Here is a 72,089-nt window from a genome sequence, read left to right on the forward strand (position 1 = left end):
ACATACATTTGCATGGGTCTTTATGGTAGAATGATTTACATTCATTTGAGTATATATCTGTGATAGAATTGCTGGGTCAAATGGTAGCTCTATTTTAAGTTCTTTGAGAAATCTCCACACTGCTTTCCACAGTGGCTGAACTAATTTGCATTCCCACCAGCAGCATATACATGTTCTCTTTCCTCCACAACCTCTCCAGCATCTGTTATTTTTTTCCAACTTTTACATAACAGCCAATCTGACTGGAGTGAGATGATATGTCATTGTAGTTTGGATTGCATTTCCCTAACACTTAGTGATATTGAGCATTTTCTCACATGCTTCTTGGCCACACATGTGTCTTCTTTTGAGAAGTAAATACAGCCTTGTTGAATGAGTAAATGTGTGAATGAATGCCAGCCAGCCAAAATCCACATTTTACTAGCTCTAACTGTAAATCCCTTCCCAACATATTTTATTTTATTTTCTTTATCAAATGTGGAAAATTAACGCAACACATCTTCATGTGTCAACTATCTCTGAGTTCTTGGAGATGTTACTTATATCCTGGCAAAGGCATTTCTGATATCAGATTCTCTTGTTTCCTTCTTCTTTCCATTACTTGGAACATATTTCCCACTCAGAAACTCACTTGGTTTTTGCCAATAACTTAAAATGAAGAATGTCTATTAAGCCATTGAGGAATTTCAAATTTCTTAAGATCACTTTTTTATGATTTATTTTCCTTCCCCATTTCCACATTTATATTTCTCTAGATGTCATCTTGCGATTTTTTTCATACATATGCAACTTGAGGTTTTCCATGCTAAGACTTTTGTTTGACAATGCCCTTTGCAAAAGAACATTCTGCTGATATGTTCAGGTGGAAGTGAGACTTGTGGGGTAAAATATGACCTGACAATGAGGCAAAATATATTAAACTACTACTAGCCAACATAGGCCAGCAGGAACATTAGCGGTGTTTCACAATTTGGGAGGGAATGGTTCTGGTTTCTGATATCTCTCATTTTAAAAAAGAGAAAATAAGGGGTGTAGTGGCTCATGCGTGTAATCCCAAAACTTTGGAAGGCCTCAGCAGGAGGATTGCTTCAGCCCAGGAGTTTGAGATCAGCCTGGGCAACATAACAAGACTTCTTTTCTACAACAGCGACAACAACAAACAAAAATCAGCTGGGCATGGTGGCGTGTGCCTGCAGTCCCAGCAACTTGAGGGGCTGAGGTGGGAGGATCGCTTGAGCCCAGGAGGTCTACAGTGCAGTGCGCTGTGATCGCCCCACTGCACTCCAGCCTTGGCTACAGAGTGAGACTCCGTCTCAATAAAGAAATAAATATACACACACACGCGTGCGCGTACACACACACACACACACACACACACAGTAGCCCTTGTGATCATAACTTTATTTTTTGTCCTTTATTTTTTATTAAAAACCTCTGTAGGTGTGTACATTGGAAATTTATGAACTCTGTAAAAATCAGACAATTGGCCCTGGATACACTACTCTCATCAAATGCTTGATTATTGTCTAACTTCTTGGGTAATTTCTACTCATGTCCCACTCTTTCCTTTCCTTGGCAGCATCTAGGGTCATGCTCACAACCTCTTCACGTCTCATTGTTTATTTTCTTTCTTTCTTTCTATTCTTTTTTTTTTCCATGGAGTCTTGCTCTGTCTCCCAGACTGGAGTGCAATGACGTGATCTTGGCTCACTGCAACCTCCGCCTCCCGGGTTCAAGCGATTCTCCTGCCTCAGCATCCCAAGTAGCTGGGATTACAGGCATCTGCCACCAGGCCTGGCTAATTTTTTTTTTTTTTTTTTAGTAGAGACAGGGTTTCACCATGTTGGTCAGGCTGGTTTTGAACTCCTGACCTCTGGTGATCCAGCCGCCTCGGCCTCCCAAAGTGTTGGGATTACAGGCGTGAGCCACCACGCCTAGCCAATTTTCTTATTATTTAAATAATTCTCAGAAGACTTTCTCCAAGAATAATTTCTTCCTACTTATTCTTTCAGTAGTTCATGTATCTGACCATTCTTATGGTATGTTTTTTGGGTTTTTTTGTGTTTTTGTTTTGTTTTGTTTTGAAACAGAGTCTCACTCCGTTGCCCAGGCTGGAGTGCAATGGTGTGATCTTGGCTCACTGCAACCTCTGCTTCCTGGGTTCAAGCAATTCTCCTTCTACAGCCTCCCGATTAGCTGGGATTACAGGTGTGCACCACAATGCCCAGCTAATTTTTTAAAATATTTTTAGTGGAGACAGAGTTTTGCCATGTTGGCCAGACTGGTCTCAAACTCCTGACCTCAAGTGATCCACCTGCCTCGGCCTCCCTAAGTGCTGGAATTGCAGGCATGAGCCACCACGTCTGGCCTCTTAGGGTATGTTTTTGTCTCATCATTATCTTTGATTCCTTCCATCTTCTAGAAATCCAACATGTCTATGGACAATACCATATTTCACACTTATCCCCTCTCTTCTTTCATCTCTATTTGTTTATCTGAAAACTAAGCTCATCTGTCTGCTCTTCACTACTCCCTCTCGCTCTCTCCTTCCTCCATTACTCTTCCTGACTTTTTCCTTTTCTTTCTTTTTCTTTCTTTTTTTTTTTTTTTTTTTGAGACAGTTTCACTCTTGTTGTCCAGGCTGCAGTGCAGTGGCACAATCTTGGTTCACTGCAACCTCTGCCACCCGGGTTCCAGCGATTCTCCTGCTCAGTCTCCCAAGTAGCTGGGATTACAGGCACCTGCCACTGCACCTGGCTAATTTTTTGTTTTAGTTTTTGTAGAGACGGGGTTTTACCATGTTGGCCAGGCTGGTCTTGAACTTCTGACCTTGTGATCCACCCTCCTCAGCCTCCCAAAGTGCTGGGATTACAGGCATGAGCCACTGTGCCTAGCCCCTGTATTTTTTCCTTATACCAACCCTTTCACTATCATTTCTCCTTAATGATTTCACTAGCTTGTTGCAAACCTCTCATCCACATCTGACATTTAGGAAAACTCGTCTAGATCATCATCCTTAATAATTCAAAGGTGATGCTCATGATACTGATTATTCCATATATATGGCATAGATGTCAAAATCTATACAAAATAAGTAGCACTTAAAATACACTATGACGGCCAGGCACGGTGGCTCATGCCTGTAATCCTAGCACTTTGGGAGGCCGAGGGGGGCGGATCAACTGAGGCCAGGAGTTTGATACCAGCCTGACCAATATGGTGAAACCCCATCTTTACTAAAATACAAAAAATTAGCCGAGCGTGGTGGCAGGTGCCTGTAATCCCAGCTACTCAGGAGGCTAAGGCAGGAGAATTGCTTGAACCTAGGAGGCAGAGGTTGCAGTGAGCCAAGTTTGGGCCACTGCACTCCAGCCTGGGTGATCAAGTGAGGCTCCTTCTCAAAAATAAATAAATAAATAAAAATAAAAAATAAATAAAATAAAATACACCATGAGAATGTTCTACTACATGTGAGGCCATCTGTTGCAAGGAACACCAGGAGGTTTGCAGCTTCTTACAAGCAAGCGTGATGACTTATAAAGGTGCAACTCAGGAGATAGAAGATAAACACAATTAGGAAATAAGTCATTCTTTAAGATTCTTCCCTTCAGGGTAATTTAGTAATTCTGTCAAATTATCCAAAGCCAACATTTTCTAGATATGGGTCTCTTTTTACTCCCTAGCTTTTGCTACACACTTTGTTTTTTTTTTTTTTTTGGAGACAGAATCTTGCTCTGTCGCCCAGGCTGGAGTGCAGTGGTGTGATCTCAGTTCACTGTAACCTCCACCTCCCAGATGCAAGTGATTCTTGTGCCTCAGTCTCCGGAATAGCTGGGATTACAGGTGTGTACCACCACATCTGCTAATTTTTGTATTTTTTTTTTTTTTTTTTAGTAGAGACGGGGTTTCACCATGTTAGCCAGGCTGGTCTCTAACTCCTGACCTCAGGTAATCCACCCACCTCGGCTTTCCAAAGTGCTGGAATTACAGGCGAGAGTCACTGCACCCGGCCGTGATCCTTTCTTTTCTTTCCTTCTTTCTTCTTTTTTTTTTTTTTTGAGATGGAGTCTCGCTCTGTCACCCAGGCTGGAGTACAGTGGTGCCATCTCAGCTCACTGCAAGCTCCGCCTTCCGGGTTCAAGCCATTCTCCCACCCCGGCCTCCCAAGTAGCTGGGACTACAGGTGCCTGCCACCACGCCCAGCTAATTTTTTTTTTTTTGTATTTTTGTATTTTTAGTAGAGACGGGGTTTCACCGTGTTAACCAGGATGGTCTTGATCTCCTGACCTTGTGATCTGCCCGCCTCAGCCTCCCAAAGTACTGGGATTACAGGCGTGAGCCACTGCACCCGGCTAGCTGGCTCTTTTCTTTTTTCTTTTCTTTTCTTTTCTTCTTTCCTTCTTTCTTTCTTTCTTCCTCCTTCCTTCCTTCTTTCCCTCCCTCCCTCCCTCCTTCTTTCTTTCCCTCCCTCCCTCCCTTCCTTCCTTCCATCTATCCTTCCTTCCTTCAAGGAGTCTCACTCTGTAGCCCAACCTGAAGTGCTATGGTGTGCAATGGCGTGATTTCGGCTCACTGCAACCTCTGCCTCCTAGGCTCAAGCAGTTCTCTTGCCTCAGTCTCCCAAGTATCTGGGATTACAGGCGCCTGCCACCACTCCCGACTAATTTTTTGTATTTTAGTTTCACCATGTTGAATAGTTCACGAAGTCCTGACCTCAGGTGATCTGCCCACCTTGGCCACCCAAAGTGCTGGGATTATAGGAATGAGCCACCGCGCATGGCCTCCACACTTTTTAATCATACTCTTCACTAGATACCAGGGGAGCCGTAGTTCTCTCTGCTTGCCTACTTTCTACTCCGGCAAAAGTGAAAAGCATACCCCTTGTCTACATCCTCCTACTTGCTAAGCAAAGATCTACTTAGATCCCCAGTTTGAGGGATCTTAAGTACTTTCTTTTAACTCTTCTCTGCCTTACAGCAGATTCCATCTTTCATGCATTATCTGAGCCACTTCGAGACACTTAGTCACCCAAAGCAGTTTCTTATTTCAACGTTCAATCAGTCTTTTTTTTTTTTTTTTTTGAGACAATATTTCACTCTTGTTGCCCAGGCTAGAGTGCAATAGCACGATCTCGACTCACTGCAACCTCTGCCTTCCGGGTTCAAGTGATTCTCCTGCCTCAGCCTTCGGAGAAGCTGGGATTACCGGTGCCCGCCACCAGACTCAGCTAATTTTTGTATTTTTTAGTAGAGACAGGGTTTCACCTTGTTGGCCAGGTTGGTCTCTAACTCCTGAGCTCAAGTGATTCACCTGCCTTGGCCTCCCAAAGTGCTGGGATTACAGGTGTGAGCCACCGTGCCCAGCCTACATTCAGTCATTCTTAACCCATATTTTGAATCATTAATCCAGTCTTTTAATATACTAGGTGCAACACACAGCAGGCATACCAAAACATCAGATGCAACAAGAAAAGTTTTTGTTCCATCACTTGATTATTTTTTATTTGAACTTTTTTTTGCAATATCACACATGTACAGAAAAGTATGCAAATCATATAGGTCAATGAATTATTCACTCAGTGAATTATTAATATGGACCACACCTGTATAACCACCACCCAAGTAAAGAAATAGACCAACTCTTGGGAAAACCCCCTTTGGGGCTCATCCCAATCATTGTCTTATTCAGACTTTCCAAAGCTAGTCACTAACCTGACATCTAAATTAGTTTAGCCAGTTTTCAGATTTTGTATAAATGGTATTACAGTATTATTCTTTTGTGTCTGACTTTATTTACTCAACATTATGTTTGTGAGATTTATCCATGTTGTTGTGAGTGGTAAGTTTGTTCATAGTCATCGTCGTATAGTTTTTCACTTTATTTTTTGACTAGCAATTATAGTCTTATTTGTGGAACTAACTTACTCAATCTTACATTAGATTCAAGTCATCACTCATTAAAATCACTGCTCATTTATTGATGTTAAAAGAACATTGGCAGATTGTCTTCAGCCATGCATGAAACTAGATAAATTAATTTTACTTGCTTATCTTCCCTTTATATTTTCAGTTCTATGCATTTGGGTGTGATACCTTCAATCCTTTTTGTAAGAAGGAAGGGAATGAATAAGCTAGTAAATACAGACATTCAAAGACCGCAGATGTAACACTGAAGAACTGCCAAGTTTTAAATATTTTTGCAATACTAGTTACTACATTCAGATGATCACCAAACTTATAGATGAACTGTATTTCAAATGTTAATTGATAAAATCAATAGTTTGGAATTCAGAACGTGCTTTCCATAGAAACACATTTTAAGCAGTATTCAATAAACAAATTAGAATATTTAAAAGTCTATTTAACCCACAAGGCAGCTGAAATACTATATGTGTGCAATAAAAAAAAAAAGTCAAATAAGTTAAAATGCTGTTTCAAAACTGAAAATGAAACAAGTAAAATTAATAAAACGGGATAAAAAATTGTAAATTTTTATGTTTGAGGAAAAGCAGACTTGGTTAGAGGAGACTGGAGTTGGTGCCCAGTGAGAGAACACATGGCATGCACCCAGGCGAGGTCAACCAACTAGGTCCCAAATCAACGATCCAAACCAATCCCACTCCACCCCACATATCCATTCCAAGGTGCCTAAGTATCCACCTATGGCCGTAGTCTGGACAAACGCCAGCCCTGAGGGAGAGAGGTAGATCAAAGTGACACAGAATTTCTACAACTCCCACCGTCTCTTTCCTCACCCCCAACCACAAGAGTCTAAAAATATGGTGGAGATAAACCCAATGATGAAACAGTAGTCAGAGAAAAATCAGACAAACTTAGAGCCAAACTATAAGTAAGAGTCACATTCCAAAAGCAAAGACCTAGAGGAAAGCCATGAAATCCAGATAGAGCAAACTTTAAAAATGAAATCACAGAAGAAAGAAGAAGGACTTTTAAAATCTTAACATGGGCTCTAAAAAAATAAAAATTTAAAAAAATCTTAACATGGGAAACGCCTTTGTAACTATTAAAAAAAAACTATAAAAGAGAAGATTGATAGATCTAACTACAAAAACCCAATAAAGCAACATAAACAAAATCAAAAGACCAACCAGACCAGGTATGGTGGCTCACACCTGTAATCCTAGCATTTTGGGAGGCCAAGGCAGGCCAGTTTCTTGAGGCTAGGAGTTTGAAACCAGCCTGGCCAATGTGGTAAAACCCCATCTCTACTAAAATACAAAAATTAGCCAGGAGTGGTGGCTCATGCCTGTAATCCCGGCTACTCGGGAGGCTGAGGCAGGAGAATCACTTGAACCCAGGAGTTGGAGGTTGCAGTGAGCGGAGATTACACCATTGCACTCCAGCCTGGGCATCAGAGTGAGACTCCACCTTAAAAAAAAAAAAAGACAAACCAGAAACTGGAAAAAAACAGACACAACTCATATGACATATATACACACACACACACACACACACATATATATATATAAAGAGCTCCTGTCAATCAAATAGAAAAATTACCATACAACAGAGAAATGAACACACGGCATACAGCATTCAACCTTCACAGAAAAGAAAATACGGATAATTTTAAACATTCTGAACCACCAATTTTCAAAATATGTTCTGTATTCTAGGAACTAAAGCAAGATACTGCATTACTTATTCTGTCTCTGGTGGTCTTAAAGACCCCTAAGGATCCTATAAGTTTCTTCAGATCACCACTCCTAACTAACTAGTGCCATGGAGCAACTTGGTTGAGTCTATCCTGGCTCTGTGGACACTATACTGTCCGCTATGGTAGCCACTGGCCACATGCCGCTATTTAGATTAAAATTAATAAATCAAAATGAAATAAAATTTAAAAATCAGTTCCTTAGTTGTACTAGCCACATTTCGAGTACTCACTGGTTATATTTAGCTAGTGGCTACTATAATGGATAGTACAGATATGGACCACTTCCTCCATCACAGAAAATTCTACTTGACAGCATTGATCTAGAAATAGACTTTTAAAGTAAATATCTGACACTTTAGCTCACTTAATCCTTCTTTATTTTGTTTTGTATTGTTTTTGAGATGGAGTTTCATTCTTGTTGCCCAGGCTGGAGTGCAATGGTGCAATCATTTGCTCACTGCAACCTCCACCTCCCGAGTTCAAGTAGATTCTCCTGCCTCAGCCTCCCAAATGACTGGGATTACAGGCACATGCCACCACGCCTGGCTAATTTTTGTGTTTTTAGTGGAGATGGGGTTTCACCGTGTTAGCCAGGCTGGTCTTGAACTCCTGGCCTCAAGAGATCCACCCGCCTCGGCCTCCCAAAGTGTTGGGATTACAGGCATGAGCCACCACACTGGCCACTTAATCCTTCTTTAGCCTTGAAATTTTAAATATAGATAAATTTTTTTTCTCATTCATATTTTCTTTTTTAAATTTTTTTATTTGGAAACAGTCTCACTCTATCACCCAGGCTGGAGTGCAGTGGCGTGATCTCGGCTCACTGCAAACTCCGCCTCCCAGGTTCAAGATATTCTCGTGCCTCAGCCTTCCCAGCTGGGATGACAGGCATGCACCACCAAGCCTGGCTAATTTTTATATGTTTCAGTGGCGTGATCTCGGCTCACTGCAACCTCCACCTCCCAGGTTCAAGAGATTCTCGTGCCTCAGCCTTCCCAGCTGGGATGACAGGCATGTACCACCAAGCCCGGCTAATTTTTATATGTTTAATAGAGATGAGGTTTCACCATGTAGGCCAGGCTGGTCTCGAACTCCTGGCCTCAAGTAATCCACCTGCCTCTGCCTCCCAAAGTGCTGGGATTACAGGCATGAGCCACTGTGCCCAGGCTTCCTCCATATTTTTGAAATTTCTTACAATAAACATGTGATCTAAAGTTTCTATAATGATCATTTTTTAAAGGGAAGAAAGTTATAAAAAATATCATTATATCAAATTAATAAAAGAAAAATGCAAGGGAAAAGTTTTAGCTTTCTGAGCAATCCAGAGGTTTTATAGCAAGAAAGGCATTTCTCGATTTGGAAATCAGGCTGCCCACACATAGCAATTATTTATAACTGACACCTCATCTTTCCAAGACTCATTTTTCTCCTTTTTTATACATTATCACTAGCTTGGGTTTTCTCTTTCTTTACTAGAATTAAAAGAAATCCCTCCTCCCCATTAAAAATAATAACAGACTGGGCACGGTGGCTCATGTTTGTAATCCCAGCACTTTGGGAGGCCAAGGCGGGCAGATCACCTGAGGTGAGGAGTTCGATACCAGCCTGGCCAACATGATGAAACCCCGTCTCTACTAAAAATACAAAAATTAGCTGGGCATGGTGGTGGGCACCTGTAATCCCAGCTACTTGGGAGGCTGAGGCAGGAGAATCGCTTGAACCTGGGAGGCAGAGGTTGCAGTGAGCTGAGATCACGCCATTGCACTACAGCCTGGGTGACAGAGCAAGATTCTGTCTCAAAAATAAATAAATTAATTAATTAATTAGCAACAACAATAATAACTGTTTCCTGCAACTCATCTGGTGTTTATTCTTCTTTTCCGAGTTTCAAACACAAAGGAGAGGAAGGTTCAGAAGAGAACAACCCTTGCTTCCCAGTTATCAGCTCTTACCTCCTCCTCCTCTTTATCCAGCTAAAACAGATGTTGCAGGGTTGAGGGGCTACTTTAAGTTCCCTCATGGCTACAGCCTCCTGCCCTCTCCAATCCCTGGGCCTTCCAGAAATGGAGGTCAGTAACTCCTCTGGGAGTATGCCTTGGAAGTAGAGGGATTTGGTCTTCCTTTTCCAGGCCATCTGCGGATCAGTCGCCTCCAACCTTTACCAGTCTGTTAGCAGGGATGGGACGATGTGCCAGTCTACACAGGCCATCAGCTCAGGCATTCTTCCCAGACGATCTGCAGCATGACACCAGGCCAGAAGCTGGAAATTATTGCCCCAGGCCCAAACATACTGAGACAACTCCATGCCTCAGCACTCACCCACCGTGCAGCTGAGCACAGGCCTGAAACTTTAGTGAAAACACAATGTTGGTGGGGAGAAAAGCCTTATTTTCCCATCAATCAACCACAAGCATGAGGGAAGAAAAGTGTGAGGTTCCTTTCTCAACAGGTCCATGAGCTGGGCAGGATCAGTCAGTAGAGAAGACAGCACCACCTGCCTTTCAGTTAATGTTTGATTATTAACCATCCAATGCATGAGTGGATGAGTTCATATTTTTGTATCAGGAAGGACTGTCAGGAGATGTATTTTTCATTTTCCTTGAGCTCTCTGGACAGCTTCTTGAGGATCCCCTATGATGATGGATTATGCCGGACTGTCCAGGAGCATGTGGACAGAGCCACTCAGAAGCAGAAGATGGCACCTGGGTTGCTCAGACTCTGCCATGTTCACTGACAAACAGCCATCTGGGTCCCCCGGCTCTTCCACACTAGGTACAGCCTTCTCTTTCTGGGCCCAGCCTCCTGCCCTCAAGCACAGCAGCCTCACCCCTGGTGGACTGAGGCTTAGCTGTGGCCTGGGGCCTCACACACTGGCCTGACCAGGACCTCCTGGTCGCCCACAGGAGGGTCCTCTCTGCCACAGTCCCCAAATGATAGACTCTTTGGTTGTTTTTGTCTTTTGTTATACAAACAACACTGTAATTTATAACCTTGTAAAAACTATATGTCTTTATTGTGCAGGTAAGAAAACTCCCAGAAGTGTGATACTGAGTCAAAGAGAATATATAATTTTAAAGCTGATGGATACTGCAAAATTGTTCACCAAAAGGCAGGCAGTGTGCGAAAGTGCTTATTTTCCCCACGGCCTCTCCAACAGAATATGTAGTCAGACTTTTAGATTTTTACCAATTAGGAAGGTGAAACAGTGATATTAGTGTAATTTTAGTGTGCAGTTCTCTGATTATGGTTGAAGTTAACTTTTTATATATTTAAGGGCCATCCATATTTCTGATAGAGATAGGAGGCAGACAAATTCCTAGGCAGATGGGGACGGTCCCTGGTGAAACTCGACCTTCAAGCCAAGGACAGCCTGAAGCCTGAACACCAAACTACCAGTTCCAGATAGAGTCCACAGACTGGAGTGAGAACTTTCATTCCCGTTTGGTGTGTTCAGCCCCTGACTAGTCCTGGGCCAAGGTCCCAGGCCAAACCTTCACTTCAGTCCTTGATTGGTTCTTTACACGATCATACCTCTTTCTGAATGGTGCTTTTTCCAGGCCTACCCATAAACCAATCAGCACACATTTCCCCCTAAGCCCATAAAAATCCCAGACTCAGTCTCACAGCCAGCAACCCAGTTTCGGGTCCCCTCTCACTGCTGAGAGCTTTCTTTCTGTTGTTCAATAAAATTCTACTCTGGGCCAGGTGCAGTGGTTCACACCTGTAATCCCAGCACTTTGGAGGCCGAGGTGGACAGATCACCTGAGGTCAGGAGTTCAAGACCAGCCTGGCCAACATGGTGAGACCCCCGTCTCTACTAAAAAATAAAAAAAATTAGCTGAATGTGGTGGCACACACCTGTAATCCCAACTACTCAGGAGGCTGAAGCAGGAGAATTGCTTGAACCTGTGAGGCAGAGGTTGCAGTGAGCTAGGTCATGGCATTGCATTCCAGCCTGGGCAACAAGAACAAAACTCTCTCTCAAAAAAATATTAATTAAAATTAAAAATAAAATAAAGGCCGGGTGTGGTGGCTCAAGCCTGTAATCCCAGCACTTTGGGAGGCCGACACGGGCGGATCACGAGGTCAGGAGATCGAGACCATCCTGGCTAACACAGTGAAACCCCGTCTCTACTAAAAATACAAAAAATTAGCCGGGCGCGGTGGCGGGTGCCTGTAGTCCCAGCTACTCGGGAGGCTGAGGCGGGAGAGGGAGAATGACGTGAACCCGGGAGGTGGAGTTTGCAGTGAGCTGAGATCTGGCCACTGCACTCCAGCCTGGGCGACAGAGCGACACTCCGTCTCAAAAAAATAAAATAAAATAAAATAAAATTCTACACTGCCTTACTCACTCTCCAGTGTCAGTGTACCTCATTCCTCCTGGTCATGACGTAAGAACTTGGAACTTGCTGAACTGCAGGAGTTAAAGAGCTGTAACACTCCGTCCCGCTCACCAAACTACAGGAGCAAAGAAGCTGCAACATTTCTTTTCCTGAATTGACTGTAGCTGGGCTTTTCCTATTTTTCTATTGAGTCTTTTCTTTATCAATTTGTAGGAGAAGTGCCTTATATTAAGATTAGTCTGTTGCTAGGATACAAGTTGCAAATATTTTTTCCTAATTTGTAATTTGCTTTTGATTTAGCTAAAGAGTTTTTGTCATGCAGAAAGCTTTTCTTTTTCAGTATAATTGGATTTGTTAACGCTTTGTTTTATGAGTTCTGGATATTGAGACGTAGTTAGAAAACATATGACACTTTCTATTAGAAATTTGGCTTTATAGATCAAAATTAAATATGACCTAGCAATTCCATTTCTAAGAATTTATCTTACATTTATACTTAAATATACATACTCACACACCCAAATGTTTATTGCAGTGCTGCTTTCTATATAAAAAATGAGAAATTTCCATCAATAACACACTAGTTAATAAATCATGGTACATTCGTATAATGGAATGCTATGCTACTGTTAAAAAAAAAGAATGAGAGGATTTGGGATTCAAGCAATGTGGTGAATTAGTAATTCCAAAACAGTCTCTGGCTGGTACAAAGTACTAAGCTGTTGGACAAATTATAGCAAATATGCTGCAAAAAGTACTCTTGACACCAATAGATGAATGGGTAAACAAAATGTGGTACATGCATTCAACGCAATATTATTCAGTCTTTCAAAGGAAGGAAGTTCTGGCCCATGCTATACCATGGATGAAACTTGAGGACATTTTGCTGAACGAAATAAAGTCACAAACAGACAAATAATGTATGAGCCCATTTATATGAGGTACCTACAATAGTCAAATTCACAGAGACAAAAAGTAGAATGGTGGTTGCTAGAAGCTAAGGGAAAGGAGGAGAGGGGATATAGAGTTTTAGTTCTGAAAGATGAAAAGAGTTTTGAAGATTGGCTGTGCAACAATGTGAATGTACTTAACACTACTTAGTTGCACACTTAAAAATGGTTAAGATGGTAAATTTTATGCTATGTATTGTATTAGTTAGTTTTCACGCTTGTGATAAAAACATACCCGAACCTGGGAATGAAAAGAGGTTTAATTGGACTTAACAGTTCCACATGGCTGGGGAGGCCTCAGAATCATGGTGGAGGGTGAAAGGCACTTCTTACATGGTGGTGGCAAGAGAATGAGGAAGAAGCAAAAGCAGAAACCCCTGATAAACCCATCAGATCTCCTGGAACATGTTCACTATCACGAGAATAGCATGGGAAAGACTGGCCCCCATGATTCAGTTATCTCCCCCTGGGTCCCTCCCACAATGCATGGGAATTCTGGGAGACAGAATTCAAGTTGAGACTTGGGTGGGGACACAGCCAAACCATATCATGTGTATTTGCCACAATTACATTTTTCTTTTAATTTTGAAGAGTTTTAAAAATCTGCACTTCAGAATAAGCATACCTTTATATTTCCTGAGAAAAAAATACAATAATGTTAATAAAGTTTGAAAATAAATTGGTATGTTATTAACCAAAAACAAAAAGCATTAAAAAGTAAATTATTTATTTTTATGCATTTTCATTTCCATATATACTTTAGAATCAGCTTGTGAAATAATAGTCATAAGATGCTTAAAAGAAGAACAAAGGTGGAGGAATTACACTGTTTGACTTTATCTTACTATAAAGATACAACGGTTGAGATAATATGGCGTTGGATAAGGATAGACATCTTTTAGCAATAAAACATTTTTTAATTTTAAAAAAGAATAGTCAAAGCATAGTCAAATATATATTTTACATAAATATTCATAAAATTATAAATACATTATATATAAAATCATAAATATATACGTAATAGTCGAAGTATTGAATAATCAATTTCATAAAGACAGAAAGTAGAAGAGCGGTTGCCATCGGCGGAGCGAGGGGGATGGGAGTTATTGTTTAATGGGTACAGAGTTTCAGTTTGGGATAAAGAAAAAGTTCTGGAGATGGATAATGGTGATGATCACACAATAATGTGAATGTATTTAATGCCCTTGAACTGTACACTTAAATGGATAAAATGGTAAATATTATGTTACACAAAATACTGTATTTCTATTTTAGTACAATAGAAAAAAACTTACTTGAAAAAAAAAAGCTAAAGAGAAAAAATTCACCTTAAAAAACAGCAACTGAACTGACAGCCAACTTCCAAAAAAAAAAAAAAAAAAAAAGGAAGCCAGAAGACAGTAAGATATTTTCTAAATGCTAGGAAGAAACAATTCCATCTAGAATTCTATATGTAGCAAAATGATCTTTTAAGAATGAAGACCAGCTGGGGACTCACGCCTGTAATCCCACCACTTTGAGAGTCCGAGGAGAGTGGATCACCCAAGGTCGGGAGTTCGAGACCAGCCTGACCAACATGAAGAAACCCCGTCTCTACTAAAAAATACAGAAATTAGCCAGGCATGGTGGTGCATGCCTGTAATTCCAGTTACTCAGGAGCCTGAGGCAGGAGAATTACTTGAACCCAGGAGGCAGTTTGCAGTAAGCCAAGATGGCACCATTGTACTCCAGCCTGGGTAAGAGTGAAAGTCTGTCTCAAAAAAAAAAAAGAAGACCAAATAAAGGTTTTACAAATAATGAGGGAGATTTCAGTAGGAGATTTTCCAAGAAAAAGATCCCTTAACAATAGAGCTTTCTTTTTTCTTTATTTTATTATTTTTTAAAAATACAGATGGAGTCTCACTCTGTCACTCGGGCTGGAGTGCAGTGGCATGATCATAATTCACTGTAGCCTCAAACTCCGGGGCTCAAGCAATCCTCCTGCCTCAGCCTCCTGAGTAGGTAGGACTATAGTCACACGCCACCACACCCAGCTAATTTTTTTTTCTTTTTTTTGTAGAGATGGAGGTCTCACTATGCTTCCCAAGCTGGTCTCAAACTCCTGGCCTCAAGCAATCCTCCTGCCTCAGCCTTCTGGGTTTTTGTTTTGTTTTGTTTTGTTTGAGATGGAGTCTTGCTCTATCATCCAGGCTGGAGTGCAGTGGTATGATCTCAGCTCACTGCAACCTCTGCCTCCTGGGTTCAAGCGATTCTCCTCTCTCAGCCTCCCGAGTAGCTGGGATTACAGGCCCACACTACCACGCCCTTTTTGTATTTTTAATAGAGACAGGGTTTCACCATGTTGGCCAGGCTGGTCTCGAAGTCCTAACCTCAAGTTATCCGCCCACTTCAGCCTCCCAAAGTGTGAGATTACAGGCGTGAGCCACTGCACCCAGCCAGTTAACTACTAATAATATATATTTTGTTCTATGGAAGGACATGGGGGAAGAGAAGAAAAATAAACTGTCTAACATATACACAAATATATTCATATCAAAATGAGGAAGAAATAGGTATAACTATCACAGTTTTCATGACTATAACTGGTTATATGGTCATATCTGGTACTTAACAATGACCTTCTTCCGCTGCCTAGTCCACATTCCTTTTGTTTTCAACAAGCTCCATGGCTGGTCATGGTTTCTTACCTGATAGAGTGGCCCAAATCTTCACCCCTCCAGGGACTGAGCATTTAGTAGTCCTGTCTGTTTTAGGTTGCTGTAGTTTTCCACCGACTTTAGTCACAAGACCTAAGAGTGCTAAGAGGCACCTCACAGCATCTGTATTCTCATTATTCTCCTTCTTCCACCATTATATTGTAGTAACCCAGTTTCCCCACAATAGTCAGGATCAACCACCCCTTTGTTGCCTGTTGATTCAATGGCATGCAGAGTCCAAATTGGTCAAGTGGTAGTCTCAACTTCCAATTTAACGGAACCATTGTTGTATCACCTGGTGGAAGGCGTCCTCTAAGACTTCTGAAACAGCAGAGCCCGAAGTTGTAGGGATGAGAAGCAAACATTTCATGGGTTCATTCTTGAAAGAAATTAAAAGTGTTACTCCAGAGTGAATAGATGAATGCTAAGAAAGGGAGACAGCCTTTTTGTTAATATGGAGAAAGTTAGACTGGTTTGAATAAAGATCAAACCAGCTATAACAGTCCCTTAAGCCAAAGCCTAATTCAGAGCAAGACTCCAACTCTCTTCAATTCTATAAAGGCTAAGAGAGGTGAAGAAGCTGCAGAAAAAAAGGTTGATGGTAGCAGAGGTTAGTCCATGAGGTCTAAGAAAGTAGCCATCTCTGTAACATACAAGTTAAAGAAGTGGCAAGTGCTGATGAAGAAGCTGCAGCAAGTTATCCAGAGATCTAGCTAAGATCATTGACAAAGGCGGCTACACTAAACAATAGATTTGCAACATAGATGAAACAGCCTTCTCTTAGAAGAAGATGCCATCAGCCGGGCACAGTGACTCACAACTGTAATCTCAGCACTTTGGGAGCCCAAGGCGGGCAGATCACCTGAGGTCAGGAGTTGGAGACCAGCCTGGCCAACATGGTGAAACCCCATCTCTACTAAAAATACAAAATCAGCCAGGGATGGTGGCACAGGCCTGTAATCCCAGCTGTTCGGGAGGCTGAGGCAGGAGAATCGCTTGAACCCGGGAGGCGGAGGTTGCAGTGAGCCGAGATGGCACCATTGCACGCCAGCCTGGACGACAGAGCAAGACTCCATTTCCAAAAAAAAAAAAAAAAAGATGCCCTCTAGGACTTTTATTGCTAGAGAGGAGTAGGCAAGGCCTGGCTTCAAAGCTTCAAAGGACAGACTGACTTTATGAGACACTAAGGCCATTGGTGATTAAGTTGAAACCAATGCTTATTTGCCATTTGGAGAATTCTAGAGCCCTTAAGAATAATGCTAAATTTACTCTGCCTATGCTCTATAAATAGAACAACAAAGCCTAGATGATAGCATACCTGTTTACAGCATGGTTTACTGAATATATATATATTTTTTTTTCTTTTTTTTTTTGAGATGGAGTCTTGCTCTGTCGCCCACACTGGGGTGCAGTGGTGTGATCTTGGCTCACCGCAACCTCTGCCTCCCAGGTTGAAGCAATTATCCTGCCTAAACCTCCCAAGTAGCTGACATTACAGGTGCCCGCCACCACGCCCAGCTAATTTTTGTATTTTTAGTAGAGATGGAGTTTCACCATGTTGGCCAGGCTGGAGCTGGTTGGGGAGCTTTTTAAACACACACACACTTCTCAGTAGGGGTGGAAGCATGTGTGTGCAGGTATTTCAAAAAGTTCATCAAATGATTCTCTGCCCACACATATTCCCTAGTGGCCCCAGGGCTATAGGCTTTAGAGATACTAGACAAGAAAGCATAAGCTGGAAAGTTCTGTTTTAGGAGAACGACAAAAATGAAAGATTCAACTGGGGAGAAACCAGACAGAGAACACTTTATGAAGAGGCTATTGCAATAGTGCAAACGAGGAATGACGCAGATCTGTGCTTCAGTGCTAGCTGTGGAGACAGAGATCTGTCAGTTGGGTTTATGTAATGAAATGGAGCTTACCTTCTGAACTGAGCTTCTTAACTCAACATTGATGATAATTCCTAATGTCCACAGTAAAGAATACATTTCTAGGTCTGCAACAAAATTGTTGCATGTTCTTGTCTTCTAAAATTAGCAAGTGTCCCCACCACGAGACAGCATAACCATTCCTTTCCTGGCGGCCCATGCCCTTTCCCTGAGGCAGTTAGTTCCACAAAGATGTGACAATGCCTTTGTCAATGGCCTCACCTGCCCCATCCCTCAGCTCCCCCATTTTCTTTGAAAGGTACTTGGAACACAAATTTAAAGCCACTCATCTAGGCGGGGCACGGTGGCTCACACCTGTAATCCCAGCACTTTGGGAGGCTGAAGCAGGTGGATTACTTGAGTTCAGGAGTTCGAGACCAGCCTGGCCAATATGACGAAACCCTATCTCTACTAAAAATACAAAAAATCAGCCGGGAGTGGTGGCAGACGCCTATAATCCCAGCTGCTTGGGAGGCCGAGGCAGGAGAATTGCTTGAACCCGGGAGGTAGAGGTTGCAGTGAGCCAAGATTGCGCCATTGCACTCCAGCCTGGGCGACAGAGCAAGACTCTGTTTCAAAAAACAAACAAACAAACAAACAAAACACCACTCATTTAGACAGGAGTGACAAATAGGTGCTTCTTCCCCCATCTTGGCCCAACTTCCTGCCTGCCTGGAGCCCAGAAGGCGTACCTGGGCAGAAGCACGGCAGAACACTCTGCTGGGATCCCTCTGGCCACAGCCACTCACAGAGAGTGGTCACGTGACATGAGGAGGATTCAAAACCAGCAACCAGAGTGGTCCCAGCTCCTTCAAGCTCAAGGATCTAGGGGATCCTGATGAGTCTCCAGACAAAAGCGCAGGAGAGGAGGATGGAGGGAGGTGGCCTGCTGGCCTGGGGGTGTTCTCTTCTGCCTCACTGTCAGCCTTCTGCTTCAAGGTAAGATAGGACAAGCACAGAGGAAGATGGGGATATTGTTTAGGGCAACATCCAGGAAACTTCTCATTCTCCAGAGCTGCAGAAAATTCAAAACAGACAGGTTAAAATTCTCTGTAGGATCCATGTTTTGGCTTCCTCTTAGTTGCAGATGAAACGCCGATTTCACTGGTCAGTACGTACAGCCCCGCTCTCATTTGCCTGCAAACTGTCTGTCCCTCCACTTTCCCACCTCTCCAATTCCACTCTTACATAACGGCCAACTCTTCCTTTCTACCAAGCTATCGTTACTAGAACATAGCTCAGGTCCTGTTGACTTTCTGGTGTTGCTTGGGAAGATCTTGTGGAGGCGGCGATGTGGAGCGAAAGAACATTCACTTCCCCTGGGATGTGTTTCTCTGTAGTTTGGAGATGAACCTTATGAATCACCTGGTATGGAAAGATAGTGGAAGAGGCATGGGAAAGGACTTTCTGGGCTGTAGTTACAGGAATAACCAGTGGTGGCGTGCGGGTGAGGTGGACAGAAGGGCTTTTCACTTCATTGTGTGGCTCCACCAACCACATGGTGGATGGAGGGTCCAAGAGATTTTTGCAAGATGGTGGTGATGAAAATGGCACCCACAGATCTTAGAGGAACTTGAGAGGGGCAGTAAGTACCACACATAGGAAGTAGTCAATAAACTCACATTGAATACAACATTCCTTTATTCCCCATATATTTTATGTCACACTCATGTTTATTTCTCTCTAAATTTTCCTTTCAGGAGTCAGGAAAACCTCAGAAGAAGAGGGAAAAATGGAGGAAAAGCATATCAGGAAAATTTTGTTCAGTGGCTATAAGGAAGAATCACGATAGAGCCAGAGGGTAAAAAAGGAAGGTCAGATAAAGGCCAAAGCCTTAGGGTTGTATGGAGGGAATAGGACTCCCTGGAGGGGCTCTCCGCATGCAAATTTAGGTAGGTTTATATGGGAGCAAAAACACAGGAAGAAAGGCCTGGGCTCTGACTCAGCTCACCACATCAACTTCCACCATTTGCCTACCAGCCCAGCCCACTCTCCCACTTCTGGCAAGAAGGGAATCTTGGCCCAGGAAGGAGGGGCTCACATGCCTCTCCCAGAGTTCACATTGTTTTTCTCTGCAGAGAGGCTCTCAGGCCCCAGCCCTGGCACCTCTCTCACCTAGCAAACACAGAAGGTCTCAGCTCTCTATAGGAGGGACAAATACTTTTACCATTAATTGCTCAGGCTTTTACCAGCATGGGGTGGACCCTGCTGCCTTCCAGGCCATATTTAAACAGAAGGCCTTCTGTCCAGTCATCAACTCCAGCCTCCCCGCTCATGTCAACATCTCCTTCACCCTGTCTGCCATACTGGAAGTGGTGAGACCTAATCCCTGCATCCTTTCCATGGCTTCTAATAAGGAACAAACACTCCTTTTTTGTTGCTGTTTTTTGTTTTTGAGACAGAGTCTCACTCTGTCGGCCAGGCTGGAGTGCAGTGGCACGATCTCAGCTCACTGCAACCTTTGCCTCCTGGGATCAAGCAATTCTCCTGCCTCAGCCTCCCGAGTAGCTGGGAATACAGGCATGTGCCAACACACCCAGCTAATTTTTGTATTTTTAGTAGAGACAAGGTTTCACCATTTTGGCCAGCCAGTTTCGGACTCCCGACCTCAGGTAATCCACCTGCCTCAGCCTTCCAAAGTGCTGGATTACAGACGTTAGCCACCGCGCCCAGCCGGAACAAAAACTCTTTACATGGTCAACCCAACATTGCCCTGGTGCGGTGATGAGCAATGAATCCCCTGAAAGAATTTTGTGCAAGTTGGATGCTCATCCTGTGTCACGGGGAAACATGAACAGGAATGCTGCAGTAATATTTCTGTAGGGAACATTTATCCTTGAGTCCTGCCCTTGTGGAAATATTCTACAAAAAAATGCATTCCCAATGAGCTCCCGTACTGTTTTTTCACCTACATTTTCCATGCAACCTGTATTTTTCTGACCTACCCTTCTTTTGTGACTTGTGATTGAAAAGGTGAACTGTCACTTGGGACCACTTAGGAAACAATGGTGGGAGATAGATTAGGTCCTGGTTTCATGCCATGAATGATCCTGCATGGGAATTTTATTTATTTATTTATTTATGGACAGAGTGCACAACTTTAGCTGCTGTTGTCATTTCTGTGGTTAAATATGGTATGTGAGTGAGATTCAGTTTCCTTCTCTCTTTCTCCTACCCTTTTTTTTCTGGCTTTGCTTGCAAAATCATGTTTATCGAAATTGACAGTGCCTGAGGGCATAAATAAATACAACCAGAATGGGGCCAGTGTTGACAACAAATAGCTTCCTAGGCTGCAAATCAACTTTGAAAGACATAGATATAAAATACAGGGAGAAGGAGGGCATTTAGTTGGAAGTCCCAAAGTAAGCTTCAGGGCCCAGGTGTAACCAGCGTCCAGCTTAAGATTTCTCTAAAGTGGGAGGTGAAAGGCCAACAAGATTTTGTTAGCTAGAAAAGGGGAGACAGTTATCACCAAGGAGAGAAAAGAAATCAGAATTCAAAAGGAAATGAGGGGCTGGGCACAGTGGTTTATACCTATAATATCAGCACTTTGGGAGGCTGAGGTGGGAGGATCACTCAAAGCCAGGAGTTTGAGTCCAGCCTGGGCAACACAGCAAGATCCTATCTCTATAAAAAAATTAAAAATTAACTAAGTGTGGTGGTACATGCCTGTAGTCCCAGCAACTCAGGAGGCTGAGGTGGGAGGATTGCTTGAGACCAGGAGGCTGCAGTGAGTCATGATTATGGCACTGCACTCCATCCTGAGCAACAGAGTGAGACCCTGTCTCTAAAAACTTTTTTAAAAAGGCCGGGCGCCATGGCTCATGCCTCTAATCCCAGCACTTTGGGAGGCCGAGGTGGGTGGATCACGAGGTCAGGAGATCGAGACCATCCTGGCAAACACGGTGAAACACTGTCTCCATTAAAAATACAAAAAATTAGCCAGGCATGGTGGCGGGCGCCTGTAGTCCCAGCTACTCGGGAGGCTGAGGCAGGAGAATAGCGTGAACCCGGGAGGCGGAGCTTACAGTGAGCCGAGATGGCGCCACTGCACTCCAGCCTGGGCGACAGAGCAAGACTCTGTCTCAAAAAAAAATTTTTTTAAAAAAGGAAATGAGGTGGAGTCATGGCTAAAGTGCAGCAAAAAAGAGAACAAAAAAAATTTTTTTAAGGAAATGAGGTCAAAAAAGCAACATGCATAACAATATGCCTAGTATGATTCTATCTATGTAAATAAAAATGAGTGCTGAACCAGGCGTGGTGGCACACTCCTGTAATCCCAGCTACTTGAGAGGCTGAGACAGGAGAATCGCTTGAACCTGGGAGGCAGAGGGTGCAGTGAGCCAAGATCGCGCCATTGCACTCCAGCCTGGGGCGACAGAGTGAGGCTCCATCTCAAAAAAAAAAAAAAAAAAGTGTTGGAATATATATTATTATTATTTGTTGGATGATACACAAGAAAATGTTAATAATGAGACCGAGGTGGGATAGGGAGTGAATTGGGGTGAATTGAGGAGGGAGAACGTTGCTTTATATATTATACCATTGTGGAATGGTTAAAGTTTCGTCATATGCCCATAGTACCTACATTGAGAAAAAAATACATATGTATGTATTTGTAAAGGAATGGAAGGGCAGGAGATGCTGACATAAGCCAGTTCCAGACTTCAACCATACCACATCCTTCTGTGCCTTGTGCTCTAGATCTGGGAAAACCCACTCAGCAGCTGGGACCCAGAAGAATATGGTGATATCAATAAACTCACTGTGACAGCTGAGAACCCGTGGTTCCCAGACATCTTCATCATGGAATCGTGGGTATGCTGGAGGGCTAGGGAAGCTGGAGGGAAGCCCTGTCTGCAAGGAACAGGCCAGGACAGTGCAGGGCAAACTCATTCAGTGCAGCCACTAAACACTTACTTCAGAGAGAAGCAAGATCACAGCTGATTAGCTTCTCCCCTAGAAACAAGAAAATGGCGGGCAGAAAAGATGGTGGCAGGTGAATTGCTTGAGCCCAGGAGTTTGAGACCAGCAAAACCCTGGTCTCTACAAAAAATGCAAAAATCAGCCAGGCGTGGTAGTGCACACCTGTAGTCCCAGCTACTCAGGAGGCTGAGATGAGAGGATCACTTGAGCCCAGGAGTTTGAGGCGACAGTCAGCTCTGATTGTGTCACTGCACTCCAGTCTGGGTGACAGAGCACAATCCTGTCTCAAAAAAAAAGGTAAATTCAGTTTTTTAAATACATAAAAAGAACAGTAGGGTATTTGTGTGGATAGTGAGGTGGGAGTTGAACTTAGGAGTGACAGCAGCAGTGTCCTGTCTGGAGCACCACCACCATCACGCGGACTGTAGCAGGGAGGCACAGCTGGGCTGCACACTCCACTGAGCAGGCAGGAGCCCCACCCTCCCAGGTGCAGCTGCAGCTGCCCAAACCATGGCTGCAGACCCACGTATGCCTGTACTCTTGGAGGCCCAGGAAGGCCCCACTCCCTGCTCTTGCAGGCTTGGAAATGCCTGCTTTCACTGCCTGGCTTCTCCCTGCCGTCGGTGCCTGCTCTGATCTCGAAGCAAAGTCGAGGCTGAACCCGGGTGCTGTCAGAGCCTGGTTGGGTGTGCACGCACTCAGAGCAGTGCTGACACACCAACCCCCTGCCACCTTGGCCCCCTCCAGACTTTGGGTACCAAGGAGCATAGGAGGGAAGCCAAGGGGGGCACTGAGGGCATCTCAGTGCTGGCCTGCAGGTGCCCCTTGGCACCTACAGCCTGGGCACCATGAACAGCAGTGAGAGGCAGACAGGTTCCTGGGCGGAAGGGGGCGGGTTCCTCATGAGGCCCCACCTTCAGGCCAGGGAGTGCCTGAAGGCTGAGGATCAGGCTGCTAGTTCCACATACTGGAGTGAGAACTTGTGGTGCTTTTTCCAGGCCTGCCCTTGGCCGCCCATGGACCAATCGGCATGCACTTCCTCACCTCTAAGGCCCACGAAAGCCCCAGGCTCAGCCAGAGCTGAGCAGACATCCAACTACTCACTCCAGGGCCTCCTCTCTGCTGAGAGGTGCAGACGGCGGGAAGACCAGCTGCAGAGAGGAGCTATTCACCCCAGGGTCTCCTCTGAGCTATTCTGTCACTCAATAAATCTCCTCTTCATCTTGCTTACCCTCCACTTGTCTGCTTACCTCATTCTTCCAGGACACAGGACAAGAACTCAGGACCTGCCCAATGGCAGGACTGAAACACAGCCCTTGCTCACCATGTTGTGGCTGAAGAGGAGAGAAGAGCTGCAGCCCTTTGGGAAGCCCAGACCTGGGAGCTCCCCAAGCCAGGGCTGTGACTCCCTCTTTGAGGCCCTGCAGTCCCTGGAATCTCCAAGCTTCCAGGTGTTATTGTGTTCCCCCAGCAGCAGTCATGGAAGCTGCTTATGGTGTGCCTGGTCCAGCCACGGCCTTGCAGACAGCCAGCAGCCATGTCAGCACCTGGAGCTGCCCACTGCAGCAGCTGGCGTGCCTGACTGTGCACAGTGGCCAGACTCCACACTCACTCACTCACACACTCCTCGCCACTCCATACCTGGCTTGCCCTTGGAGGGGTGGGATCCAGGCTGGTAGCATGAGCCAGGTGCAGCCGGTCAAGCCGAGTGGGCAGAATGAGCCCAGTGGACCCAAGCAAAACTCAGACAAAGGCAGCACTGGCCACAGAGGTTTCCAGCCAGAAAAGTGACACCCTAAGGATCCTGCAACAGAAAGGAGTGAGACACTGAGACACCCCAGAATAGAAAGGAGGCAAATAAGCAGCAAGGAAGTCATTGTATTGGGCAATCTGGAAAAGGTAGCTGAATTAGTTTTCTAATTCATCACGCCCGCACGAGCAGGTACCAGGCAGATGTGTGTTGAATAAATGTTTGTCTCTCCTGCAGTGGATAACATGGGCATGGACAAGGAAGTATAGGAAATAGGTACTTCAAGTGACACTGTCCAAACACAGTGGAAGTGGGAGCTCCTGGGCATCAACGAGGCCACCCTGAAGATATCTGTGGGTTCCAGTCTTTTTGACCAAATCATGTTGTCTGTGAACCTAGAGAATCTGGCATAGCTGTACCCCTCACTACCACCTCCTCCCTCACCAGACCCATCTGAGTCCAACAGGCAGATCCTCTTACTTCTTGCCCCAAGACCAGATGGTCCTTGGGCACCATAGCCCTCGGAGCCTTCCTCTCTCCTAAGTCCCTCAAAGCAACACCCCTTTTGGAAGCTGCCAGCTCTGACCTAGGGTTTGTTTGGAGGTACGGGGGCATCTTGTTAGTCACATAAAAACTGCTTCTCTTTCAGCCCCAGAGAGAGCCCTTGCTGGTGTGAGGACACCAAAGAAGGATGGGGCTGGAACCAGCCTTTGGGCCCCCTTTAGGGCTGGCTTCACCAGTTCTCTGCTCATTCCTCCTCACCAGGTGGCCATCAGGTGCAGGCCCAGCCTCTGTGTGATAAACTTTCTGGTGCACAGTGGCTTTCTTTTAATTTATTTATCTATATATATTTTTAGAGACAGGGTCTCACTCTATCGCCCAGGCTGGAGGGCATTGGCACAATCACTGCTCACTGAAATGTCGAACTCCTGGCCTCAAGAGATCCTTCCACATCGGCCTCCCAAAGTGCTGGGATTACAGGCCTAAGCCACCACGCCTGGCCCCCAGGGGCTTTCTGCTTGCCATCGATGCCCTCAGCTTCTACCTACCAGCAGAAAGTGCGAATTGTGCCCCATTCTAGGCCACCCTTCAGCTGGGCTGCAGCGTCTTCCTGCGCATGGTGAATACACTACTCCCCGCTAGTGTCACCCATCATCAGTACAGCTCCTCCCACAGTTGGAAAATGGAAAAAGAAAAAGAAGTCTTTTCTTTTAGGGCTGCTGGGGCTCCTGAGGCAGAAGGGAGAAAAAGAGCATCTCAGAAAGGGCCCTCTGTGTGAAATAGGGAAACGGGTGGCTTAGTCATGGTACCTGTGGACCTGCCTCAAGCCTGCTTCTTATCCCCACCCAAGGTGTCTACTTCGCCTCTCCCTGATGGTGGGCAACCTGCTGGAGACCGTCTTCATTACCTACCTGCTGCACGTGGCCACCACCCAGCCCCCACCCCTGCCTCGGTGGCTCCACTCCCTGCTGCTCCACTGCACCAGCCCAGGAAGATGCTGTCCCACGGCGCCTCAGAAGGGAAATAAGAGCTTGGGTCTCACCCCCACCCACCTGCCTGGTAAGGGAAGTCAGCACTGCCCACACTCGCCCTTCACACTGGGCCCCACACTCCTCTAATCCTGTCCCCTTCCCACTTCGTGACTGAGCCTCTGTCCTCTCCATAGGCCCAAAGGAGTTGGGGGAGTTAGCAGGGAAGGAGTTGAGACCCAGAGAGACGGAGCTAGATGGGGGCTCAGGATGGACGAAGGCCCAGCTAGTGGAGCTGTGGGTGCAGTTCAGCCACGCGATGGACACCCTGCTCTTCTGTCTCTGGAACACCTAGGACTTGAGTTCTGAATGTGCATGAGCAGCAGGGTTCAGCTTCCCTTGGCCTCAGCGGGCCGTGCCAGGCGCTGCTTCTCTGCTGCAGTCTGCAGACCCAGCCCCAACCATGCCATGATCCCTGCTCCAGCCCTCCCTGTGGTTAAATAGAACCACTGCTAACACTCCCAGTAACGATAATGTATTTCCAAAATAGAATAAATTCAGAATATACATGTTTATGTTAGAAATATAATTTAATGCGGGGCGCAGTGGCTCACGCCTGTAATCCCAGCACTTTGGGAGGCTGAGGCGGGTGGATCAGGAGATCGAGACCATCCTGGCTAACATGGTGAAACCCTGTCTCTACTAAAAATACAAAAAAAAAGGCCGGGCACGGTGGCTCACGTCTGTAATCCCAGCACTTTGGGAGGCCGAGGCGGGTGGATCATGAGGTCAGGAGTTCGAGACCATCCTGGCTAACACGGTGAAACCCCATCTCTACTAAAATTACAAAAAATTAGCCGGGCGTGGTGGCGTGCGCCTGTAGTCCCAGCTACTTGGGAAGCTGAGGCAGGAGAATGGCGTGAACCCGGGAGGCGGAGCGGAGCTTGCAGTGAGCAGAGATTGTGGCACTGCACTCCAGCCTGGGCGACAGAGCGAGACTCCGTCTCAAAAAAAAAAAAAATAGCCGGGCGTGGTGTTGGGCACCTGTAGTCCCAGCCACTCGGGAGGCTGAGGCAGGAGAATGGCATGAACCCAGGAGGTGGAGCTGGCAGTGAGCCAAGATCATGCCACTGCACTCCAGCCTAGGCGACAGAGCGAAACTCCATCTCAAAAAAGAAATATAATTTAATAGAAAAGAAACACTTTATCATAAGTGACTGCAAATATGTACCAGAAAAGTAACTCATGTTATTGGTATGGAGGGAAAGGATTTGTTTTTTGGTTTTTGGTTTTTGGTTTTTTTTTGAGACGGAGTCTCGCTCTGCCGCCCAGGCTGGAGTGCAGTGGCCGGATCTCATCTCACTGCAAGCTCCGCCTCCCGGGTTCACGCCATTCTCCTGCCTCAGCCTCCCGAGTAGCTGGGACTACAGGCGCCTGCCACCTCGCCCGGCTAGTTTTTTGTATTTTTTTAGTAGAGATGGGGTTTCACCGTGTTAGCCAGGATGGTCTCGATCTCCTGACCTCGTGATCCGCCCGTCTCGGCCTCCCAAAGTGCTGGGATTACAGGCTTGAGCCACCGCGCCTGGCCAGGATTTGTTTTTTTAAACATAGGCTAACATATGTCATTCTCTTTTAATAAATATTTATTGAGCCAGGCGCAGTGGCTCACACCTGTGGTCCCAGCACTTCGGGAAGCCAAGGCAGGAGAATCACCTGAGGTCAGGAGTTCGAGTCCAGCCTGGTCAACATGGCAAAACCCTGTTTCTACTAAAAAATACAAAAATTAGCAGGGCGTGGTGGCACACACCTGTAGTCCCAGCTACTCAGGAAGCTGAGGCACAAGGATCGCTTGAACCCGGGAGATGGAGGTTGCAGTAAGCTGAGATTGCACCATTGTACTCTTGCCTTTTGAGACTCCATCTCAAAAAAATAACAACAATAATAATATTTATTGAGCACCTATTATGTGCTAGACACTGTTCTGGGTGCTGAGGATACAGCAATGAACCAAACTGAGAGAAATCCCATCCTCATAAAGCTCACACCATAGGGAGAGAGAAGAGACTGACAATAAAAAGATAAATGAATGAAACATCAGTAAAAGGAGAATGGGAAATGGGGGAGGGGTTACCAGTATAGGTTGAGTTGGCAGGGCAGAGCTCCTGATAACTTCTGCCTGCCTGGCTTCAGGCATTATTTCACAACACCCTGAGGAGGTAGAAATTACTTTACAAGAGGCTCAGAGGCTATGTAACTTACCTAAAGTCATGCAGCCTTTTTTTTTTTTTTTTTTTGAGATGGAGTCTAGCTCAGCTGCCCAGGCTTGAGTGCAGTGGTTCAATCTCAGCTCACTGCAACCACTGTCTCCCGAGTTCAAGTGTTTCTTCCTTCTCAGCCTCCTGAGTAGCTGGGATTATAGGTACCCACCATCATGCCTGGCTAATTTTTTTATTTTAGTAGAGAGAGGGGTTTCACTATGTTGGCCAGGCTGGTCTCGAACTCCTGACCTCAGGTGATCTGCCCACCTCGGCCTCCCCAGCATGCAATTGTTTTAAGGCTTCGGTTTTTGTAGTTCTTTCTTAGGGTGAGGCTTCAGCTATGCATTTAACAAATATTTATTGGGCACAGCTGATAGATAGTAAGACCAAATGTCCTCGGCTAAACCCTGTTCAAAACCCTGTTCATGAATCAAACACAAGCTCTGTCCTCAAAGAGCTTCTAGCCCAGCAGAAGAAATGAAATATGTGTGTTAAATAATTTCAATTAGATGTAGAACATGTTTTTAACGTTTTGCTGAGTGCCATTAAAGATAAACTACTATAAAGTTCAGGGGAGAAAGAATGCTTTAGTTGGAGCAATGGTTCTTAATCCTGGCTGCATATTAGAATCATCTGAGGAGCTTTTAAAATAATCCTATTGCCTAGGTGTTACCCCAGTCCAACTAAGGCAGAACCTTTGACGTGAGCCCCAGCCTTGGTTTGTTTGAAAGCGTCCTTAGAGATCCTCATGTCTGCTTGCAGGCAAGGGTGTCATGACTTTGACAGAGGCTACAGGATCTTAGTAGAATGTCAGATTTCAATCCTGAGGACACTCAAGTAATGTGCAAATTTTAGTTTACAAATGCATCATCTTAGCAACCCTGAATTAGCAGGTTATCAGGAAAGGTCCCTAGAGATATGTAAAATCAAAGACCTGAAAAAAAAGGGTTTGGATTTGCCAGTCCTTTAGGAGGCCATCACCACCCCGCTGTGGGGACCTTACCGAGACCCCTCTGAGGTCATTGGTGACCTTGGGGTATACGCAAAAACGCATGCTGTGTGTAGGATACCTAAACTACCCATATTTTCCTGACTAAAATTTGGACACATTGTCAGATTCCTTTTTTTTATTTGTAAAATAATTTACATGAACAACTTTATAAAAATCTACAGATAAAATTGCATTCAGACTTAGTGAATTGCCTTCATTAAAAAAAGGTTACATGAGGCCGGGCGCGGTGGCTCAAGCCTGTAATCCCAGCACTTTGGGAGGCCGAGACGGGCGGATCACGAGGTCAGAAGATCGAGACCATCCTGGCTAACACGGTGAAACCCCGTCTCTACTAAAAAATACAAAAAACTAGCTGGGCGAGGTGGCGGGCGCCTGTAGTCCCAGCTACTCGGGAGGCTGAGGCAGGAGAATGGCGTGAACCCGGGAGGCGGAGCTTGCAGTGAGCTGAGATCCGGCCACTGCACTCCAGCCTGGGCGACAGAGCAAGACTCCGTCTCAAAAAAAAAAAAAAAGGTTACATGAAAAGAAATATAAAAGTTTCAGAGAAAACAAAGATTACATGATAACTAATATGCAGCTATGATTTTCCTCATTGACCTACTGCTAATGTTGGCAAGTTGATAAAATGTTACTCCATTTATCCTTGTTGAGCAAGAACTCTGCTTAGGTGTTAAGGGGTCTGGTGTGTAGCAGAGGCATGTGGCTTCTGCAGGTTTTCATGAAAGGTTGTTAATTTAGGCCTTCTCTTGGAGTGGACACAGAAAGTTATTTTAATAATAATAGCCAACATTTACTGAATGCTTTCTATATGCCAAGCTCATCACATTTCATCACTCATTTGAAACTTACAACAATTCTGTGGGGTAAGTACTAATATTATTTCCACTTAGCAGGTAAGAACACCAAAGTAGAAAAGGATAACACCCCTTCCCTGGATCACACAGCAAGTAGGTAAACTGGGATTTGGACTCAAATTTGTCAAACTCTCAGTCTCCTATTTTAACACATCCAGGCCATTGCCAAGGAGTGCAGAAATTATATAATTCTTTCTTTTTTTTTGAGACTGAGTCTTGCTTTGTAGCCTAGGCTGGAGCACACTGGCATGATCTCAGCTCACTGCAACCTCCGCCTCCCGGGTTCAAGCAATTCTCCTGCCTCAGCCTCCTGAGTAGCTGGGACTACAGGCACGTGCCGCCATTCCCAGCTAATTTTTGTATTTTTAGTAGAGACGGGGTTTCACCATGCTGGCCAGGCTGGTCTCGAACTCCTGACCTAATGATTTGCCCCCTTTGGCCTCCCAAAGTGCTGGGATTACAGGCATGAGCCATTGTGCCCCGCAGAAATTATATAATTCTTAACCATGAAAAACTAAACATTAGACTCTGAATTCAAAATGATCCCACCAAAGAAGTCCTATCTCACTCTACCTGATAACTCTTAACCTCAGAGTGTCAGTCTCCACTGTGGCCACCTTTGGACTGACCCATCTTCCCCAGCTCTCAGAATTTCCTTGCTTCTCACAGCTTGTTCACATGCACTAATGAATGCGTGTATAACTGGTGAGTTCTGAACAGACTCTCTGGATTGTACTGATAAAAGGTAATTTTCAGAAAAGGGCAAAATCATTACTCTCATATGAATGTAAAAAAGAGTATGTGTTAAAGAATTGGTTAAACTAAGATGATATGAGATCATCAGGCAGATGTTATAAAAGGCTCAAAGGAAACATCAAGAATCATCAATGTATATACAGTAAAGATAGCAAATTGCAAATGGAGACAAAACTGGTTTTTCCAAGGGGTACTGGGGAGAAAGTAAATTGGAAATCTACAGGACAAGATAGAGTTTGCATATTGACAATGTCCAACTTTACCTGAGTCCTGTGTTCCCAGAAAACAGCAATGGTTAAGAAATCCCCCAACCCTTTTGTGCTCTGGGAAATGGCTTACTACAAAGAACCACTCTTTCCCATATAACTTAGACAAGACTCTGTCCATTCTTCCTCACAGTTCCCATAGGACTCACAGGTGACTCCCTTGTCCTGTGATAAGGCCAAACACAGCCTTTTCCCGTTTTGCCTGAACCTGCCAACAAGACCAGACACAGAGCCTCCAACTCCCCATTCTTTGTCACATGAATGATTAGCTGAGATTAGGATGACTCATCCCCTGAAACAAGTTAGACATAGAGGTAAATATTTCCTGTTCAGCTAACTGGCCAAGACTTCCTCTGATTGCAAAACAACCCCAACAGTAAATCACCCCACCAATAACTTGTCTGTCCTCCCTATAAAAATCTAAGACAAGGCCGGGCGTGGTGGCTCACGCCTGTAATCCCAGCACTTTGGGAGGCTGAGGTGGGCGGATCACGAGAGGTCAGGAGATCGAGGCCATCCTGGCTAACACTGTGAAACCCCATCTCTACTAAAAAATACAAAACAAAATTAGCCGGGAGTGGTGGCAGGCGCCTGTAGTCCCAGCTACTCGGGAGGCTGAGGCAGGAGAATGCCGTGAACCCGGGAGGCGGAGCTTGCAGTGAGCCGAGATCGTGCCACGGCACTCCAGCCTGGGCGACAGAGCGAGACTCTGTCTCAAAAAAAAAAAAAAAAAAAAAATCTAAGACAAAACCACCCTGTCAAGATACCCTAACCTTCAGATCTGGGTAACCTTTGTATTGCAATAGCCTGAATAAAATTAGTCTTCTTGGCCAGGCACGGTGGCTCATGCCTGTAATCCCGCACTTTGGGAAGCCAAGGCAGGTGGATCGTGAGGTCAAGAGATCAAGACCATCTTGGCCAACATGGTGAAACCATGTCTCTACTAAAAATACAAACAATTAGCTGGGCGTGGTGGCGCATGCCTGTAGTCCTAGCTACACAAGAGGCCAAGGCAGGAGAATCGCTTAAACCCAGGAGGCAGAGGTTGCAGTGAGCCAAGATCGCACCACTGCACTCCAGCCTGGTGACAGAGCGAGACTCCGTCTAAAAAAAAAAAAAAAAAAAAAAAAAATTAGTCTTCTTATTGGTTGGTTTGTGTCTTCTACAAAATTCATCAATTGCCTGCAATTTAAAAAGAGCTGCAAAATAGCTCAAAGACAATAAACAGGGCTAGAATCCAACAGCTGGAATAGTTGCTATGGTCAATGCATAGCTTCTCATGGAAGTACAAAATTTTTTTCTATAGTCTTCTCCCTTTTCTATAATCTCCTTCCTAACCTCAAGGGAAGATTATACTTTTTTTTTTGAAGACTAGTCAAGTGTAGTAGGCAGAAGGAGGGAAGGAGTAGAACAAGGAATTCCATCTGTAACTGACTATGAACCATCAATTGAAATAATTCACTACCTTCAGGCCAGCCAGGAAAATTATTCTTTTTTCTTTTCTTTTTTTATTTTGTTTTGTTTTGAGATGGAGTCTCACTCTGTCACCCAGGCTGGAGTGCAATGGTGCAATCTCGGCTCACTGCAACCTCCGCCTCCCGGTTCTAACCGATTCTCTTGCCTCAGCCTCCCAAGTAGCTGGGATTACAGGTGTGCACCACCATGCCCAGCTAATTTTTGTAGTTTTAGTAGAGATGAGGCTTCACCATGTTGGCCAGGCTGGTCTTGAACTCCTGACCTCAAGTGATCCACCCACCTTGGCCTCCCAAAGTAATGGGATTACAAGCATCAGTGACCACACCCAGCCTTTTCTTCTTAAGAGACAGAATCTCACTCAGTCATCCAGACTGGAGTGTAGAGACACGATTGTAGCTCACTACAACCTCAAACTCCTGGGCTCAAGTGATCCTCTCACTTTAACTCCCAGGAACCTGAGACTAAAAGTGTGTGCCAATATATCCAGTGAATTTGTTGTATTTATTTATTTTGAGATGGGGCCTTGCTATATTGTCCAAGCTGATACTGAACTCCATGATCCTCTCACCTCAGCCTCCTGAGTAGCTGGGATTACAAGCACATGTCACTGTGCCTGGCAGGAAGATTCTTTTTGGTCACAAAATGAGACTGGTCTCATTATTTGGCTTCAGTATTTACATGGGTACAACAAGAGTGGTAAACTACCATTTAGGCCTTCTTAAGTTTACTTTGCTAAAAGTTTTCAAAAAATCTCAAATTTGTCTTTCAAAAGCCTCTTGAAGCCAGCTAGCCACACCAAGAACTCACCACCAGATTTCACCTGAAGAACCCCTAAATTTGAGTGAATTCGTCTCTTCTTGAGTTCCTCAAAATACCCTAGGGTTCTTGGGCCTACCTGGACTTGTAAGACTGGCAATGCTATAAGCCAGATACTAGGCCAGTTTTCATGGAAGGGGTTTGTAAGCATTGGCTCCACAAAGTCAACCTTAGTTCTTTAGAAATGTCTAACCATATTTGATTAAATGAGCATCCTTCTAAAATATGATACTCCAGACAAGGCCTTGATTGCATAATCAACGTTTCCAATTCCATCCTGGTAAAAAGGAAGACAGAGTCATCAAACCTATGCCAATAACTACATTGGCATGAAAATACAATAATTACATTGTCATGAAATTAAGAATATTTTAAAAGAGTTTGCGAATTCTGTAGCAGTCAGGTAGGGAGAAAAAGATATCATTTACAAATGTTTCATTTCAGTGTAAAAAACAGAGTCTTTTAAAATAGCAGAGTTATAATTACCAAATTGTTGACTTATAAATAGCTTAAGAGTAAAGAAAATGGGCTTCCTTAAATATCTGGAAAAATAGAATATTACAACAGTGGCCAGGCATGGTGGCTCAGGCCTGTAATCCTAGCACTTTTGGGAGACCGTGGTGGGTGGATCACTTGAGGTCAGGAGTCCGAGACCAGCCTGGCCAACATGGTAAAACCCTGTCTCTACTAAAAACACAAAAATTAGCCGGGCATGGTGGTGCACTACTTGTAATCCCAGCTACTTGGGAGGCTGAGGCAGGAGAATGGCTTGAACCTGGGAGGCAGAAGTTGTAGTGAGCCAAGATCACACCACTGCACTCCAGCCTGGAGGACAGAGCGAGACTCTGTCTCAAAAAAAAAAAAGAAAAGAAAGAAAGAAAGAAAAAAGAAAAAATGTTACCACATCAACAGTATTTCAAATGAAAACTGCAAGTGTTCCTTCTTAGTTCATTTGGTCCTAGATAATTAATTATTATTTGACTAGATCTTGGGTTAACAGTCTCATGAAATCCATTGGCTTCTCAACTAGAGTTCTAGAAATCCTGACTCAGTCCACTAGTATGATCTCAAAGCTGTTTAAGTGTTGCCATCAGGTACTATGCCCAAAGTATCCAGCATAGTCCTTTCCCACAGGATTTTGTGATAATCCTTTATTGAAGACAGACCACTCTGACCTGTAGCTGATTGTTGAGCTTTCAGGGAAGCATGTACTCTCATTAAATTAAAAACTATCTGTAGATAACAAAAGACTTAAAATGGTTATGATTAGTTTACTAACTTATTACTGATAATTTTAAAACATGAAAGATCCGATGAGAGTTCATTACAAGAATTGCATAGTTGACAAGGAAATTTGGTTGTTCCTGTGAAATGCAAAACAAGATAATAAAGTCAATCCAACAAGAGCTTTTGGGCTGGGCGCAGTGGCTCAAGCCTGTAATCCCAGCACTTTGGGAGACTGAGGTGGGAGGATCACTTGATGTCAGGAGTTCAAGACCAGCCTGGTCAACACGGTAAAACCTCATTTCTACTAAAAATACAAAAATTAGCCAGGCATGGTGGTGCACACCTGTAATCCCAGCTACTCGGGAGGCTAAGGCAAGAGAATCACTTGATCACAGGAGGCGAAGTTTGCAGTGAGCCAAGATCACACCACTGCCCTCCAGCCTGGGCAACAGAGAGAATCTCCAAAAAAAAAAAGCATTTGACAAATAATTATAAATGTGACAATTAACTAGATTTTCAAAAAGACAGTGAACATTATATCTAATTTATAAAAAAGGGATGAACATAATCTTTACAGAGAAAAAAATGAAGGTATAACATACAATAATCCTGACTTAATATATCATATTATAAGAAGTGGACCAGGGGTATTCAGGAGTCTTTGAATGGCTATTCTTAGGCACACATTTTTAAAAATCATATATCATGAACTTGCTAAGTTTATAGCAAGAACATACAAAGAACATATTGAGAACATCAAGAGATTCAATAAGTCTGAATTTCTGAGTATCTGTATATTAATAAAACTAAATAAATAAGTTATCTGAAACCCTAGTTGAAACCTACTGGCCTAGAAGATGCTAGATTCAAATTGAAGAAGTAAAAAAGGTGACCATGTTAACGTTAAAAAGAAATTAAATGTAACAGAAGGCTCCAATCACATGGCCAGAGGTCTGCTGCCTTCTCCTGGAGGCCAATACCCAATTAAGTTCTAGTCCAAAGGAAAGAGATTTTGGACATAGATTCACACAGAACCTCTAGACTTTCTTTTTCTTTTTCTTCCTTTCTTTTACTTTTTTTTTTTTTTAACGATTTTTAAAAACTTTTTTGAGAAGGAGTCTTGCTCTGTTGCCCAGGCTGGAGTGCAGTGGCGCAATCTCAGCTCACTGCAACTTCCACCTCCTGGGTTCAAGCAATTCTCCCTGCTCCAGCCTCCCAAGTAGTTGGAATTACAGGCATGCACCACCAGGCCTGGCTAACTTTTGTATTTTTAGCAGAGATGGGGTTTCCCCATGTTGGCCAGGATGGTCTGGAACTCCTGACCTCAAGTGATCCACCCACCTCAGCCTCCCAACGTACTGGGATTACAGCTGTGAGCCACCGTGCCCAGCCAAATTATTTAAAATTTACATAAGTGTTATGAAGCTTGTACAAAGAGCTCCTGTGTACACTTCACCCAGATTTTCCAAATGTGGATATTTCTTTTTTTTTTTTTTTTTAAGACGGAATCTTGCTCTTGTCGCTTAGGCTGGTATGCAGTGGCCCTATTTCAGCTCACTGCAATCTCTTCCTCCCAGATTCAAGAGATTCTCCTGCCTCGGTGTCTTAAGTAGCTGGGATTACAGGTGCCCACCACCATGCCTGGCTAATTTTTTGTATTTTTAGTAGAGATGAGGTTTCACCATGTTGGCCAGGCTGGTCTTGAACTCCTGACCTTAGGTGATCCACCCCGTTGGCCTCCCAAAGTGCTGGGATTACAGGCGTGAGCCACCACGCCAGGCCAATTGTGGATATTTCTAAATCGTTGAGAGTTTCATAATTGATGACCCATTAACCCTAACTACTTCAGTGTATATTTCCTAAAAGCTAGGACACTCTCCTATATAACCATAGTACACCATAAAAGTCAGAAAATTAATATCAATACAATGTATTGTATTGTCTAACTTATAAGCCCTATTTGAACTTTGCCAGTTCTTCCAATAATGTCTTTTTTTTTTTTTTTTGAGACAGTCTCACTCTGTTGCCCAGGCCAGAGTACAGTGGCATGATCTTGGCTCACTGCAACCTCCACCCCCTGGGTTCAAGTGATTCTTCTGCCTCAGCCTCTTGAGTAGCTGGGACTATAGGAGTGTGTAACCACACCCAGCTAATTTTTGTATTTTTAGTAGAAACAGCATTTTGCCATGTTGGCCAGGCTGGTCTCGAACTCCTGACCTCAAGTGATCTGCCTGCCTTAGCCTTCCAAAGTGCTGGGATTACAGATGTAAGTCACCACGCCCAGCCTCCAATAATGTCTTTTATAGGTGTAGGACCCAATCCAGAAATACACACTGCATTTAGCTGTTACATCTCTTCAGTCTGTCAATCCAGAACACTGCCTCAGTCTTTTCTTGTCTTTCATCACCTGGACATTTTGAAGAGTATAGTTAGTTATTTTGTAGTTATTTTGTCCCTCAATTTGGGTTTGCCTAATTGAACTTCTTCAACTACTCATGACTTATGCCTCTTTAGTAGGAATACCCTAGAAGTGGTGCCGAGTTCTTCTTAGTGCATCATAGAAAGTACACAATGTCAATTTGTCATTTTACTGATGATAACTGTTATCACTCAGTTAAAAAGATGTCTGCCAGATTTCTCCACTGTAAAGCTAATTAGTAAGTATGGCATATAGGTAATTTTTTTGTGGAGTGCTACTTTGAGACTATATAATTATTGCATTCGTCATCATGGGTTTGAACTGCAAGGATCCACTTATCTTCAGATTTTCTTCTGCCTCTGATACGCTGAGGCAGCAAGACCAACCTCTTCTCCTCAGCCTACTTACATGAAGATGAAAAGGATGAAGACCTTTATGATGATCTACTTCCATTTAATTAATAGTAAGTATATTTTCTCTGCCTTATGATTCTCTTAATAACATTGTCTTTACTCCAGTTTACTTTATCATAAGAATACAGCATATCATACATATAATATACAAAATATGTGTTAATCAATTGTTCATGCTATCAGTAAGGCTTCTGGACAACAGTAGGCTATTAGTAGTTAAATTTTAGGGGAGTCAAAAGTTATACATAGATTTTGACTGTGCGGGGTGTTGGTGTTCCTAAACCCCAGTAGTGTTCAAGGATCAACTGTACATTTGTTGAAAGATTGTAATAGATGATTTCAAAATTATCTAAAGATATGGATTCTCATCCTTTCAACCAAGAATTATAAATTACATGAAGGAACAAACCACAATGAAACAGTTATCAAAACAGTCAGCATACCAAGAACTAGATATAATAAAACAATATGAAAAATATTATAAAATAACTATGTTCTAACTTCTTAATTCATTTAAGAGATCAGTATTACCCTGATACCAATGCCAGACAAAGGCACTATCCCTTATGATCATTGATGCAAAAATCCTCAATAAAATACTAGCAAACAAATTCAGTAGCATATCAAAAGAATTATATACCATAGCCAAGTGGGATTTATTCCTGGAATGCAAGGACAGTTCAATATACAACAATTGATCAATGCAATACACCACATTAACAGAATGAAGGGAAAAAAATGATCACCTCAATTAATGCAGAAAAACATTTGACAAACTTCAACACCCTTTCACGACTTGGAATAGAAAGAAACAACCTCAACATAATAAAAGCCATATATGAAAAACCCACAGCAAACATCACACTCCATGGTGAAAGTCTGAAAACTCTCTAAAATCAAGAACAAGGCAAAGATGCTCAATTTCACCACTTCTATTCAACATAGTACGGCCGGGTGCGGTGGCTCAAGCCTGTAATCCCAGCACTTTGGGAGGCCGAGACGGGCGGATCATGAGGTCAGGAGATCGAGACCATCCTGGCTAACAGAGTGAAACCCTATCTCTACTAAAAAATACAAAAAACTAGCTGGGCGAGGTGGCGGGTGCCTGTAGTCCCAGCTACTCGGGAGGCTGAGGCAGGAGAATGGCATAAACCCAGGAGGCGGAGCTTGCAGTGAGCTGAGATCCGGCCACTGCACTCCAGCCTGGGCGACAGAGTGAGACTCCGTCACAAAAAAAAAAAAAAACATTGGCCAGTTGGCCAGGTGCGGTGGCTCACACCTGTAATCTCAACATTTTGGGACACTACTGCCTGGATATCAGAGAAAGACCCCATCTCTAAAACAAACAAGCTAAAACAAACTAAAAACCACATAGTACTGAAAGTTCTAGCTAGAGCAAGTAAGCAAGAAAAAGAAACAAAAGGCATCCAAATTGGAAAAGAAAGAGTAAAATTATCTCTGTTTGCAGATGATGTTATTTTATATGTAGAAAATACTAAAGATCTCACAAAAACTAGTAGCATTAAAACTAATACATGAATTTAGCAAAGTATCAGGATACAAAGCAAACAAACAAAAATCAGTTGCATTTCTATACATTAACAATGAATGATCAGAAAAAGAAAATTACAAAAATCAATTCCATTTACAATGGCATCAAAAGGAAAAAAATACTTGGGAGTTAATTTAGCCAAAGAAGTAAAATTCTTGTACAATGAAAACTATAAAACATTGCTGAAAGAAATTTTTTAAAAATATAAACAAGTGGAAACATATCTCATGTTTATGGATTGGAAGACACAAAATTGTTAAAATGTCAATACTACTTAAAGCAATGAACAGACTCAATGCAATTCCTATCAAAATCCCAATGACAATTTTTGCAGAAATAGAAAAACCCATCCTAAAATTCATATGGGATGTCAAAGGACCTTGAATACCTGAAACAATCTTTAAAAAGAAAAATGAAGCTGGAAGATTCACACTCCCTGATTTCAAAACATACCACAGGCTGGGCACGGTGGCTTACACCTGTAATCCCAGCACTTTGGGAGGCCGAGGCAGGCTGATCACCTGAGGTCAGTAGTTTGAGACCAGACTGACCAACATGGTGAAACCTCGTCTCTACTAAAAATACAAAAATTAGCTGAGCGTGGTGGAATGCGCCTGTAATTCCAGCTAGTTGGGAGACTGAGGCAGGAGAATCACTTGAATCTAGGAGGCGCAGGTTGCAGTGAGCCAAGACTGTGCCATTGCACTCCAGCCTGGGCAACAGAGTGAGACTCTGTCTCAAACAAAAAAAATAAAAATAAGGCCAGGCACAGTGGCTCACACCTGTAATCCCAGCTGCACAGGAGGCTGAGGCAGATGGATCACCTGAGGTTGGGAGTTTGAGACCAGCCTGACCAACATGGAGAAACCCCATCTCTACTAAAAATACAAAAAATTAGTCAGGCATGGTGGTGCATGCCTGTAATCCCAGCTACTCAGGAGGCTGAGGCAGGAGAATTGCTTGAACTCGGGAGGCGGAGGTTGCGGTGAGTGGAGATGGCACCATTGCACTCCAGCCTGGGCAAAAAGAGTGAAACTACGTCTCAAAAAAAAAGAGAGACAGACATGTATACCAATGGAATAGAATAGAGAACCCAGAAATAAACCCTCACACAAATGGCCAAATTATTTTTGCAAGAGTTCCAATGAGGAAAAGACAGACTTTTCAAGTAGTAATATTGGGAAAACTGGATATCCACATGCAAAAGAATAAAGTTTGACCCTTACCTAAAACCATATACCAAATTAACTAAAAATGGATAAAAGATTTTAAGTGTAGGGCCGAACGCGGTGGCTCACACCTGTAATCCCAGCACTTTGGGAGGCCGAGGCAGGCAGATCACCTGAGGTGGGGAGTTCAAGACCAGCCTGACTAACATGGAGAAACCCTGTCTCTACTAAAAATACAAAATTAGCTGGGCATAGTGGCACATGCCTGTAATCCCAGCTACTCGACAGGCTAAGGCAGGAGAATCACTTGAACCCGGGAGGTGGAGGTTGCAGTGAGCTGAGATCGCACCATTGCACTCAGCCTGAGCAACAAGAGTGAAACTCCATCTCAAAAAAAAAAAAAAAAAGATTTAAGTGTAGACCTAAAACAATAAAACTCCTAAAAGAACACATAGGGGAAACGCTTCACAACATTGGATTTAGCAGTGATTTCTTGGATATGACACAAAGGCATAGGCAACAAAAGAAAAAATAGACAAATAGTACTTCATGAAAATATTAAAAATCTATGAATCAAAAGACAATATTAACAGAGGAAAAAAGACAACCCACAAAATGGGAGAAAACATTTGACAATTATATAGCTGATAAGGGATTAATATCCAAACTATACATAGAATTCCTGAAACTCAACAACAAAAAACAACTTGATTTAAAAATGGGTAAAAGGTTAGCCATAGTGGCTCATGCCTGTAATTCCAGTGCTTTAGGAGGCTGAGGCAGGAGGATCACTTGAGGCCAAGAGTTCAACACCAGCCTGAGCAGCATAGCAAGGCCCTGTCTCTAGAAACGATACAAAAAAAATTAGCCACACATGGTGGCATGCACCTGTAGTCCCAGCTACTTGGGAGGCTGAGGTGGCAGGATTGCCTGAGCCCAGGAATTCAAGGCTACAGTGAGCTATGATCATACCACTGCACTCCAGCCTGGGAGACAGTGAGACCCTGTCTCTAAAAAGAAACAAAACAAAAGCAAAACTCAATGGACAGATTAGATGGACAGATTAGACACAGCTGAGGGCCGGGCACGGTGGCTCACGTCTGTAATCCCAGCATGGTGGCTCACAGTTGAGGGCCAGGCATGGTGGGAGACAGTGAAACCCTGTCTCTAAAAAACAAAACAAAACAAAAACAAAAAAACAAAAAAAACCCCAAAACTCAGTGGCCAGATTAGATGGACAGATTAGACACAGTTGAGGGTCAGCCACAGTGGCTCACTCCTGTAATCCCAGAACTTTGGGAGGCTGAGGTGGGCAGATCAGCTGAGGTGAGGAGTTCAAGACCATCCTGAGCAACATGGTGAAACCCTGTCTCTACTAAAAATACAAAAAATTAGCTGGATGTGGTGGCACAAGCCTGTAGTCCCAGCTACTCAGGAGGCTGAGGCAGGAGAATCACTCAAACCAAGGAGGTAGAGGCTGTAGTGAGCCAAGATCACGCCATTGCACTCTAGCCTGGGCAACAGAGTGAGACTCTGTCTCAAAACAAAATAAAATATGGAAGGCACCCATACCTGCATTTTGCATTCTTCATATGTAATTATATTGCCAAAGACAAATTATGTCATCATCTATTGTAAATAACACTTTTCCCCAGACCTACCATAAAGTTTCTGCGATGTATTGTCTTCCAGTTATAATAAAAATTACTGAGTTGCATCAAAAATAAATTAATTAATTAATAGAATAAAATAAAGTAAACACAGTTGAGGAGAGAATTTTTTTCCTGGAAGCTAGATCTGAAGAAATCATTAGGGACAGAGATAAAGAGGTAGAAAGTAGGAAAGAGAAGTGTGCTAGGCAGAATAATGTCCCCCAGAATTTGTCCACATCCTAATCTCTGGAACCTTAAGTTATATGGAAAAGGGGAGTTAAAGTTGCAGACGAAATTAAGGTTGTTAATTAGCTGACTTTGAGATCGGGAGATTATTCTGGATTATCCAAATGAACACAATGCAATCACAAAGGCTCTTATAAGTGGAAGAAGGAGAGAGAAACAAATAAGATGAGATGAGATGCCTTGTGAGAAACATTGGCCTGATGTTGCTGGTTTTGAAGATGGAGAAGTAAAAATAATGAACCAAGAAATACAGGCAGTTTAAAAGCTGGAAAAGGCTGGGTGCAATGGCTCATGTCTATAATCCCAGCACTTTGGGAGATCAAGGTTGGAGGATCACTTGAGGCCAGGAGTTGGAGACCAGGCTAGGCAACAAAGTGAGACCTCATTTCTACTTAAAAAAAAAAAAAATTGCCAAGCTTGGTGGCTCACACCTGTGAGGTCCCACCTACTTGGGAGGCTGAGATGGAAAGATCCCTTGAGCCCAGGAGGCCAAGGCTGCGGTGAGTTATGATTGCACCGCTGCACTCCAGCCTGGTCGACAGAGTGAAACCCTGTCTCAAAAAAAAAAAAAAAAATCTGGAAAAGGCAAAGAAATGGATTCTCCTCTAGAACCTCCAGAAGGAATGTGGTCCTGCTGACACATTCATTTTAGCCCAGTAAAACCCATTTCAAACTTCTGGCCCACAGAACAGTAAAATAACAAATTGTGTTTATTTAAACCACTGGGTTTGTGATTTGTTACCACAGCAATAAGAGGCATGTAAGATAGAAGGAAACCATTCAACACATATCTAATAAGAAAAATAGAGGAAGTGAAATATTTATAAATGTCTGAGAATTTTCCAGAATTGAAGAGATGAGTTTTCAGACTGAGGTATCTCACCAACATCTGCACGCTGATCACGTATGAGCTATCTATAACCATATACGTTGTAGTAAAGTATCTAAGACTAAGATAAAGTCTCAAAAGCAGACTGAACCTCAAACATAGGCAAGAACAAGACAACCAGAACACTTTCCAGGAAGGTTACAAATGTCAGTGGTCAACCAATGCTATTAGTATTCAAAGTCAGGCTCTAGGTGTGGCCTGTGCTGCTTTAATCTGGGCATTCGTGGGTCCCAGTACATGTTCAGAGAAGAATTTAGACAACGAAGATGGAAGGAAGCTGGTTCCACAGGAAAATATTTTCCTTCTACCTCCTTCTCAGCCTTCTGCTTCAAGGTAAGAAAGGAGCAACAATGGGGGAAGGGGGAAGAAGGAGGACCTCTCCCTAGTAGAACATTTAGGAACTTTTTTCAAATTTCCACCTCCTAGAGATTGTCTAAGATGGATAGAGTTCTTTCATAGCTACATTACCATAATGCCCACATAGACTTTCCTTTTCTGAAAGATGGAAAATCCCCTTCCAGTTACATGCCACACAAGAGCACTTTTATTTTTCTTCTGGAAAAATAGAGTTCAACACCAGCACACTTTATCCGTTTGCATATGGATATCCAGTTTTCCCAACACTACTTGAAAAGTCTGTCTTTTCCCCATTGGTACTCTACATGGAAGACAACCATCCATGATTGTCTTCTCTTGTATTTAGCTTCTATATCCATCCGTCTTTCTGTCCACAGGTGTAATTCTTTCTCTCTACAGGTATGAAACCCAAACCATTGTAGCAAAGTGCCCACCTCCTTTAGCCATAATTTCCCCAACCACCTACTGGATCCAAGGGCTCTAGATTAGGTAAGATGCCAGAAGGCAGCAGGTCAAGGGTGAAAGTAGAATGTGCTTCTCTTCCAGGGAGTCAGTATGGCAGAGAGACAAGAACATGGGATTTGGAGACAGATGGACCTGGGTTTGAATCTTCGTGTCTCACGTTGCTAGTTTTATAAACTTGGATGCACTGCTTAACTTCTCTGAGCTCCGGTTTCCTCATCTATAAAACAGAACCTACCTTGCAGGGTTGTGAGGATTCAGTAAGAGATGGAGGGAAGCACAGTGCCTGGCACTTGGTAAGAGTGCCAATAAATGTCATCTCTCCTCCTTAGATTATTCCATGACTTTGGATAAGGAGGCACAGGAGAGGACTGAACCAGAGGTGACTTTAAAGGCCAGCATAGGGAAGAGACACAAACTGTACACCTGGTCTAGGCAGTGTAAATGGTTATGAAAGCCCCTCTGGGCACTTGCACACAGGGGTTGACAAATGAATATTCACTGTTCTTAGAGTGGTTTAAGAATTTGCCTGGAAAGCACTGTGACGTTGAGAATGGATAAGGCTCAATGTCCTTGGCACAGAGGTTATCAATCATCTCTCTCATTCCAAGTTCTTGCTCCTCCAACACATTTTCACGAGTAGAAAATATTAAAATGTATTATTTAGAAGAGGGTAAGATGGGCCAGGTGAGGTGGCTCACACCTGTAATCCCAGCACTTTAGGAGGCTGAGGCAGGTGGATCACCTGAGGTTAGGAGTTCAAGACCAGCCTGGCTAACATGGTGAAACTCCATCTCTACTAAAAATACAAAAACTAGCCTGATGTGGTGGCGATGCCTGTAATCCCAGTTACTTGGGAGGCTGAGGCAGAAGAATTGGTTGAACCTGGGAGGCAGAGATTGCAGTGAGCCAAGATCGCGCCACTGCACTCCAGCCTGGGCGACAGAGTGAGAGTCATCTAAACAAAATTTTAAAAATTTAAAAAGAAATAATAATTTAAAAAAGCCCACCCACACTTCTAAAAATAGCTATTTGGCTGGGCATGGTGGCTCACACCTATAATTCCAGAACTTTGGGAGGCCCAGGTGGGAGAATCACTTGAGTCTAGGGGTTTCAGACCAGCCTGGGCAACATAGTGAGATCCCCGTCTCTACAAAAAAACATGTTTAAAAATTAGCCAAATGTGGGGGGAGTGCCCGTAGTCACAGTTACTTGGGAGGCTGAGGTGGGAAAATCTCCTAAGCCCAGAGGCCGAGGCTACAGTAATTATGCCACTGCACTCCAGCCTGGACAGCAGAGTGAGTAGCTGTCTCAAAAAAAAAAAAAAAACCAAAAACCCCAAACTAAGAAATATGCACAATTATTATATGTTCATTAAAAATAAAACACAACTTTTTAAAAGCCTCAAACTAGAATGCTGGTGATAGAGTTGGGTAAAGTCAAATAAGGAGAAGGAAGGTTGGGGCAGTCAGGGTGAAAACAGGTGTGTCCTCTCGGGGGCCCCGGGACTGTAACCCTATCAGATGACTATCAACGTTCCAGGCTCAGTTTGCATACAGATTCGGGCATGCTTTGCATGGAGACAGAAATATTGGAAAGGAGGTTGGAGCTCTAACTCAGCTTGCCACATTAGCTTCCAGAATTTGCATTCCAGCTCACCCCATCCTCCCAGGCCTCGGAAGGAAGAGCCCAGCATCTGGACCCCTCTCGGTGATCCCCTCCCCATTCTTCATCTCATCTCTGGGGACATATAGCACAGCAGCAGCAGATAAACCTGGGTTCAGAACAAATCTGGCTTCTGCCTTTTATTGGCTGTCTGACTGTAGAAAGTTATTTCCCCTTATTGCACCTTAGTTAGCTCGTTTATTACATGAGGGTAAAGCAGTATCTACCTGATGGGGATTGGGAGGATTAAATGAGGTAATCCATTTTTAAAGGGCTTAGAATATACCTGACACATAGCCAATGCTCAACAAATGTTAGCTCTCATTTTATCACAGGCGACCCCAGGCCCTGCCTTGGGGACCCTCTCATATAGGGAGCACAGGGTTGCTCTCCTTCATCTCACACATTCGATGTCCACTACAGGAAGGGGCGTTACTTTCACCATCAAGTGCTCAGGGTTTGGCCAGCACGGGGCGGATCCCACTGCTCTGAATTCAGCGTTTAATAGAAAGGCCTTCCGACCGGTCACCATCAGCGTCCCCACCCGAGTCAACATCTCCTTCATGATGTCTGCCATCCCAGATGTGGTGAGCGCTGACCCCTCTAGCCCTCCTTGGTGTTCTTAACCTTTTCCCAGCCCCTGGCAAAGGTTCTAATCCCAGAGGTTCTGATTGGATGAAACCCAAGCCTCGTTTTTATTTTGTTTTTGTTTTTGTTTTTTTGAGATGCAGTCTCACTCTTGCCCAGGCTGGAGTGCAACGGCATGATCTTGGCTCACTGCAACCTCCACCTCCTGGGCTCAAGCGATTCTCCTGCCTCAGCCTCCCGAGTAGCTGGGATTTCAGGCATGCATCACAACGCCCAGCTAATTTTTGCATTTTGAGTAGAGACAGAGTTTCACCATGTTGGCCAAGCTGGTCTCAAACTCCTGACCTCAAGTGAGCTGCCTGTCTCGGCCTCCCAAAGTGCTGGGATTATAGGCATGAGCCACCGCACCCAACCACATCAATATTTTCAAGCTTTCCGAGTTATTCTCATATACAGCCAAGGTTGAGAAGGACTACTTTACTCCCGCCCTGCTATGAGGTCTCCTGTCCACAGCCTAACACATCTGTTTTGATAGAGCTTTTGTCCTTGATCACATATCCCCTTTACATACCTCGGGAGTTGGTAAACAAGCATGGGAGGTGGGGGAGATGAACAGACTTCTTACTGGCAACACGATGGAAATAGGAAATTCTTTTGGCAGGATGAGCAGCTGCACCTCTTGTCATCCTTCCTGTGGCTGGAAATGGTATGGACAACACTTTATTCTCTCCCTACAGTTACAGTCAAAAAGGATTTTAAACAAAGATATAATAATTATGAATTTTTATGTGCCTAACATTGCTTTGAAACACATGAAGGAGAAATTGAAAAACTGACCATAATGATGAGGGGCTTTAATATACTGCTTTCAAAAATCAAGGAGAGGCCAGGCACAGTGACTCACGCCTGTAATCCCAACACTTTGGGAGGCCGAGGTGGGCAGATCACTTGAGGTCAGGAGTTTGATACCAACCTGGCCAACACGGTGAAACCCCATCTCTACTGAAAATACAAAAATTAGCTGGGCATGGTGGTGGGCACGTGTAATCCCAGCTACTTGGAAGGCCGAAGCAGGAAAATCACTTGAACCTGGGAAGCAGAGGTTGCAGTGAGCCAAGATCATGCCACTGTACTCTAGGCTGGGCGACAAAGTGAGACTCTATCTCAAAGACAAAACAAAACAAAACAAAACAAAACAAAACAAAAATCTAGGAGAAAAGAAGTAAATATATAGTGATTTTCACAGCACAATTAAGAAACTTAGTCTAATAAACATGTCAAACTTTGTATCAATGAACATACAAAACTTTTGTCACACACATAAAGTATTCCCCAAAACTGACCACATATTTAACCACAAAAAGGTATCAATGCCAGGCAGAGTAGCACATGCCTGTAGTTCCAGCACTTTAGGAGGCCAAGGTAGGTGGATTGCTTGAGCCCAGGAGTTTGAAGCCAGCCTGGGCAACATGGCAAAACCTCGTCTCTACAAAAAAATACAAAAATCACCTTGGTATGGTGTTTCACACCTATAGTCCCAGCTACTGGGGAGGCTGAGATGGGAGGATCACTTGAGCCCAGGAGGTCAAGGCTGCAGTGAGCCATAATTGTGCCACTGCACTGTAGCCTGGGCAACAGAGTGAGACCCTATCTTTAAAAAAAAAAAAAAAAAAAGGCTGGGCACAGTGGCTCACACCTGTAATCCCAGCACTTTGGGAGGCCAAGGCCAGTGGATCACCTGAACTCAGGAGTTCAAGACCACCCTGGGCAACACGGTGAAATACCGTCTCTACTAAAATACAAAAAATTAGCCAGGCGTGGTGACATGTGCCTATAGTCCCAGCTACTCAGGAGGCTGAGGCACAAGAATCACTTGAGCTGGGGAGACAGAGGTTGCAGTTGGCCGAGATCACACCACTGTGTTCCAGCTTGGGCTACAGAGTGAGACTGCATCTCAAAAAAAAAAAAAAAAGAAAGACAGAAAACCTTGTTTCTTGAGAATTTAAAATTAAATTTCCAAATATTTGAGGCAAAGGAGAAATTAAAGAAATTAAGTAGAAATTATGAAGTAATTAGAAATGAAAATTATACATATGAAAATCTATGGAATGTAATCAAAGCATAACCCAGTGGAAAATTTATATCTTAATTGCATTGATAAGCAAACAAGGTGTGTGGGAGGATGGGGGGAAATAAAAGTGAATGAATTGAGTTTCCAACCTGAAAAGCCTGCCTCATGGTTGGGCTTGGTGGTTCACGCCTATAATCCCAGCTCTTTGGGAGGCCTAGGCAGGTGGATCACTTGAGGTCAGGAGTTCAAGACCAGCCTGGCCAACATGGTGAAACTCCATCTCTACCAAAAATATAAAAAAATTAGCTGGGTGGTGACCGGGTGCGGTGGCTCACGCCTGTAATCCCAGCACTTTGGAAGGCCGAGGTGGGCAGATCACAAGGTCAGGAGATCAAGACCATCCTGGCTAACACGGTGAAACCCCATCTCTACTAAAAATACAAAAAATTAGCAGGGTGTGGTGGTGGGCGCCTGTAGTCCCAGCTACTCGGGAGGCTGAGGCAGGAGAATGGCGCGAACCTGGGAGGCGGAGGTTGCAGTGAGCCGAGATTGCGCCACTGCACTCCAGCCTGGGTGACAGTGCAAGACTCCATCTCATAAAAAATAATAATAATAATAAAATAAAATAAATTAGTCAGGTGGTGGCACGCACCTGTAATCCCAGCTACTCAAGAGGCTGAGGCAGGAGAATCGCTTGAACCCAGGAGGCAGAGGTTTTATATCTATATAAGTGAGCTGAGATCATGCCACTGCACTCCAGCCTGGGTGACAGAGCGAGACTCCATCTCAAAAAATAAAAAGAAAAAGAAAAGAATAGGAAAAAAAAAAAAAAAAAGCCTGCTTGGAGGAAAGGAAGGAAGGAGCTGGAGAAAGATAATACAATTACCTAACCTCACTCTCAAAGTGTGGTTCCCAGACCATCAGCGCTGGCTGATCAAAATTCATGAAGAAATGGTCCTAGGCAGGTTCGATTTTATCTATGATTCTCATTTCTTGAAAAAAGCAAGTAAATTTAATAAAATATTAATGCCACAAAGTTGGGTTGTAGATACGTAGATGTTTGTCATAATATTTTATATATTTTTCTATATGCTTGAAGTATTTCATAACTTTTTTTAAAAAAGAAGAAATTAAAAGGCAGGAGAAAATAACTCCAATTCATCTCAGGCTCTCAACTCTCCTCCACCTGGGCTCTAGGTTTGGGATAACCCATTTATCAGCTGGAACCCAGAGGAGTGTGAGGGCATCACGAAGATGAGTATGGCAGCCAAGAACCTGTGGCTCCCAGACATTTTCATCGTTGAACTGTGCGTATCAAGGGCTGGTCATGTCCTATCTCCTGGTAGCCATAGAGATCACAGTTTACCACTGGGGCCGCTGTAAGTGCTCTTTAGATGGCTAAGAAACAACCAGAGAGATAAGAAGAGAAACTGGGCCGGGCGCAGTGGCTCATGCCTGCAATCCCAGCACTTTGGGAGGCCAAGGTGGGTGGATCACTTGAGTTCAGGAGTTTGAGACCAGCCTAGGCAACATGGTGAAACCTCATCTCTTAAAAAAAAAAAAAAAAAATTAGCCAGGCCTGGTGGTGTGCCTGTAGTCCCAGCTACTTGGGAGGCTGAGGCTGAGACAGGAGGATAATTTGAGTCCAGGACATGGAGGTTGCAGTGAGCTGAGAGCATGCCACTCTACTACAGCCTGGGTGAGAGAACAAGATCCTGTCTCAAAAAAAAAAAAAAGAGAGAGAGAGAGAGAGAGAAACCACAGCACCTGCCTCTTGCCTTATCTCTCCTCCAGCACGGATGTGGATAAGACCCCAAAAGGCCTTACAGCATATGTAAGTAATGAAGGTCACATCAGGTATAAGAAACCCATGAAGGTGGACAGTATCTGTAACCCGGACATCTTCTACTTCCCCTTTGACCAGCAGAACTGCACACTCACCTTCAGCTCATTCCTCTATACAGATGAGTTGCAGTGGGATCTCAGGGATAGAGTGAATGAGAGCAGCCAACAAATATAAAGAAACTATGAGTAAATTGTGACCAAGGAGTATGGGTAGGGAGAAGAATAAGGCTCTATGGATGCTAAAAGATTTTTCATAAAGGCAGAACCCAAGTCTGTCTTGTTTCTTACCATTCCAAGCTCTTGGCAAGTCTCCTGGCATGTGGGAGGCACTCAAAACTATTTGTTGAAAGAAAGGATGGAAAAAGAGAGCAGTTGAGCCACCAGGAAACTATATCCTTGAAAAATGATTCAGATGGTTCTCATTTTCAGTGGACAGCATGTTGCTGGACATGGAGAAAGAAGTGTGGGAAATAACAGACACATCCTGGGACATCCTTCAGGCCCATGGAGAATGGGAGCTCCTGGGCATCAACAAGGTCACTGCAAAGCTGTCCAGGGGAGGCAACCTGTATGATCAGATTGTGTTTTTTTTTGTTTTTTTTTTTTGAGACGGAGTCTGGCTCTGTCGCCCAGGCTGGGGTGCAGTGGCCGGATCTCAGCTCACTGCAAGCTCCGCCTCCCGGGTTTACACCATTCTCCTGCCTCAGCCTCCGGAGTAGCTGGGACTACAGGCGCCCACCACCTCGCCCGGCTAGTTTTTTGTATTTTTTAGTAGAGACGGGGTTTCACCGTGTTAGCCAGGATGGTCTCGATCTCCTGACCTCGTGATCCGCCCGTCTCGGCCTCCCAAAGTGCTGGGATTACAGGCTTGAGCCACCGCGCCCGGCCGATCAGATTGTGTTCTATGTGAGCTTGGAGGCTCTTGCTCTTTCCTTCCTCCCGCGCTTTTACCCTTGCCTAGAATGTCCATCGAATGTGTATCTCCCAAGTTTCGGGGTCTCCCAGTGTTACCCTCTCTCCTGGCTTCCCAGCCTCATTCTCCATCCTAAAGCTCAGGGCTCTGGCCTAACTGTCTCTTCACAGGTTCTATACCAGATTCTAAAGCTGCATTCCACACAGCTCCAGATCCCAGGTGATAACAGGCCAAAGAAAAAGGCAGAGACAGAAACTGTCACTGCCATTCCTGGATTTGAGGGTTTCTCTGACCCCATAACTACTTACCGCCCTCTTCTACCCCACCAGGTGGCCATCAGGTGCAGGCCCAGCCTCTATGTCATAAACCTTCTCATGCCCAGTGGCTTTCTGGCTGCCATCGATGCCCTCAGCTTCTACTGCCAGTGAAAAGTGGGAAACGTGTCCCACTTTTCAAGACAATGCTCCTGCCGGGGTACAACATCTTCCTGCTCATGATGAATGACTTGCTCCCCACCAGTGGCACCCCCCTCATCGGTATGGATGTTCCTCCCACCTTTTGGAAGAGAAGAGTGGGAACTAACTCAGGAAGGGAGGTATACTGGGAAAAGGAGGCCGTATGCCTGCCAGGGTGGGATTGGAAGAGAAGAAAGAAATTCTAGGTGGTGCCTCTGGCCCTCACCAGGCCCCCCTTCCCTCCAGGGGTCTACTTCGCCCTGTGCCTCTCCCTGATAGTGGGCAGCCTGCTGGAGACCATCTTCATCACCCACCTGCTGCACGTGGCCACCACCCATCCCCCACCCCTGCCTCGGTGGCTCCGCTCCCTGCTGCTCCACTGCACCAGCCCAGGGAGATGCTGTCCCACTGCACCCCAGAAGGGAAATAAGGGCCTGGGTCTCACCCCCACCCACCTGCCTGGTGAGGGAAGTCACACTTCCCCTTCCCCCACCTCCACTTCTCTGCTCCTGCCTCCTTCCCTGTCTCCCTCCCTGTATAGGTGACATTTGCAGCCCGTGGCTGAGTCTCTGTCTTTCTGTAAGTGTGAAGGAGCCATAGGTATCAGCAGGGCAGATGCCAGGCCCTGGGAAGGCAGAGCTGACAAGGGGCTCAGAATGGACAAGGGCCCAGTGGGAACATGAGGTCCAGAAGCAGCACTCGGTGGAGCTGTGGGTGCAGTTCAGTCACGTGATGGACGCCCTGCTCTTCCGCGTCTACCTGCCCTTCATGGCCTCCTCCATCCTCGCTGTCATATGCCTCTGGAACACCTAGGCAGGTGCTCAGCTGCAAACTTCAGTCTGGAGCTTCTTTCTCTTGCCTCCAGGGAACAGACAGGTCTCCCCCCTTTCCTGAGTACCAACTATCATATTCCCAAAGATGACTGAGTCTCTGCTGTATTCCATGTATCCCAACCCAGTCCTGCTGATCAGTTCCAATCCCAGACATTTCTCCCTGTTCCTGCATTCTGTTGGCTTCCTTCAGTCTTATCATATGGTTCTAGGTCCCCCTTATGTCATCTGTGCAGCAGACTATACCTCTTCTGTCCACTAACTTGCCCAATAAATCATTCTGCAGAGATTTCTGGCTCTTTGTCAGGTCAGAGGGTAGAAACTAACCACCCAGGTGTAGTGGCTCATGCCTATAATCCCAACACTTTGGGAGGCCGAGGCAGGTGGATCACCTGAGGTCAGGCATTAGAGACTAGCCTGGCCAACGTGGAGAAACCTCATCTCTACAAAAAATACAAAAAATTGGCCGGGCGTAGTGGCACATGCTTGTAATCCCAGCTACTTGGGAGGCTGAGGCAGAAGAATCGCTTGAACCCAGGAGGCAGAGGTTGCAGTGAGCCGAGATCGCGCCGCTGTACTCCAGCCTGGGCAACAAGAGCGAAACTCAGAAAAGAAAAGGAGAGAAGAGGGGAGGGGAGGAGAGGGGAGGGGAGGGGAGGGGAGGGGAGGGGAGGGGAGACTAACCAGAACTGATAGGTTTAAAACATAACCTGTACATTTCTTTGACTCTTTGTGATAAAGCTTTGATGTCATCAGGAACGATCCTCTCTCCCAAGACCGAAGTGACAACTGTTGGGTTTGAGACGTGTTAATTCTCTTAGGTGTTTTCAGACATATTGTCTTACTAGTAGATTCTTTTGCTTTACCTTTTCCATTATCTTGTACTGATCTCATTTTAGCACTCTCTTAATTTATTATGTTTCATGTTACTCTTTTTCTGGTTTTCCAAGTTGAATTCTCCATTAAAGTGGTCTCAGTCTTTCTATTGATTTTACTCAGAACAGCTTTAGCTGTATCCCATAGGTTTTAGAATAAGGTGATCTCCTCTTCATTACTTTGTAGACAATTCATAATTTGTTTTAATTCTCTCTGATATAAAAGCTATTTGGGGCCAGATGCAATGGCTTATGCCTATAATCCCTATACCTTGGGAGGCTGAGGTGGGAGGGTTGTGTGAGCTCAGGAGTTCAAGACCTGCCTGGGCAACATAGCGAGACCCCCATCTCTACAAAAAAATAAATAAATAAATTAGTCAGGCATGTATGGTATACACCTGTAGTGCCACTGTACAGGAGGCTGAGGTAAGATGATTGCTTGAGTCCAGGAGGTCAGTGCTACAGTCAGTTCTGATTGTTCTACTGCACTCCAGCCTGAGTGACAAAGCAAGACCCTGTCTCGAAAAAAATAAAAATAGAAATAAAGACTATTTGGGAGAATGTGTCTTCATATCCATGGATAAGGGATTTTTGTTATTGTTATCTTTTCACTGTTAATTTCTAGCTTCTTGGTTTATGATCAGAGAGCGTGGTGTATAAATTTAAACGTTTTTGGATTTATAAAACTTTCTTGGCCAGGCGCGGTGGCTCTTGCCTGTAATCCCAGCATTTTAGGAGGCCGAGGTGGATGGATCGTGAGATCAGGAGTTCGAGACCAGCCTGGCCAATATGGTGAAACCCCATCCCTATTAAAAATGCAAAAATTAGCTGGGCATGGTAGCGCGTGCCTGTAGCTCCAGCTGCTCAGGAGGCTGAGGCAGAAGAATCACTTGAACTCAGGAAGCGGAGGTTGCAGTGAGCCAAGATCGCACCACTGTACTCCAGCCTGGGAGACAGAGCAAGACTCTGTCTCAAAAATAAATAAACAAAATTTTTTTAAAAATTAAAATTAAAAAATAAATAAAATAAAATAAAAAGATAACAGCCCTTTCCCAAAACAAACCTCCTTCTTGCCTGGGGACTATACTGCTTTTGTAGGACTAACAAACTAGCCAAAAGATTAGAAATTATGGTTTAGGAGTCATGCAGGTGGAGGCTACAAAATTCTTACCTTCCCTAAACTGCTCCTAAGATCAGTGCTTAAGGTATTTTGCAGACCCTGCACTTAATGGATCAGCTGGCCAGCAAGATTGATAAACTGGCTCATCTGATCCTGTGGCCCTGACCCAGGAACTGACTCAGCACAAGAGGACAGCTTCGACATCCCATGATTTCATCTCTGATCTGACCAATCAGCACTCCCGGCTCACTGGCTTCCCCCAACCCACCAAGTTGTTTTTAAAAACTCTGATCCCCGAATGTTCAGGGAGGATGATAAAATTCCAGTGTCCCACACAGCCGGCTCTGCATGAATTACTCTTTTTCTATTGCAATTTCCCTGTCTTGATAAATTGGCTCTGTCTAGGCAGCAGGCAAGGTGAACCCAGTGGCGATTACAGATCCTTGAATTTCACTAGGCTATGTCTAAATGTGCGTTTTCACTAATCTTCTCTGTGTCTCAGTGACCTTTTCCGATGTGAATATTTAAATCTTTCTTCTGCTTAGGGAACTTTTTCTAGGATATAAGTAACACTCTACTTACTCTCTTCCATCTGTTCTTTTTCTGTTCAGGCATTTCTGCTGTTCACAAGTTAGGTCCCATGGATCTGTTTTCTAAACTGTCTTTCTCTCTTCCAGCTTCCATTTTTCTGTGGCTTGGCTTTGTGTTGTGACCAATCTTTCAGACACCAATTCAGTTTTCAGGAGTGACCATTTCTATTCTCAGTTCATCTACTTAATGTTTTCATTAAAAATGTTTTTTAATTTCATAAAGTCTTTTTTTGTTTTTTATTTTTTGAAATGGAGTCTTGTTCTATTGCCCAGGCTGGAGTGCAGTGGCACAATCTTGGCTCACTGCAACCTACACCTCCTGGGTTCAAATGATTCTCCTGCCTCAGCCTCCCAAAGTAATAATAATCCCAGTGTAGCTGGGATTACAGGTGCACGCCACCGTACTGGCTAATTTTGTATTTTTAATAGAGATGGGGTTTCACCTTTTTGGCCAGGTTGGTCTTGAACTGCTGACCTCAGGTGACCCACTTGCCTCGGCTTCCCAAAGTGCTGGGATTACAGGCATGAGCCACTGCACCCAGCCTCATGAAGTATTTTAAGTGTTCTAATCACATGTCCTAGAAATTATCTTCCCTCCTTTCTTAATCCTACTTCAGAAGGAGTCCTTGTCCTCAATATTCATATTGGTCATTGACATGGTTTATTTTATTTTATTTTATTTTATTTCATTTCATTTCATTTATAGAAATGCAGTCTTGCTCTGTCTCTCAGGCTAGAGTGCAGTATAATCACAGGGTTTTTTTGTTTGTTTGTTTTTGAGACGGAGTCTTGCTCTGTTGCCCAGGCTGGAGTGCAGTGGCCAGATCTCAGCTCACTGCAAGCTCCGCCTCCCGGATTCACGCCATTCTCCTGCCTCAGCCTCCCGAGTAGCTGGGACTACAGGCGCCCGCCACCTCGCCCGGCTAGGTTTTTGTATTTTTTAGTAGAGACGGGGTTTCACCGTGTCAGCCAGGATGGTCTCGATTTCCTGAGCTCGTGATCCGCCCGCCTCGGCCTCCCAAAGTGCTGGGATTACAGGCTTGAGCCACCGCGCCCGGCCTCACAGTTTTAATATGAGCCTTTAAATGTTATCTTTTTCAAAACATGGGTTTTTCATTTTTCATAAATTACAAGTTTATAGACACAGTGAGAGAAGGAATCTCTCAATTAAAAAATTAAGGTGCATAACTTTACACTAATCATGATAAAATGTTAAATAAACTTAAGTAGATTCTAATAATTTGAAATAGCTTCCCACAAGCATTGACAGCTTCAATGGTAAATTTTACCAAATACTTAAAGAAGAATTAATACCAATTCTACACAGTCTCTTTCAGAAATTAAAAGAAGAGGGAACATTTTGCAACTCATTCTATGAGGCCAGTATTATTATCCAGATACTAAAACCAGACAAAGATGTTATATTTAAAAAAAAAAAAAACTACAGACCAATATCTCATATGAATATAGATGTAAAAATCCTCAACAAAATACTAGCAAACTGGCCGGGCACAGTGGCTCACGCCTGTAATCCCAACACTCTGGGAGACCAAGGCCCATGGATCACCTGAGGTCAGGAGTTCAAGACCAGCCTGGCCAACATGCAAAACCCCATCTCTATTAAAAATACAAAAAAAAAAAAAAATAATAACCAGGCATGGTGGCGTGCACCTGCAATCCCAGCTACTTGGGAGGCTGAGGCCGGAGAAACACTTGAACCCAGGAGGCAGACGTTGCAGTGAGCCAAGATCACACCACTGCACTCCGGCCTGGGCAACAGAGTGAGACTGTCTAAAATATACATATATCTATACTAGCAAACTGAATCCAGTAACACACAAAAAGGATTATATGCAATGAACAAGTGGAACTCATCCCAAGAATACAAGGTTGGTATAATATCAGAAAATCAATTAATGTAATACACTATATTAAGAGAACAAAACCCACACGATCATTTTAATACGTGCAGAAAAAGCATTTGACAAAATCCAAAACCTTTTATGATTAAAAAATAACACCCAACAAACTAAAAATAAAATAACTTCCTCAATCTGTTAAAGGGCATATATGAAAAATCTATAGCTAACATCGTATCAAATGGCAAAAAATTGAATCTTTTTCCCCTAAAAGTGAGAACAAGACAAGAATATTTATTCTCTCCACCTTTATACAACATTGTACTTAACATTATTCAGGGCAGGCCAGGTGTGGTGGCTCATGCCTTCCAGCACATTTGGAGGCCGAGGTGAGTGGATCACTTGAAGTCAGGAATTGGAGACCAGCCTGGCCAACATGGTGAAACCCCATCTCTACTAAAAATACAAAAATTAGCCAAGCATGGTGGTGGGCCCCTGTAATCCCCGCTATTCGGGAGGCTGAGGCAGGAGAATTGCTTTAACACAGGAGGTGGAGGTTGTGGTGAGCCGAGATCTCACCACTGCACTCCAGCCTGGGCGACAGAGCAAGACTCAGTCTAAAAAAAAAAAAGAAAAAAAGGAAAAATAAATAAAAAGGCATCCAGACTGAAAAGAAGTAAAGCAATCTCTGTTTGCAGATGATATGATCTTAGAAATAGAAAATCCCAAGGAATTCACTAAAAATCTACTAGAACTAATAAATGAGTTCAGCAAGGTTACAGGACACAAGATCAACATACCAAAAGTATTGTATTTATATATACTAGCAATAAACAAACTGAAAATAAAATAAGAATCATTTTTTAAAAAAATAAGGCATTTAGGGATAAACTTCACAAAAGATGTGCAACACTTGTATACTGAAAACTAAAAAACATTGTTGAAAAAATTAAGGAAGATCTAAATAAATGGAAAAATAAGCTATACCATGTTTAAGATTTGGAAAGCTTAAATCCTGTGAAGATGCCAGTACTCCCCAAATTGATCTACAGAGTCAATGCAATCTGTATCAAAATCTTGGCTGCCTTTTTTTCTTTCTTTTTTTTTTTTTTTTTTGCAGAAATTGACAAGCTGATTCTAAAATTCATATAGAAATTCAAGAGGCCTGCATGCTTTAGCATCCTGGTGCTGCTCTACTGCAGAGCCCGTGTGGTCCCTTAGCCAAGCTGCCTGAGGAAACCCAGACCCAAAACCAACCGATGGAGGAAGAAGAGGTTGAGATGTTTGCCTTTCAAGCAGAAGCTGTCCAGCTGATGTCACTGATCATCAATACTTTCTACTTGAACAAAGAAATCTTTCTGAGAGAGCTCATTTCAGCTTTTTTTTTTTTTTTTTTTTTTTAGCTTTTTATTTTTATTTTGGACACAGCATCTCACTCTGTCACCCAGTCTGAAATGCAGTGGGGTGATCTCAGCTTACTGCAGCCTCCACCTCCCAGGCTCAAGTGATTCTCATACCTCAGCCCCTGACTAGCTGGGACCATAGGCATGTCCGTCATGCCTGTATAACTTTCTGTATTTTGGGTAGAGATGGGGTCTCACCATATTGCCCAGGGGGATTTCACCATATTACCCAGGCTGCTATTGAACTCCTGATCTCAAGCGATCCACCCACCGTGGCCTCCCAAAGTGCTGGGATTACAGGAGTGAATCACAGTGCCTGGCTCAAGAGAGCTCATTTCAAATTCATCAGATGTTTTGGACAAAATCTGATATGAAAGCTTGATGGATCCCAGTAAATTAGACTCTGGGAAAGAGCTCCACATTAATCTTATACCAAACAAACAAGATCAAACCCTTACTATTAGGGTACTGAAATTGGAATGGCCAAGGCTGACTCGATCAATAACCTTGGTACTGTCGCCAATCTGAGACCAAAGCATTCGTGGAAGTTTTCCAGGCTGGTACAGAATCTCTATGACTGGCCAGTTCGGTGCTGGTTTTTATTTTGCTTATTTGGTTGCCGAGAAAGTAACTGTGATCACAAAACATAAACATGAGCAGCATGCGTGGGAGTCCTCCTCAGGGGGATCACTCACAGTCAGGACTGACACAGTGAACCTACGGGGCATGGAGCAAAGGGCACCCTGCACCTGAAAGAAGACCTAACTGAGTATTTGGAGGAAAGAAGAATGAAAGAGATTGTGAAGAAACATTCTCAGTTTATTGGCTATCCTATTACTCTTTCTGTGGAGAAGAAACGGGATAAAGAAGTCAGCGATGATGAGGCTGAAGAAAAGGAAGATAAGAGGAAGAAAAAGAAAAAGAGTCCAATGACAAACCTGAAATTGAAGATGTTGGTTCTGATGAAGAAGAAGAAGGACAATGGCAAGAAGAAGAAGAAAAGTAAGGAAAAGTACATTAATCAAGAAAAGTACATTGATCAAGAACTCAACAAAACAAAGTCTACCTGGACCAGAAATCCTGACACTATGATTAATGAGGAGTATGGAGAGTTCCATCAGAGCTTGACCAATGACTGGGAGGATCATCTGGCGATGAAGCACTTTTCAGTTGAAGGACAGCTGGAATTTGGAAGAGTTCTTCTTTTTGTTTCAAGACGTGTCCTTTCGACCTATTTGAAAACAGAAAGAAAAAGAACAACATTCGGTTGTATGTATACAGAGTTTTCATCAAGGGTAACTGTGAGGAGCTAATCCCTGAATATCTGAACTTCGTTAGAGGGGTGATGAACTCAGAGGATCTCGCTCTAAATGTTTTTTCTGAGATGTTGCAACAAAGCAACATTTTGAAAGTTATTAGGAAGAATTTGGTCAAAACATACTTAGAACTCTTTGCTGAACTGGCAGAGGATAAAAAGAACTACAAAAAGTTCTACGAGGAGTTCTCTAAAAACATAAAGCTTGGAATATATAGACTCTTAAAATCAGAAGAAGCTTTCAGCACTGTGGAGATACTGCACATGTGCCTCTGATGATGAGATAGTTTATCTCATTGCGTTTTCCAGAATGAAGGCAAACCAGAAACATATCTACTACATCACAGGTGAGACCAAGGACCAGGTAGCCAATTCGGCCTTTGTGGAATCTCTTCAGAAGCGGCTTAGAAGTGATCTATATAATCGAGTCCATTGATGAGTACTGTGTCCAGCTGCTGAAGGAATTTGAGAGTAAGACTGTGGTGTCAGTTGCCAAAGAGGGTTTGGAACTTCCAGAAGATGAAGAAGAAAAAAAGAAACAGGAAGAGAAATAAACAGTTTGAGAACCTCTGCAAAATCATGAAAGACATGTTGGAGAAAAAAGTCAAAAAGGTGGTTGTGTCAAACTGGTGACATCCCCATGCTGTATTGTCACAAGCACATTTGGCTGGACAGCGAACATGGAAAGAATCATGAAAGCTCAAGCTCTAGGAGACAACTCAACAGTGGGCTACATGGCAGCAAAGAAACACCTGAAGATAAACCCTGACCATTCACGATTGAGACCTTAAGGCAAAAGGCAGAGGCCGATAAGAATGACAAGTCGGTGAAGGATCTGGTCATCTTGCTTTACAAAACTGCACTCCCATCTCCTGACTTCAGTCTGGAAGATCCTCAGACACATACAAGATCTATAGGATGATCAAACTTGGTCTGGGTATTAATGAAGATGATCCTACTGCTATAACTGAAGAAATGCCGCCCCTCAGAAGAGGTGATGACACATCATGCATGGAAGAAGTAGGCAGCTCTGGCTGAGGAATGACTTGTACACATGTTCAATACTCTATCTTCATTGTCTCCGATAATATATTTTCAAGGATTATTTTAGTTATTTTTGTTAACATTTAAAAAGTCTGTATAGTGGCCAGGCACGGTGGCTCACACCTGTAATACCAGCACTTTGGGAGGCTGAGGTGGGCAAATCACCTGAGGTCAGGAGTTCAAGACCAGCCTGGCCAACATGGCAAAACCCAATCTTTACTAAAAATACAAAATATTAGCCGGGTGTGGTGGTGTGCACATGTAATCCCAACTACTCAGGAGGCTGAGGCAGGAGAATCGTGTGAACCCAGGAGGTGGAGGTTGCTGTGAGCTGAGATCACTCCATTGCATTCCAGTCCGGGAGAAAGTGCGAGACTCTGTCTTAAAAAAACAAAAAATCTATATGGCATGATAATAACTACTTCAGGGGAAAGGTAAGATTTCTTTCTACTTCTAAGTGATTTTGTGATACTTTGGGCACTAAAACAGAGCTAGCAATGCTTTTCTAGTTTCACATTGGCTTATTTTAACAGATTGGGGTAATGTGTGTTGTAAGATGTATGTAGGCTGGGTGCGGTGGCTCATGCCTGTAATCCCAGTACTTTGGGAGGCCAAGGCAGGTGAATCACCTGAGGTCAGGAGTTTGAGACCAGCCTGGCCAAGATGGCAAAACCTCGTCTCTACTAAAAATACAAAAATTAGCTGGGTGTGATGGCAGGTGCCTATAATCCCAGTTATTTGGGAGGCTGAAGCAGGAGAATCATTTGAACCTGGGAGGTGGAGGTTGCAGTGACCCAAGATCATGCCACTGTACTCTAGCCTGAGGGACACAGCGAGACTCCATCTCAAAAAAAATAAAATAAAATAAAAAAATAAAAAGATGTATGTAATCTAACATTAACTTTGTGATCTAAAGTATTTAGCTATCAAGCCAAATTCCTTAGTAGGCCAAATCTTCTGTCATTGAAGTGTTCTGAGAAATTCCTTGGTGTTTAGAGGAAAAGTATTTGTTACATCTTCTAAGATCTACTTTTTAAACTTTTCATTCTCTAGTTGCCAATTCTGCATATACTTGTCCTCTAGAAACACGTTAAACTGAAGCAACTTGATGGAAGGAACTCTCCACAGAGCTTGTTTTTCCAAAGCAAAATATTGTTTGCAGGAGCAAAATTATAAGCCTACCTAGGCATATTGTAAAGCTGTTCAGAAATAACCCAGAGCGAGGCTTGTGAATGGAACTGTAGTACCCAAGTCACATTCTGCTTAAAAAGGTTGTAACAAATACAGATGAGTTTAAAAGAAAAAAAAAGACAAATGCAAGAGGCCCAGAATAATCAAAACAATCCTGGAGCAGAACACAGTTGGTAGACTCACACTTCCTCATTTCAAAACTTACTGCATGTCAGGCATGGTGGCTCATGCCTGTAATCCCAGCACTTTGGGAGGCCGAGGTGAGAGGATCACCTGAGGTCAGGAGTTCAAGACCAGCCCAGCCAAAGTAGCAAAACCCCATCTCTACTAAAAATACAAAAATTAGTTGAGCATGGTGACATGTGCCTGTAATCCCAACTACTCGGGAGGCTGAGGAAGGAGAATCGCTCGAACCCGGGAGGTGGAAGTTGCAGTGAGCCGAGATCGCGCCACTGCACTCCAGCCTGAGAGACAGCAAGACTCCATCTCAAAAACAAAAACACAAACAAAAAACAACGACAACAACAAAAACTTACTACAAAGATATTGTAATCAAGATAGTGTGATACTGGCATAAGGATACACATATAAGTCAATGAAATTCAAATGGAGAGTTCATAAATAAACCCTAACATTTATGGTCAATTTATTTTCTTTAAAGGAGACAAAATAATTCAATGATAAAAAGAATAGTTTTTTTCAGCAAATGATGCTTAGACAACTGGATATCCACATGCAAAAGAGTATCTTTGGACCCCTATCCCTCACACCATACACAAAATTAACTCAAAGTGGATCATGGTCCTAAACATAGGAACTAAAACTCTCAGAAGAAAACATAGCAGCTAATCTTCATGATCTTGGGGTGGGGCTATGATTTCTTATATATGACTGTTATAAGGACAAATGATTAAAAAAAGAAAGATAGATAAGCCTGGGCGTGGTGGCTCACGCCTGTAATCCAAGCACTTTGAAAGGCCTAGGTGGGCGGATCACCTGAGGTCAGGAGTTTGAGGCCAGCCCGACCAACACAGAGAAACCTTGTCTCTACTAAAAATACAAAATTAGCCAGGCATGGTGGCGCATAACTATAATCCCAGCTACTTGGGAGGCTGAGGCAGGAGAATCGCTTGAACCCGAGAGGCAGAGGTTGTGGTGAGCCGAGATTACACCATTGCACTCCAGCCTGGGCAACAAGAGCCAAACACTACATCTCAAAAAAAAAGAAAGAAAGAAGGAAAGAAAGAAAGAAAGAAAGAAAGAAAGAAAGAAAGAAAGAAAGAAAGAAAGAAAGAAAGAAAGAAAGAAAGAAAGAAAGAAAGAAAGAAAGAAAGAAGAAAGAAAGAAAGAAAACAACAAAAGAAAGAAAGAAAGACAGAAATTGGACTCTATCAAAATTTAGAACTATCATGCTTTAAATAAACCATCAAAAGAGTGAAAAAAGAACCCACAGACTGGGAGAAAATATTTGAGGATCATATATCTGACATAAGATTTATACCCTGAATACATAAAGAGCTCTTACAACTGAACAATAAACAAATAATCAATTAAAAAGAGCAAATAATTTGAATAGTCGTTTCTCCAAAGAAGATATACAAATGGCCAGTAAGCACATGAAGGCCGGGCACAGTGGCTTATGCCTGTAATCCAGTTCTTTGAGAGGCTGAGGTGGGCTAATTACTTGAGGTAGGGAATTTGAAACCAGCCTGGCCAAAAAAACCCATCTCTATTTAAGAAAAAAAAAAAAGCAGGCTGGGTTGGGTGGCCCATGTCTGTAATCCCAGCACTATGGGAGGCCAAGGTGGGTAGATCACCTGAGGTCAAGAGTTCGAGACCACCCTGACCAATACGGTGAAACCTGGTCTCTACTAAAAATACAAAAATCAGCCAGGTATGGTAGCGTGAGCCTATAGTCTCAGTTACTTGGGAGGCTGAGACAGGAGAATTGCTTGAACCCAGGTGGCGGAGGTTGCAGTGAGCCGAGATTTCACCAATGCACTCCAGCCTGGGCAACAGAGTGAGACTCTGTCCAAACGAACAAATAAAAAAAGCACATAAAAAAGTGCCTGACATCATTGGTCATTAGGGAAATGCAGTGCACTTTACCCTCCTGAGGACGGATTTTTCGTTTGGTTTTGGTTTTGGGTTTTGCTTTTCTTTTCAGAGTTTCGCTCTTGTTGCCCAGGCTGGAGTACAATGGTGCGATCTTGGCTCACCGCAACCCCTGCCCCCAGGTTCAAGCGATTCTCCTGCCTCAACCTCCCAAGTAGCTGGTATTACAGGGATGCACCACCATGCCAGCTAATTTTGTATTTTTTAGTAGAGATAGGGTTTCTCCATGTTGGTCAGGCTGGTCTCGAACTCCCAACCTCAGGTGATCTGCCCGCCTCAGCCTCCCAAAGTGCTGGGATTACAGACGTGAGGCATCGCATCCAGTTGAGGATGGATATGTTTAAAAAAAAAAAAAGATAATAACAAGTGTGGATAATAACAAGTTGGAAATCAAAACGGTGTAGACACTTTAGAAAATAGTTTGGCAGTTTTTCAAAATGTTAGACATAGAATTACCATATGACCAAAAAATCCACCCCGAAGTGTATGCCCAGAATATATGAAAACAAATGTTTATACAAATAATCTTTTGGCCAGGCACAGTGTCTCATGCCTGTAATCGCAGAACTTTAGGCGGCTGAGGCAGGCGGACCACAAGGTCAGGAGTTCAAGACCAGCCTGGCCAAGGTGAAACCCTGTCTTACCTGTTTTACCCGGTAAAAATACAAAAATTAGCTGGGCATGGTGGTGCACACCTGTAATCCCAGCTATTCCGGAGGCTGAGGCAGGAGAATTGCTTGAACCAGGACCTAGGAGGAGGAGGTTGCAGTGAGCCAAGATCACACCACTGCACCACTGCACTGCAGCCTGGACTACAGAGCCAGATTCCGTCTAAAAAAAAAAAAAAAAAGACTTTTGCACAAATGCTCATAGCAGAATTATTTATAACACTCAAAAAATAGAAACAACCCGAATGTTCATCAATTGATGAATGGATAAACAAAATATGGTATCTCCATACAATGGAGTATTATTTGGACATGCAAAGGAATGAAGTACTGATAACATCACTAATGGCCAAACCTTGAAACCATTTTTCTAAATGAAAGGCAAACATACACAAAAAATTATATGACCAGATGCAGTGGCTTATGCCTGTAATCCCAACAATTTGGGAGGTTGAGGCGGGCGGATCACTTGAGGCAGGAGTTTCAGACCAGCCTGGAGAACATGGTGAAACCCCATCTCTACTAAAAATACAAAAAATTAGCTGGGCATGGTGGCCTGCGCCTGTAATCCCAGCTAGTCTGGGGGCTGAGGCAGAAGAATGGCGTAAACCCGGGAGGCGGAGGTTGAAGTGAGCCAAGATAGTGCCTGGGCCGGGTGCGGTGGCTCACGCCTGTAATCCCAGCACTTTGGGAGGACGAGGCGGGCAGATCACGAGGTCAGGAAACCGAGACCATCCTGGCTAACACGGTGAAACCCCGTCTCTACTAAAAATACAAAAAAAAATTAGCCGGGCGCAGTGTCAGGCGCCTGTAGTCCCAGCTACTCTGGAGGCTGAGGCAGGAGAATGGTGTAAACCCGGGAGGCGGAGCTTGTAGTGAGCCGAGCTCGCGCCACTGTACTCCAGCCTTGGCGACAGAGCGAGACTCTGTCTCAAAAACAAACAAACAAACAACAAAAAAAAAAAACCATAGTGTTATACCCATTCATATGAAATGTCCAGAATCCATAGAGATATAGAGGAGATAAGCAGTGGGTTGGAAGGAATGGAGAGTGACTGCTAATGGATACAATATTTCTTTGGGAGTGATTTTTTAAAGTACTAAAATTAGATTATGGTAATAGTTGCACATCTCTAAAGATATTTAAAAACATTGTACGCTTTAAACAAGTGAACTATATGGTATGTAAATCATATCTAGAAAAAGCTGCTTGGCGGGGCCGGGTGCCTCACACCAGTAACCCCAGCATTTTCGGAGGTCAAAGTGGGCAGATCACCTGAGGTCAGGAGTTCAAGACCAGCCTGGCCAACATGGTGAAACCCTGTCTCTACTAAAAATACAAAAACTAGCTGGGTGTGATGGCAGGTGCCTCCCAGCTAGTTGGGAGATTGAGGCATGAGAATCGTTTCAATCAATTACAGGAGGTGGAGGTTGCAGTGAGCTGAGATGGTGCCACCGCACTCCAGCCTGGGCAACAGAGTGAAGACTCCGTCTCAAAAAAAAAAAAAAAAGAAAAAGAAAAAGCTGCTTTTTAAAAACCACATTGAGTGACATTCTACAAAATAACTGGTCGGTACTTATCAAAAATATTAAAGTCAGAGCCTGATGTGGTGGTGCCCACCTGTAATCCCAGATAATAAGGAGGTTGAGGCAGGAGAACACCTTAAGCCTAGGAGTTTGAGGCTAGCCTGGGCAACATAGTGAGATCCCGTCTCTAAAAAAAAGAAAAAGAAAAAGAGTGTCCAAGTCATAAAAGACAAGGAAAGACTAAGGAATTGTCACAGACTGGAGGAAACTAGGAAGAAGTGAAAACTATATGAAATGAGAGATTTTGATCTAATACTGGAACAGAAAACTGATACTGAGGAGGGAAATTGTTGAAATTCTAAAAAGGTCTGTAGTTTATTTAATAATTTTGCATTGGCTGGGTGTGGTGGCTCATGCCTGTAATCCCAGCACTTTGGGAGGCCGAGGTGGGCAGATCACCTGAGGTCAGGAGTTCGAGACCAGCCTGACCAACATGGAGAAACCCCGTGTCTACTAAAAATACAAAATTAGCCAGGTGTGGTGCTGCATGCCTGTAATCCCAGCTACTCGGGAGGCTGAGGCAGGAGAGTCACTTGAACCCAGGAGGTGGAGGTTGCGGTGAGCCAAGATCGTGCCATTTTACTCCAGCCTGGGCAACAAGAGCGAAACTCCGTCTCAAATAATAATAATAAAAAAAAACTAATAATAATTTTGCACTAACATTAGCTTCCTGACTTTCATAATTATACTATGGTTACATAAGTTGTTAACTTTAGGCAGAAAATATTAGGAACTCTCTACACTATTTTGCAACACTTCTGTAAATCTAAAATTACTTCAAAGTAAAGTTTTGTTTTTTTTTTTTTTGAGACAGGGTCTCACTGTGTCACCCAGGCTGGAGTGTAATGGTCCAGTCTCAGCTCACTGAAACCTCTGCCTTCCAGACTCAAGCAATCCTCCCACCTCAGCCTCCAGAGTAGCTGGGACTACAGGTACCCACCACCATGCTGGGCTAATTTTTGTATTTTTTGTAGAGACAGGGTTTTGCCACATTACCCAGGCTGGTCTTAAGCTCCTGAGTTGAAGTAACCCACCCGCTTAGACCTCCCAAAGTGCTGGGATGACAGGCATGAGCCACCATGCCCCTCCTATGAAAATTTTTGAAGTGAGAAATTTAAGAGAGATTTCAATCAATTACAATATATAAACATTATTTTGAGCCTGAATGAAACAATAAACATTTATAAGAAAAAGATACTGGTGGGAAAATTGGGGAAATTTGAGCAGAGTAGTTAATGATATTTAAAACTATGTTAATTTTCAGTAGAATAATGACACGATTATTTTTGCTAAATGATCATTTTCTTCTACAGATAAATGCTAGAATATTTACAGATGAAATGATAAGATGTCTAGGATTTGCTTCAAAATAATCCAAAGGGAGAGAGGAAAGTGTAGGGGCAGGCACTGATGAAGCAAGATTGAATTGATCATTGTTCCACATGGTAATGGATACATGTGTATCCATGTGTACTTTGTACATGTTTAGACTTTTTCTTTATATTAATGGAAGGTTTTTTTAATTGTTTGTTTCTTTCTCTTTGCCTCCTTTCTGTTACAAATCCTAATCTCTTCTTTGGCACATTCATGCCTCAGGTCAACCAGAGATAACATCATGTATTCGAAAAGATAAAAAAAGGCACATTACTAATTCTCAAGACACCACCTGCAGTAAAATGGTATTGTTGACACAAAGTTTAAGGTGGTAGTTCCCAATTTCTGGGTTATGGACCTAGGGAACCAATCCTATGGGGCTGGCAAATACACAAATATATCACGTGATCTGTAGATGAAACGAACAGTATCATAAACAACACAAACATAGCTATTTTTTTAAATAATTTTTTTTTGGCAAAGACAGGGTCTCACTATGTTGCCCAGGCAGGTCCTGAACTTCTGGTCTAAAGTGATCCTCCTGCCTCAGCCTCCCAAAGTGCCAAGATTACAGACATGAAAAAAAAAAAAAAAAGATTACAGACATGAGCCACTGTAACCGGCCAGTTAGCTACTTTTAGAGGTGTCATTGTAATTTTTATTTATTTTATTTATTCATTTTATTTATTTTTTAGTTTTTTTGGAGACAGAGTCTCCCTCTGTCACCGAGGTTCAAGTGCAGTAGTGCGATCTCGGCTCACTGCAACCTCTGCCTCCCGAGTTCAAGGGATTCTCATGGCTCAGCCTCCTGAGTAGCTGGGATTACAGGCATCCGCTGCCATGCCTGGCTAATTTTTTGTATTTCAGTAGAGACAGGATTTCACCATGTTACCTAGGCTGGTGTTGAACTCCTGAGCTCAGGCAATCCACCTGCCTCGGCCTCCCAAAGTGCTAGGATTACAGGGTGAGTCACCACACCTGGCCTAATTTTTAAATATGGAGTTTTCTTAATTGTCTTTGTGTTACTGATTTTTAACTTAATTATACTGTGGTCAGAAAATATGCTTTGTGTCAAAGCATGTCATACTTTAATGTACATGTGAATCCCCTGGGGATCTTGCCAAAATGCAGTAGGTCCGGGGTGAGACGTGGGCGTCTGCATTTCTTTTTTTTTTTTTTTTTTTTTTTTGAGACGGAGTCTCGCTTTGTCGCCCAGGCTGGAGTGCAGTGGATGGATCTCAGCTCACTGCAGCTCCGCCTCCCTGGTTTACGCCATTCTCCTGCCTCAGCCTCCCGAGTAGCTGGGACTACAGGCGCCCGCCACCTCGCCCGGCTAGTTTTTTGTAGTTTTAGTAGAGACGGGGTTTCACCGTGTTAGCCAGGATGGTCTCGATCTCCTGACCCCGTGATCCGCCCATCTCAGCCTCCCAAAGTGCTGGGATTACAGGCTTGAGCCACCGCGCCCGGCCCGGGCGTCTGCATTTCTAACAGGCTGTCGTGTGATGCTGCTGCTACTGCTGTATGCACCATACTTTAGGTGGAAAAGGTCCATATGATATATGATATCAATTCCTTGAAATCTGTTGAAATTTGCTTTATGTATAATGTTCACAAACATTCCCCAAACATTTGAAAAGACTGCATATTATCCAATTAACGAATGCAGATTTTATGTAGACGTTTAATTATTATATTCTAGTATTTTGTTTCCTTATTCATTTATCTGTTTTATCCACCAAATACTGAGATATATTTAAAATGTTTTACTATAATAGTGGATTTGTCTATTGTTTATTTTTTCTTTCTTTCTTTTTTCTTTTTTTTTTCTTTGAGATGGATTCTCACTCTGTCACCCAAGCTGGGAGTACAGTGGCACAATCTCAGCTCACTGCAACATTCACCTCCCGGGTTTAATTCTCAGGCTGATTCTCCTGCCTCAGCCTCCCAAGTAGCTGGTATTACAGGGACGTGCCACCAAGCCCAGCTAATTTTTGTATTTTTAGTAGAGGATTCATCATGTTGGCCAGGCTGGTCTCAAACTCCTGACCTCTAGCAATCCACCCGCCTCAGCCTCCCAAAGTGCTGGGATTACAGGTGGTGAGCCACCGAGCCCAGCCTGAGTCTTTATGTTTTAAGTGTATTGCTTGTAAACAATATATTGCTGAATTTTATTTCTTGGCCTAGACTTTATGTGAATAATAAAAAAGATCTTAGAATGTTTTTAACTCTAATCACTTCCATCTGACTTAACATGTATAAGTAGTTTAGCATTTTCTTTTTTTAGCCACCCAACTTAGACATTAATATTATTTTATATCGTCAATGTTTGTTTATATTTACTCACATGCTTAGCATTTTATTTACTAGAACTTTCACCTTGCATCTCAGACCTTTGTTCTGGAATTGTTCACCTTAGGCTTGAGGTACATCTTTGAACAGTGCTGTTAATAGAACTTTCCACAATAGTGGAAATATTCTATGTCTGCATTGTCCAAAATAGTAGCCACTAGCCACACATGGTTATTAGGCACTTGAAATGTGGCAAATGTGACTGTATTACAGAATTTTTAATTTTATATAATTTTTATTCATTTATTATTTATTTATTTATTTATATTTTTGAGACGGAGTCTCGCTTTATTGTCCAGGCTTCCAGGCTGGAGTGCAATGGTGCAATCTTGGCTCTCTGCAACCTCCACGTCCCAGGTTCAAGCAATTCTCCTGCCTCAGCGTCCCGAGCAGCTGGGATTACAGGCATGTGCCACCGCACCCGGCTAATTTTTTGTATTTTTAAGTGATCCACCTGCTCGACCTCCCAAAATGCTGGGATTACAGGCGTGAGCCACTGCAGCCAGCCCTGTCTTTCTTTGTGTTGGGAACATTACAACCCTTCTCTTCTAGCTACTGTGAATGTACAATAAATGTTGGCAAGGTGCAGATGCTCACATCGGCAATCCCAGCACTTTTGGAGGCTGAGGCAGGAGGATTGCTTAAGGCCAGGAGTTTGAGACCAGCCTGAGCAACATACGAGACCCCATCTCTACAAAAAATTTAAAACATTGGTTGGGTATGGTGGCACATGTTTGTAATCCTAGCTACTCAGGAGGCTGAGGCAGAAAGACTGCTTGAGCCCAGAAATTCAAGGCTGCAGTGAGCCATGATCATGCCACTGCACTCCAGCCTGGGTAATGGAGCCAGACTCTGTGTCTAAAAAAATACATAAATAAATGAATAATTTGTAAAATTATTAACTATAATTTCCATACTGTACTATCAAATATGAGAACATATTCTTTCTATCTAACTATTTTTGTACCACTTAATCAGCTTCTCCTCCTCCCCCTCCCCCACCTTCAGTAAAGGTCTTTTGATGATCAGTTGTCTATTTTTGTTTATCTGAAAATATATTTATTTTACCCTTGTTCTTGAAATATAATTTTTCATCTGGGCATGATGGCTCATGCCTGTAATCCCAGCACTTCAGGAAGCTGGGGTGGGAGGATCACTTGACCCAGGAGCTCAACACCAGCCTGGGCAACATAGGGAGACCCTGCCTCTGTTAAAAAAGAAATAAATATTTTTTTTAATAATTTTTTTTTTTTTTGAGATGGAGACTAGCTTTTTCACCCAGGCTGGAGTGCAGTGGCACCATCTTGGGTCCCTGCAACCTCTACCTCCCAGATTCAAGTGATTCCCCTGCCTCAGCCTCCCAAGTAGGAGGGATTACAGGTGCATGTCACTGTACCTGTCTAATTTTTGTATTTTTAGTAGAGACCGGGTTTCGCCATGTTGGCCAGGCTGGTCTCGAACTCTTGACCTCAGGTGATCCACCTGCCTCAGCCTCCGAAAGTGCTGGGATTACAGGCGTGAGCCGCCATGCCCAGTCTAAAAATAAATTTAAAAAAAAAAAAGATAATTTTTCTGGGAAGACAATTCTAGGTTGACACTACTTGATCTCAACACTTTGAAGGTGTTACGCCATTTTCTCCTGGCTTCCAGTTTTGCTGTAGTGAAGTCAATCTTATTTTTGGTCCCTTTTAGGTAATACTGTATATATTTTCTCTCTGGCTGTTTCTAATTTTCTGTTGTTGTTGTCTTTGGTGTTTTGCCACCAATAAGTGCCTGTGTTGCTACCCTGTGACCTACCAGACTAAGGGACTCCTTCCTGCCCAGGCACTGGGGAAACTGGCTATTTCTCTTGATCAACTGTTTAGAAAAGAGTTTCCACAGCGGAACTCTTGGCATTTGGTGACCCTTATCTATGGTGACCATTCATTCGAGAGGGCCAGGAACTAAGCAACTTCCTTCAGCCCGGGAGGCAGGACTTTCAATTGCTATTTTTAGTAGAGCCGGGGTTTCACCATGTTGACCAGGGTGGTCTCGAACTCCTGACTTCAGGTGATCCACCTGCCTCGGCCTCCCAAAGTGCTGGGATTCCAGGCATGAGCCACTGCGGCCGGCCCTATCTTTCTTTGTACTGGGAACATCAATATACAATAAATGATTGTTGGCTAGGTGCAGATGCTCACACTGGCAATCCCAGTACTTTTGGAGGCTGAGGCAGAAGGATTGCTTAAGGAATTTGAGACCAGCCTGAGCAACATAGCGAGACCCCATCCTCCCTCTGGATTCAAGCCCCTGATGTTTGGGCTGATCCATTCAGCCACACCTTTTTCTCCTGGCAATACTGTCTCAGGAACTTCATTGTCTCCCTCCATTCCAGCCCCATTCAGGAAGCTCAAGCTCTCTTCAAGAGGACTGGTCTGTGCATGTCTGGATCTCAGTGTAACCAGGTAAAATTTGTTTCCATAGGGCTTTTCTAGGCTCCATGAATATCATGGATGTGGCTGGCTCCCACTTCACAATCCTGGAACGCTCTGTATCAACAGGGATCCGAATAGTCTAACAATTGTTGGGAGGTTGGAGCGTAGCACAGCAATGACCTCTAGGGGGCGGTGTTGCCAAACTCCACAAGCCGCTCCAGTCTCTCATCAGGCAGGCAGGGCCCAGCCAAAGTA

General features: G+C 43.7%; 1 protein-coding gene and 2 pseudogenes across 1 annotated transcript; all 3 read left to right on the forward strand.

Annotated features, from left to right (window-relative positions):
• The first annotated feature begins 17,508 nt into the window (after window positions 1–17,508).
• Window positions 17,509–26,154, forward strand: LOC102122494 (5-hydroxytryptamine receptor 3C-like; annotated as a pseudogene).
• Window positions 26,155–43,010: 16,856 nt separating this feature from the next.
• Window positions 43,011–51,913, forward strand: HTR3E (5-hydroxytryptamine receptor 3E). Its single transcript, XM_065539588.1, is given in 10 exon segments — window positions 43,011–43,077; window positions 45,652–45,815; window positions 46,478–46,522; window positions 49,085–49,194; window positions 49,682–49,855; window positions 50,145–50,325; window positions 50,975–51,062; window positions 51,065–51,181; window positions 51,347–51,562; window positions 51,684–51,913. Coding segments are annotated over 10 exon segments (1,392 nt in total).
• Window positions 51,914–58,241: 6,328 nt separating this feature from the next.
• LOC102122858 (heat shock protein HSP 90-alpha pseudogene) lies at window positions 58,242–60,130 on the forward strand (annotated as a pseudogene).
• The last annotated feature ends 11,959 nt before the right edge of the window (window positions 60,131–72,089 follow it).

The sequence above is a fragment of the Macaca fascicularis genome, chromosome 2 (genome assembly GCF_037993035.2).
Source record: "Macaca fascicularis isolate 582-1 chromosome 2, T2T-MFA8v1.1".
In the NCBI taxonomy this organism is placed as follows: Eukaryota; Metazoa; Chordata; class Mammalia; order Primates; family Cercopithecidae; genus Macaca; species Macaca fascicularis.